The sequence below is a fragment of the Castanea sativa genome, chromosome 2 (assembly GCF_040712315.1).
Source record: "Castanea sativa cultivar Marrone di Chiusa Pesio chromosome 2, ASM4071231v1".
NCBI lineage: Eukaryota > Viridiplantae > Streptophyta > Magnoliopsida > Fagales > Fagaceae > Castanea > Castanea sativa.
In genome coordinates, this window is record NC_134014.1 from 37,238,741 (window position 1) to 37,299,688 (window position 60,948).

Below are 60,948 nucleotides of genomic sequence, written 5' to 3' on the forward strand. Positions count from 1 at the left end.
GTCTCATACTGTGGTGGTTCTGACCCAACTGCCTCTCAAGGTAGTGTTATGCAGTGTCGACTACACTGGTAGGGTAGCAAAGTGGGGAACCATTTTAGGAGCTTTTGACGTTAAATACAAACCTCGCACCTCGGTGAAGGGCCAGGTCCTCGCTGACTTGGTAGCAGAGTTTACTGAACCATTGGTAGAAGAGACTCTAAAAGAAGCACGCATGGATGGAAAATCAGTTGGTGTGATCATGGCCGCAGGGCCTTCTCCTTGGAAAATGTATGTGGATGGAGCAGCTAATCAGAGAGGGTCTGGTGTGGGACTTGTTCTGATATCCCCGAAGGGAAGTATCTTTAAAAAATCTCTAAGGTTATCATTCTCGGCCACTAATAATGAAGCCGAATACGAAGCAGTTCTGGTAGGCATGAACATGTTACATAAGATGGGTGGAAAGGAAGTCCATGCGTTCTCGGACTCTCAGTTAGTGGTCGGCCAGGTCATGGGGACCATGGAGGCCAGGGATACAAGAATGCAAGAATATCTGGCCCAGGTCAAGCGTCAGCAAGCAGAGTTTGACTCCTTTGTCTTGGCTCATATCCCTAGGAGTGGGAACACTCATGCCGATTCCTTGGCTACGTTAGCAACGTCCTCGGCTCGAGCTTGCCGGGATTATCCTTGTGGAGGATCTGGAGCCAACTCTTATCCCCGCCAGGGCGGCTCGCGTCCATCTAATAAGGTTTGGACCTAGTTGGATGGACCCAGTCGTCTCTTTTCTTAATAACGACAACCACCCTGAGGACAAGTCTGAAGCCGAGAAGGTGCGTCGAAAGGCGCCACCTTTTTGGCTATCCGAGGATCAGAAACTGTATAAACGATCCTTTTCAGGACCGTACTTGTTGTGTGTGCACCCTGAATCAACGGAAGCGTTACTGGAGGAACTGCATGAGGGAATTTGTGGGAGCCACACTAAAGGAAGATCCTTAGCCCATAGAGCTCTAACTCAGGGTTATTGGTGGCCCAACATGCAGAGAGAGGCCCAGGACTATGCCAGGAAATGTGATCAGTGCCAGAGGTTCGCCCCTAATATTCATCAACCTGGTGGGGTTCTTAACCCTCTCTCCAGTTCTTGGCCTTTTGCGCAATGGGGATTGGACATAGTGGGGTCATTTTCGAGAGCAGCAGGAAATAAAAGATGGCTTCTTGTGGGAACAGACTATTTCACCAAATGGGTTGAGGCCGAGCCCTTAGCAAATATCAGGGATATTGATTCCAAGAAGTTTGTCTGGAAAAATATTGTCACTAGATTCGGTATACCACACACACTTATCTCCGACAATGGCGTTCAATTTGATAGCAAGGCCTTTAGGCAATATTGTGGTGACATGGGTATCATAAACAGATACACCCCAGCTTATCCTCAGGGAAATGGGCAAGCCGAGGCCGTTAACAAGGTCATAGTCAGTGGGCTTAAGAAAAGGTTGGACGATGCGAAGGGCAGGTGGGTAGAAGAGCTCCCTCATGTTCTATGGACGTATCGGACCACACCGTGCAGGTCCACGGGAGAAACGCCATTCTCTATGACTTATGGAGCCGAGGCGGTGATACCTCTGGAATCTGGTTTTTCCATCCTAAAGACGAGCTCCTTTAGCCCGGAGAATAACAATGGACTCCTGGAGAAAAGTCTTGATTTACTCGAGGAACGACGCGAGGCAGCTATGGTCCAAATGGCTTATTATCAACAGAAGCTAAAACGAGGATATGATGCCCACGTGAAGCTAAGGCCACTTGCACCTGGTGATCTTGTGCTAAGAAAAGTTGTGGGCACCTCTAAGAACCCAGCTTGGGGTAAACTAGGACCCAACTGGGAAGGCCCCTATCGCATTGTTTCAGTAGCAGGCATAGGGTCATATCGGCTAGCCGACCTAGATGAAAGAATTGTACCATGCCCATGGAATGTAAATAATCTTAGAAGGTATTATTATTAATAAAATGTACTTTTGTCAGTTAACATTTCAAAGTTATGAGTACCTCTGACGCATGCAGTTACAATCCTTAAGAATCAAACAGAAACTTGGTTAAGTGTCGTCCTCGGACCACAAACCTTGTGGAAATTGATATCTTGTCACTTGTTAAACAAAACCTTAGTTATGCCGAGTCCTCGGACCTCCTACTTTGGGGAAATTAACATTTAAGGCTATTGTTCTTAAGAATCAAACAGAAACTTGGTTAAGTGTCGTCCTCGGACCACAAACCTTGTGGAAATTGATATCTTGTCACTTGTTAAACAGAACCTTAGTTATGCCGGGTCCTCGGACCTCCTACTTTGGGGAAATTAACATTTGAGGCTATTGTTCTTAAGAATCAAACAGAAACTTGGTTAAGTGTCGTCCTCGGACCACAAATCTTGTGGAAATTGATATATTGTCACTTGTTAAACAGAACCTTAGTTATGCCGGGTCCTCGGACCTCCTACTTTGGGGAAATTAACATTTGAGGCTACTGTTCTTAAGAATCAAACAGAAACTTGGTTAAGTGTCGTCCTCAGACCACAAACCTTGTGGAAATTGATATCTTGTCATTTGTTAAACAGAACCTTAGTTATGCCGGGTCCTCGGACCTCCTACTTTGGGGAAATTAACATTTGAGGCTATTGTTCTTAAGAATCAAACAGAAACTTGGTTAAGTGTCGTCCTCGGACCACAAACCTTGTGGAAATTGATATCTTGTCACTTGTTAAACAGAACCTTAGTTATGCCGGGTCCTCGGACCTCCTACTTTGGGAAAATTAACATTTAAGGTTATTGTTCTTAAGAATCAAACAGAAACTTGGTTAAGTGTTGTCCTCGGACCACAAACCTTGTGGAAATTGATATCTTGTCATTTGTTAAACAGAACCTTAGTTATGCCAGGTCCTCGGACCTCCTACTTTGGGGAAATTAACATTTGAGGCTATTGTTCTTAAGAATCAAACAGAAACTTGGTTAAGTGTCGTCCTCGGACCACAAACCTTGTGGAAATTGATGTATTGTCATTTGTTAAACAGAACCTTAGTTATGCCGGGTCCTCGGACCTCCTACTTTGGGAAAATTGACATTTAAACTTATTGATCTTAAGAATCAAATGGGAAATTGGTTAAATCTTGTCCTCGGACCACAAACTTGATTAAAGTTAATTTCTTATTGCGCCTGGAAATTAGTGCCTTACTGGTCATTAACTCAGATCTTAAGTTCTATATCTTTAAGCGTTAAGCAAATTTATATAAGGAATGGTCCTCGGATCTTACATCCTACTGAAAACAATACCACACATTATAAGGGTTTAATCGTTATATGAGGTCTTCTATTTTTTAACCAAGGCATGGTTTAAAATATCTCAACCATGTCATCTGCTGTTAAGTTTTTAATACTAAAACATGCGCATGACTGCGTGGAGGTTATGATTGTGCAATCCTTGGAGTTAGATCTGTTTACTCTGACTCTTCTTTTTTTTTTATCTATGTACTAATGGGAAACCTTTGCGACAAGTACAAAAAGAATAAAGTAAAAACAGATACAACACGAAGAAAAATTAAATGAAATTGTTCTTCATTAATCATTCAAATATACATTACATATTTAATTCAAATATGGAAAAAGAGAAGTCCTAAGCTAGGTCCTAAGCTTTTGGAGGGGGGTCTTGCTGAGAAGTGCTGGTGGCCTCAGTCTTTCTCAACTCCAGCTCAAAGGAAGACAGCACTTGCTTTCCTTTGTCTGCTGCCTTTGTTGGAGGGACGTTGGACTCCACGTGCAGGCTCGAGGTCCTTCTCGGCATCCCCGTCTCCTTCCTTTTCTTTATTAGAACCCGAAGGTTACGTAGGATTCGGAATTAGCTTTGGGACCATGGGAGGAAGAGCGGAAGAGTTGTTTCAAGGGTAGGAGTAGCAACGGGGAGCCTCTTCAATCTCCTATCTCCGGGGGAAGCTGAATATTCTCGGACTTCCTCAGATCCGGAGGATAGAGGAACTCTGCTACATTAGGAGCTTCCCCCGGACCTTTTGACGGTACTCAGGCACAAGGCCGCAAAGGCTTCTGTCGGTTGCTCTCGGTGACCGCTACCCGCTTCCTCGTAACTCGCACAGCTTGGCGGCTTCTAGAGAACGATGGAATGCGCCGGCTTCCTCCTTCATTCGCGCGAGTTCCTTCTCCAAATCCGAGCGCTCCCTTTGGACTTGGGAGAGCTCGTCATCTTTTCACGAAGAAGCTTGCGCTGCCCTTCTATCCCACGGGTCTTCATGGTCTTCAGGTTCGCCTCGGCCCCATTTTTCTCTCTCTTTAGCTCAATCACCTCCGAGGAAAGCTTCTCATTTTCGGCAAGGGCCCGAAGGACTTCTTAGTCTCCGGCTGATTTCAAGCTCGATTCTCGGCCTTCTTCGAGTGTCTTCTATAAATTTCTCGGCTACGAAGACTTCCGAATGGCACAATAAAGTGCGAGGAAGTCGGATATAGCAAGACACTTATGAATAATGCGATATTGTTAAAAGTGGAATCTTCCTAAAAGGGTTAAACTTACAGCGCTAAATCCCTTTTTAAAGAGAGGAATAGTTGTGGTGGCTCATTTTTTCCAAGGTTTTCATGTCCTTAGGCGGCGAGGAGGCGCTCCAACACTTCGGCCAAGTGGTGGGCATGGCCTTGTTGAACCGGGCCCTTATCCTGGATTGGTAGGAGATGGGTGCACCATCCAATCTTAAGTCGGGGGACAGGGTGGCCGGTGCTCGGCGCACTTCGGCCTCGTCCACGATCTCCCCGCTTTCAGCCGAACGGGCCCTACCCTTGCCTTTATCCGGCTTTCTCCGGCCGGTGGGGGTTGTTGTCGTGGTTTCTTGGGGTCCTTCTTGCTCGTCCCCTCGGCCTCCTCCTTTCTTTTCTTTTTGGGATCCTCGAGTGGAAGTTTGGCTCGAACGGTGGAGGGAGGTGGCAAAGATGGAAGAGCTTGGGACCCCCCCGTCTTTCTCTCAACAACCTTCGCAGCTCTATTGGTTAAGAGACCCTTCATCCTGTCCATGTCCTCTTCGGATTCGTCCTCTGGTTGGGCAACGACTAACCCTGCAATTCCAGAAGCCTCAGTGGCTTCTTCTTCCTCGTCAGAGAGTACGACGAACTGGTTCCCTCGAGGTCTCTCGGTGTCTTCAAGTTGAAACTGTTCTATCTCCTCGTCTAGCGTGTGTGAAGAAGACACCTGCTCTTTTGAAACAACGGTTGCCTGGGAGTGCACGGCGAGGGGGATTGCCGCTATGGGCTGTCCGTATAAAACGGTGTGAGGGGCGTCAGGGAGATCGTGGTCGTCCAAAAAGTGGGGCTGGGCTACGTTTATCTTCCTTCGCCTTCGGTCACCGGCTACTATGGCGTTTTCTATCTCCTGGAAGTCCGAAGAAATGGGAGTGTACCCTAGAATCAGATGAGCAGCTCTGAGTTGCAGGTCCTCGCTGACAAACACCTCGGAGCGCAGTACTCGGTTGAGATCTGCAACGTTGCAGTGGCTTAAGCGTGGGCGCACGTGTCGCTTATCTGCGAAGGAAGACACCAAATCAAACGAACATGGTCAGATTCACACAACATATAATAAACCTAAATAAACGTGAATACATGTGAATGCGCATTTTTGTGAGTATTAGAGGAGTTTGTGCGGGAGGGGGAGGCTAATCCTAAGGTGTCGCACCTGGATCTCCCCACTCGGCCCAGGCGAGTGGAGGCCGTCGTGCCGTTCCAAGACGATCGGTGTCATCCTTCATGCCTTTGTTGGATTTGGGCAGACAGGAGATTAGTCTAACGACGCTGGAGCTGGATTTAATGTAGTAACCTATGTTGGAGAGTTTATGGGACTCGTACAGAAAGACGACATCGTGCCAAGTGAGGTTTAGACCCATTTGCTCGTTTAGAGCATCAACGCTACCCAAAACTCTAAAAACGTTTGGGAGGCACTGATCGGGACACAACCGGTGGTTGCGAAGGTACTCCCTAGTTACGGGCTTCATTGGGAGTGTCATCCCACCCCTCCTACAAAGGCTATCATTGGGATGATAACCTCTTCCCTCCTTTCTAGAGCCGGCCACGCGCTTCATGGGACAATATTTTAAACCTACATCGCCGGGAATGTGATACTTGGCTGCGAAGCCTTCCATTCCGGCGGCGGTATCAACTAGACATTTAAATCTTCCCATCAGAGAGGGGCGAAAGACTAAACTCTAAAAGGGAAAAAGTCTACAAGTATAGCCGAGGACAAGATCCGAGGAGAAAAGGTTAAGAAAAGGAGAATCAAAAACTTACGAATCTCAAGTTGTGCAGAGTTCCACGGTTTTCTGCGGGTAAAGTATGTTTACTGATGTTTTGATGGGATTAGTCCCTGATGAATTAAATGAAGGCACAGGTTCCCGAAGCGTCATGGTGTGCGGAAAGCGGCCTCGAAATTATATTTGTCCCGCCCAATTTTTCGTGAAATAACGAGGACCGTTGGATGCACATCTCACCGTTGAACATGGGGGACAAGGTGTAATTCATAGTAATAAATGTGCGCATTTCTGAAAATAAAACCGCCAAGTGTCACCCTCCGGAACGCGAAACGGTTTTCACACGTGTGGTTATCTGCAGAAAGTGTGAAGGAGGTGTTCGTTGGATCAAAACCCTATTTTTCTCCTCGGATGATGAAAAATAGAGTTTTGAGGGGCTATTGTGGGGAGTAAAAGGGCCCAAGTGGGCATATGGGCCTTTGGGCTGTAACATGGAGGGCCGACCTGCTCCAGGATCAAACTCTATGAGTCGGCCCATACGCCGAGGGTCCGAGGATACGGAGGGAGAGTTTCACCTCGGACAGATCCAAGAGAACTCAAAATTTCATTATGAAGGTCAAAGTACAACTCTGGAGAGACCAGTGGTTAAAAGGGGACATCCTGAATCTTCTAGATGCACCAGTATTATATCAAGAATAAAGGCTGCCACCTCCGCATTAAAGGCTCTGCACCTACCTCCCTGGCCGCATTAATGGGGAGGTGACCCCTGAACAGTGAGGTGGAAACTTCTAGTCGGCATTCAAAAGAGTATCAGGGAAGCGGTATAAAAGGGGGGTAAAGGCCAAAGAAAATGGGGGATCGGAAAACTAAGAAAGAAATTAAGAACTTGTAATTTTGAAGGAAGAAAGAGAAATAATAAAGAAATAGTTCTCGGCTTGAGTCCGAGGAGACCCATTTGTCATTATCGTTCTTTATTTACTTGCGTTTGCTTATAAAAGCCTGTTATCAAGATCCCAGCATTTCTAACATAGGTTTAAAGCCCACACTCTACAAATCTTATTGTTTAAGGCTCATTGGGCCTGAGCCCGTGATTGTCTTTGGGTCCAGGTGCAATTGTGCACTTATAGATAAAGTAATTTGAAAATTAACAGGATGGTGACCCTATTTTTTTGGTAATGTTTTAGTAGGAGTTAGAGTTGTATTTTTACTAAATTGTTTTTTAGTTTTGTCTCTACTTAAATATAAGGATGTAGGGGCATTTTAGAATCATGAAAATAAGGAATCCAAATAAGAGAAACTCCTTAAATAGTAGTATAGATGATCACTTGAAAAAAAGAAAAAGAAAATATATATAAGAGACTACTACTACTAACAAAGCAAACATATTTTTTCCTTTAGGGTGTGTTTGTTTGGAGGTGAAATAGGGTGGATAGAAAACTTTGGAGAGAAAATATGAAGGAAAACTTTTTTGGAGTGTGTTTAGTTTGGTGGAAAGGAAGGAAAATAAATGGTAGGACCCAGGTGTTTTCTCCCTGAGCCCATCAAAAATTTTCTCTCCAAAATGGAGAGAAAACTGAAGGGAGAAATTTGACATCATTTTTGGATGAAAATGTCCATTTGCAATTGTACATGGGCTTCACCCATGTTGCTTTTCTTCACACTTTTTTTTTTCCTCCTAGGCAGGCTTGTCTAGTATTTTTTTTTTTTTTGCTTTCCTTTGTTTTGTTTTGTTTAGATGTGATTTTTTTATGGACATGATTTTTATTTTTTAATAAATTTAGGTGATTGATTTTTTTTTGGTTATTTATCACTTTTTATTTTATTTTAATTGGACATCATTTTTAACAAGGATATATGCGTAAATTTATATAAACTCACTTTTCCATCCCTCCATTTTTCCACTTCCAACCAAACAAAAATGAGGGTATATGCGTAAATTCTCTCACTTTTCTATCCTCTCACAATTTTCTATCTTTATACTTTTTCACCCTTTCAATCAAACAGACTCTTAATCTTATGCTTGCAAATACTTGAATTAACTCCTTACTAATAAAGAAAATATATACTGTGACAGAGATGGATTTACGTGTGGGTTAAAATAACCAAAGACCTGTCCCTAAAATTTATATCCCCCCTTTAAAATGCTTTTCAAACTGACCCGTGAAATCAAAACAGAAAACTTATTTGACCATTCCTGCATTCCATTTCCCCAAGAAAAACAAAAATTTTAAGACAATCCCTTGGACAATTCACAAAACCGGATAACAAAAAAACCTTTAGACAAGGTTTAGTCTCATAGATTTCTCTTCCTTCTTTGATCTGATCTTTTCTCCTTCTCTCTTTTTCTCTGCATTGTGGCGCGTGACTAGTGAGGTTGGACAATTCACCTGTAGATTTTTTTTTCTTTTTATTTATTTATAAAGAGTACACCTTTTGTTAGAACTTTTTTTTTTTTTTTGAGAAGAACCTTATGTTAGAACTTAGAACAAGGGGATTGGTTAACATGTAGTTATTAATATAGGTTAATGTGTTATGGACACTTCAGGACACACCTAAGTTGTTAAATATAGAATATCATTTATATATGACTCCTGCAAAATTAAAGGAAAACATTGCTCATTCTCATTCTCAAAAAAAAAAAGAAAAAAAAAAGAAAGGAAAACATTGCTATAATTAGAATTAGAAACCGGGGAAACGTTAACCATGATAGTTACAATCGTATTTTCAGTTCTCTTTGCAATCGTATCTTTAAAACCATTGTAAGTGCACAATTGCACCTGGTCCCAAGAACAGTTATGGGCTCAGGCCCAATGAGCCTTAAACAATATGAATTTGTAGAATGTGGGCTTGAAACCCAGGTTAGAAGCGTGTGAGGATTAAATGACAAACTAAAGATTGCAAATACTTGGAAACAACAAGGAATAGAGTAAATCAGCTTCCTCGGACATAAGCCGAGAGTTGTTCTTATATTATCTCTTTCTTTGTTTCTTTTCTTTTTTAGGTTCCAAAAAGTCCGTGCCCTTTTTGTGTTCTAGGTTGCCCCTTAAATACTCCTCTCTTTGATACTTTGTACACGTGTTGTCCCATCTCCCCCTTAACCTAGATATTTCTTTTCTCAGTGCCTTTGAATAGTAACCAGAAGTTTCCCTTCCACTGTTCAGGTGTCACTTCCCCATTAATGCGGCCAGGGTAGTAGGTGCAGGGTCTTTAATGCGGATGTGGCAGCCTTTATCCTTGACATTTCTCCAACACCGATGCTTCTGGGGCATTCTAGGGTTCACCCCTTTTAACCATTGGCCTTAACCGTGTCATCCCCTAATCTTTACTATGAAATCCCGAGTTCTTCGGTGTCCATCCGAGGGTAAGTTCACACTCGGCTGGATCCTCGGATCCTCGGCGTATGGGCCGACCCATAGTACTAACAAATTCTAAACCCAGGAGCAGGTCGGCCTTCCTTAACACGGCCCAAAAGGCCCACATTCCCATCAGGATCTTTTTACCCCCCACAACCATGATAAATTCTTATAATTTTTTTTATTATAATAATTTAAAAGTTTTTTTTAGAGTTTAATAATTTGATAGTTATAATAAGAAGAAGGGAGGATTTTAACCCAATATGTCTTAATTGGAAACGCTAAAAAGTGTTAATTGAGCTACAAAAATATTGATTATAAATCTCTATAATTAATATGATTTTTATTTGATGCATAGATTATGGGAAAGTCAATTACAATGTTTGATTTATTTACCCAAAAAAAAATACAAATTATTTTGAGAACCAATACTGATAATGCAACTTTGCCAAACTATAGTATTGATGTATAAATTTCAAAAAAATTTCAAACAAAGAATTTTTTTGGCTTCCCTAAGTTCAAATCCTGGTTCCATCCCTGAACAATGAGACATGGACCTTATCCACCCGCCCTAAAAGTTCTTATATAGGAACCTCACAAAAATTAATAGAATGTAGGGAATACTCAAAATTTATAGAGCAGCAAATAAACTATATCAATGGATATACCAACATAGTATCGCACTAAACATTCCATGTCTCAAGTGTAGCAAGTTCATCATTGTGTTGTTCAATCAAATTAGCAAAATGCAAAAACGCCATTTGTCTTTCCTAGATATTTATTAGAATTAAAAAATAAAATCAATCTTGAAATTTGTAGACAGTTAGGTATTCTTTCTATATCAAATTAAAAGTGATAAGAAGTACAATATGGAGTGGTTAAAAGTGATAAGAAGTTACCGCTACATTGCTTGGAATTTCAAATGGTACTATTTGGTAAGTTTCAATTTTAAGTGGTAAGTTTCAATTTTGAGTGAGACTTTTTGTTAAACACGTGGTGTACATGTTCTAAATGGGAATGAAAAGAGCATAAATACACCAAAAAATAAAAAGAACCTAAATTAAGCATGCTACAATTGAACATTGACAGAAGTGAAGAAAAAACTTCAAAATGATCTGCAACAAAAATTGAACTGGTTTCAAATTTCTCTGTACCATTTAGTTTGGGTTGGCCATGCAATATCTTGCTAGAAAGGAAAATCTTCTTTCTTTCCAAAAGCAATTAAACATCTTCAGAAAATAATGGTGAAAAAAAGGGGGGCAAGCTTTTTCAAAATACACTATCATATACAACAAATTTAATCAAACAATTATTAACATCAACATAAATCTATAGTATAAAGCGGAAAGAAAACCTTTAATTTGATGTGCGACTGTTGGTCATGGAGGACTTGTACAAATCGTGCCTTGATTGGTAGTGGCGGCGCCACGTTATAGTCAGGGTGTTCCCAGGAACACCCTGACTTGAAATTTTTTTTTTTATATAATAATTAAATTTTTTTATTTGTTTACCCTTTAAAAAAAATAGGAACACTCTCAATCAAAATCAAGAATACCCTCAAATTAAAAAAAAAATTATTTGTTCTACTTTCAAGCAAGAAAAAAAAAACCCAAAAAAAAAAATTTCAACTACAATCTGAAAAAAAAGAAAAAAGAAAATTGTAATAGACCCAAACAATGGACGGCAAGCCCAACATCAAGCCCACGGCAAGCCCAACAGATTAAAGAGGAAGCAAACCCACGGATTCTCCAAAAAAAAAAAACAAAACAAAGCACATGAGAAATCAGAAACCTCAAATCAGAAATTAGTACATCAGAAATCACTAAAGCTAAAGCAAATCTAAAAACATCATAAATCACTAAACTTTAGTGCAAACCTAAAAACTTAAAACTGAGCAACAGAGCAAGTTGAGCAACGCCTCCCCTTAGATCAGTCCAGTCCCCTTAGATCGCTAGCAGCCTTAAACATCGTCGCTCATCGCTCGCACATCGTCGCATAGGTATTTCTCTCTCTCTCTCTCTCTCTCTCTCTCTCTCTCTCTCTCTCTCTCTCTCTCTATTCTTTAAAGAGTAGCTTTATCTAATTTGTGATTGGCTGAAGCAGTGAAGCTTTAACACTTTATTAATATTTTGCCTATTTTTTGACTTTTTTTTTTTTTGGCTTTATCTCATGATTCTTATACATTGGTTGGTGTGTGTGTGACTGTGTGTTGATATTGGTGTTCGTGTTGGCCAGTTGGTGAGATATTAATTGTCTTTTAGTGTAATGTTATTGTGATTTATAATTGTGAAATTTTTTGATTGGTAGCTAGCTCTTGTGATTGGGGGCATTAGGCAGGCTTGTCTGTTGAGTGGGGTGGGGGGTGGATGGGCTGATAGGCACATGGGGCCGGGAATTGGGTAAAGCAATGTAATAATTTTATGTTAGGCTAAATTAATAATTAATAATTTAATAATTAAAGCAGTGTAATTGGGTAAAGCAACGAAATTGGGTAAAGTAATAATTAATAATTTAATTAACCAATACATTATAAAAGACAAACAAATTAAATTACGTTAGACTAAGCAACAATTAATAATTTTATAATTAATGAAACAATAATATAACAAATTATAGTTTATAAAAGACAAACAAATTAATGAAATAACTATCACCGCACACCCTTGGTGCGATTGTCACTCCACAAGGATAAGTACTTGTGGTGTGTGGGGGGTAAGAGCCGAGGTTCAAGTTTCTAGGAGGGAGCTTTACACACATATACACTTAGATTAGGCTAGAGTAGAATTCTATCTTGTATAAAAAAAAAATTAATGAAATAACTAAACAACAATAATTAATAATTTTATTAATATTTCAAATAAACTTATAGTTTATTGTTTATTCTTTTGCTAGAATTATAGACAAATACTTGATAAGTGGATGAATGATTGCTTGGTTGTGTATATTGAAAAAGATGTAGCTTGTAGCATTGATAATGAGACTATCATGCAACGATTTCAAAATATGAAAACTCGTAGAAGGCAATTGTAAATTTTATGTATTTACGTGTTTTTTTTTATTGTTGTTGTTGTCAATATATAAAATTTTATTATTATTAAATTGTATAATTTATGCTTATTGAGGAACACCCTGAAAAAAATTCCTAGAGCCGCCACTGTTGATTGGTCTTCTTTGAGTAAGGCAATGTGGATTTTACTGTCAAGAATTATGGCTTCTTCATGGCCGGTTGTACCGGATAAGGAAAAAGGGTTTATTGGGGAGAGGGAAAGAGTCTATCAGGTACAACGTAAAAACTTAACCAAAAAATTTTAAGTAATAATAAAAAATAGCGCTTGACATGTAAAATTGTGAAGCCTCGAGAGTTTAGTTGTCAAAATTTCAGAAGGTCTATAAAAGTTAAAGGTTTCGATTATATATTATTTATAAGTGATAGATTATGAGATGGCTCTCAACAATAATTTATTATACACAACAATTACACACAAGAAAAAGGAACAAAAATTGTAACCTTTTCAATTGTGTGTGTAAATATATTCACAAAAAAAGGTTATATGTAAAAATGAGATTAAATCAATATCTACAGGAAGATAAATACTACAAAAAGAGAAAGAAAAAGAGAACGTTCTCCTAATATCTTTTTTGGTAAGTTGCTTAAGGTTTCGTTTGAGAGTTTATAAGGGAATGGAATGGAATGAAATAGAATGATCATAAGGGAATGGAAATGAATAGAATAGAATGGAGTTGATTTAAGTAAGGGAAATGAATGGAAAAGAATAGAATGAAATTAAGTAACCTTGATTGGATGTTTTAAAATAAAGGAATGGAAGTGAATGGAATGTAAGTAATCTTGTTTGGGAGTAACATGGAGGGAATGGAATGGAACCATTTTATGACAATATTACTATTAGACCCCTATTTTAAAATAAAGAGTTGAATATATAGGGGTATTTTGGGATTTTTAGTAAAAAATTCATTAAATCTAATTTTATTCTTTCACATTCCTCCCAATTTCGAGGGGAATGAAAATTTGAGGTTTTAAGGGAATAGAGAAGAATGAGTGTTCCCTCCTACCCATTTCATTCCATTTCCTTCTACTTAAACTCCCAAACAAGATAATGGACTTTTCATTTCCTCCATTAAAACTCTCATACAAGGGAATGGAAGAATATTTTAAAATTATTCTTTTCATTACTTTCCATTCTATTCCATTCCCTCCTCCCAAACGAGGCCTAAAGAAAGTTTTGACAGGAAATATAAAAAGAAAAAGTTAATATATCCCTATGATATTTTTTTAAGAAATTTATTATGGAAAAAAAGTAATTAAATTTTTTGATGACTTTTTTTATTTTAATTTCTCATAAAAATGGTGTTAAAATTTTTCTTAAATAATAATTGTCTTGAGGGTATCCATTAACATGACTTAAATGCAAGAGATACAAACTTTTTTACAATTTTTTTTACAAACTTCTGATTGTGGTGAGTGGTTATTGTTTATTAATAAATGAAAAAGTGATGTTAATAGTGGTTGGTGAGCCTAGATGAAAACCAACAAGAAGCCAGCTACGTCAACGATTTATAAAAATGTTGTAAAATAGTTTGTGATTGTAGAACATTCGTTAATTTTTTGTTAACTTTTTAAAAAAATACCATATTCACAACATTTTCACTATAATGGATTTCAATTACCTTAATTAATAAAGTCTTTAATGGTTAAATAACAGATCTAAGATTCAATCCCCTCATACTCGAAGAATAGATTGGTGTCTTGGTCTGATAATAAAGAGTTGTCAACAGAAGCCGATGCCATATGTTGAAACTCTCTAAAAAAAAACAATATTTTCACAATCATTTCACAAAAAATTCAAAGTAGGAGATTTTTACCGGTTTATTATTGGTGGAAAAAATAATTTTAATAATAAGTTAAATTAGAATGAATAATAACTTATGATTTATGATGCAAAGATAATGTACTATAAACCTATTACTTCTTTGACTTTTTAGCTAAACCAGGACTATCGTACTCAAAAAGGGGCGTGGCTTCTATCTAGTGCCTCCAATGCACTAGATCCGCTGTAATCATGACATGTGTCCATTTTGGCGTGGCTTCTATCTAGTGACTCCAATGCACTAAACCTGCTGCAATCATGACATGTGTCCAAAAATAGACACATGTTATGATTACAGCGGGTCCAATATTACAGGACACTGGATAGAAGCTCACCTCTCAAAAAGGATATGCACGTGTCATATAGCACAATTGATATGTAGGCAAATTTGTTGAATTTCTTGAATGACATGTAGAAATATAAAAAAAGAAAAGAAAAGAAAATCGAAAGGATAATGATACTCTAAGCTCATTTAAAATTGTTTTTTACATCTAATTTTTTATGTTTTAAAATGCGGATTTGTTCCTATTAATATTGTAGATATTGAAGTAAAATAAAAAAAAAGTTAATGGAGGCCTAAAAGTATTAGTTTATGAATATTTTCAGTAATTTTTTATGGGAAAAGAAACAATTAATTTTTTTTGAGAATAATGCTACATGCACAAATTATTTTACAACATTTTTAAAAATTATTTTATAATTTTTTTACAAATTATTGATATGATAAATTCTTACCTATTCGTATTTGAACTCACTATTAATATCATTTTTTTATTTACCAATAACTATTCACTACATCAAAAGTTTATAAAATAATTTATAACTTTAGCATTTTCATTTTTTTAACCGCCTTTCATATTTCCTATTAAAGTTGTGTAAATTTTTCTCTAAAATAATTAATTAACAATTAGCACCAATCAATCGGACCAAATGTAAAGTAGTGGATGCAAATAAGCCCACGACACATAAGTCATAAGACTCAACTGGATATCTTTTAGAAAGGAAAAGAAAAGAAAAAGGTTGATAGAGAAATTAAAGAGGAAGAAATAAATGAATGATTGCACGTGAGAGACGGCAATTGCGTCTGTGTGGCCCAGGAGAGGTGATGGCAGCTTGGTTGGGCTATGAATGACTAGGAGTAGAGACGACGGTATGAGCTATGTGGTGCAAAACAATTTATGCCTTGTTGTTTTTAGTTTCAATTCATTAACGCCAAAATTAGGAAAATGTTTTTGGAAAAACCTGTTGACTACCATATTTGACATGCAGAAAAGCGGCTTGGTAAAGTTGTTTAAGCATATCTTTAGCAAAAATTAAAAAGCTAATTTATTTTATTTTTGCTATTATTTATAAGTCTTATTGTACTTTTTGGTACTATTTATGGGTCTTATTGTACAATTTCAGCTAATTTTTACCTCTATTTACAGTATCTTTAGCAAAAAAATTTTAGTTTTACGCTCTGTTTGTTTTGTTAGAAAACTTTCTGTAAAGATAGTTTTCCACATTTTTCAGTGTTTGGTAGCACACAAAAAAATGGTCAACGGAAAACTATTTTTAGTCAATGAAAAATCCTAATAAAAATAAGGCTTGTTTTTTATAGCTTGTTTTCCAAAAATTTTTTTTGGAAAACAATCTCTATCTCACAGTATGCTCTCTCACTCTCACTCTTTCTTTTTTCCATTTTCTTTTTCTTTTCTCACACCCTCACTATCACTCACTCTGGCCTCTCCTCTTCCATAGATCTCTCTCCCTCACTCTCTCTCCATATTTCTTTTTCCCTTTATAACACAGTTCTTTGAGTAGATTTTTTTTCCCTCATTGCTCAGTAATTATTTCATTCCTTTCTACCAACTTGCAAAAGAAAATATATTTGCAGCGGTAATTATTCATTCCTCTCTACCAAAATCTCAATTCTTTACTTTGAAATTCAAACTTGATTTTATTTTTTTCTCTAAGAAACTTTTAGTTTGATGGATTCCATGTATAATTTTTTTTTTTGCACATAAAAGTGCTAAAAAAAATATATAAAAAATAAAAAAGAAGAAAGAATGAATGAATGAAGTAAAAGACGAAAATTTTAAACATAGTGCCTATATGACTCTAAATTACTTTTACATAGCATAATCTTTTTTGTTGATAGATACATTATGCAAATATTATGTAGTGATGATATATTATGTAGATACCTTATATAAATACATAATTTTGAGTAATATTAAAGACTTCTGGTTGACCATAGTAGACAATTAGTGTACTAGCAAAAAGAGTAGACAATGAAAAATTATTGTTATTTTGTACTTATTAAAGATGTATTCTCCTATCAATTTTATGTATATAGACAAATAGTTTTTATATATATATATATAAATGTGTATGTGTGTGTGGACGTTTATGTCCATATATATAAGTAAAATGAGTGGTAGAGATCATGAAAATTTGACAACTAATTTTTATTGTATCTATTGTCAAAATTTTAGTATGAAATCCAAATTCATCCTTGGTTTTTTTTTAATATTGATTACATTAGTTAGTTTACATAATACGCATGTTTTAAATTACACAAGAAATATAAAAAATAAAAATAAAAATTTGCATACCAAACACCAGAAAACATTCTCAAGCTCATTTTCAATGTTATTACCAAACACTGGAAAATGATATAGTTTTCTAAAAAATGTTTTTTGAAAAATAAACCATTTTTTAGAAAATGTTGATGCTGAAACAAACAGAGCGTTAAAGTATAGTAGAAATATGTGTGGATAAAAAGGTGTTGTAAAAATACGTATTGTGTTGTTTAAATCTCGAAAACTATTGTTTAAATGCTCTTACCAAACACCCCAAATTTGTCAAGTTTCTTGAACAACACCGCATGGACAACATTTGCCCTCAAAATTAATACTCCTTTCGTTCCAGTTTATTTGTCTTCTATTTTATTTTGAGATGTCCCAAAATATTATCCTATTTTTAAAAATAAAAGTTATTAGTTTACTAATATTCCTATTATATCCCTACTTTATTTTCAAAACTATTTGAAAAAAAACTAACAAATATTTTTAAAAATCAATGTAATTGAGGCACATTTTCAGTTGTCTCATTAAGAATAACTATTTTACAAAAAATGTAATAAATTTATTTAAAAGTAATTTTATAAATTTATATATTTTTATAAAGTAGACAAAATAATAAATAATGTTCCTTAAAAAATTTTATTATAAATTAGGACAGAGGAAGTATTAATTATAAAGTGAAGATAAACTCAGGATTCACCAGCACCACCAATCCATGAACTCCATGGCTGAGCCTAAGAAGCTTCACATAGCCATGTTCCCGTGGTTAGCCTTCGGTCACATAATCCCATTTTTTGAGCTCGGCAAGCTTATTGCCCGAAAGGGTCATCGCATTTCATTCATATCCATCCCTAGAAACATTGAACGTCTCCCAAAGATCCCTCCACATTTAACACCTTTGATAACTCTAGTGAAACTTCCCTTACCCCATGTTGAGAACTTGCCAGAAAACGCAAAGGCTACCATGGACATACCACACCACATAATCCCCTACCTTAAGATAGCCCACGATGGTCTCCAAGAACCTTTATCTCACTTTTTAGAAAATTCACTTCCTGATTGGATTATTCACGACTTTGCTCCTTACTGGTTACCACCAATCGCTACTAAGCTACGTACCTCCATGGCCTTCTTCAGTATTTTCAATGCATCATCCTTTTCTTTCTTTGCACCAACAAAGCTGAGTATAACGGAGGTCCAAGAACCACGTTCAGAGCCCGAACACTTCATTGTCCCTCCTAAATGGGTCCCCTTCCCATTTAAAATAGCGTTTCGACTATTTGAAACGAAGAAACTCTTCGACCACTATGATGAAAACGCTTCCGGTGTTTCAGACATGTTTCGTATCATGACAATGACGTCAGGCACCCAAGCCCTCGCCGTTAAAACCTGTATGGAAGTTGAAGGTGAATGGGTGAAGCTCCTTGGTGAGCTTCATAACATGCCTGTGATTCCAGTGGGCTTATTGCCACCCTCGGCTCAAGAAAGAGTAGAAAACGAAGATAGTACTTGGGATACGATTGTTGAGTGGCTAAACAAGCAAGAGAGAGAGTCTGTGGTTTATATAGCACTCGGAAGTGAAATTCAACCAAGTCAAGAAGACTTCAACGAGTTGGCTCTTGGGCTAGAGCAATCTGGGTTGTCCTTCTTTTGGGCTCTGAGGAAGCGAAGTGTTGCTGGGGACCCGGTTGAGTTACCAGAGGGGTTCGAGGAACGAACCAAAGATCGTGGAATTGTTTGGACAGGTTGGGCGCCTCAGTTAAAGATACTAGCACACGAGTCAATTGGAGGTTTTTTGACACACTGTGGTTGGAGTTCAGTGACTGAGGCATTCCAATTTAGACGTGCACTTGTTATGTTGCCATTCTTGGGGGACCAAGGATTAATCGCAAGGTTTTTGGAAGAGAAGCAAGCAGGAATTGAAGTACCTAGAAATGAACAAGATGGGTCATTTACTAGGGACTCAGTAGATGAGACGCTGAGGTTGGTGATGAAGGATGAGTAGGGAAAGATTTACAGAGACAAAGCAAAGGAAATGACCCCCATTTTCGGAAACTGGGACATCCAGTACCGATGTATAGACAAATTTGTTGAGTTTCTTAAACAACGAAGCAACGTCTCCATCGGTAATTAAAAGGTGAAAAGAGTAGGTAAAATCTTGCCCAAATTACGTAAACAAGGCTGTTCTTTATTTATTAGTTTAATCGTGGGTTAAAGCCAGTTGCAATACACCTGTGTACTTTTTTTTTGGGGGTAATTATAGGGGATAGAACCACCAAGCTCAAGGTTACAATGGAACAGATTCATATCTTGTGTGGGTGCAATGCCTCAATTCTCCGCCATAGATTTAATTTGATGGGTTAAATATTTGACACCTCACCTATTCAGGTTGACAATTCGTGCCTCAACTTCCCAAAATCTAAATTTCAGTAAAAATCTCTCTTCTCTCTCTCTCTCTCTCTCACTTCAACCGGGTTCTCTCCCTCACTCTCCCTAATGCTCCACTCTCTTAACCTCCACGCTCTCTGCCTCTCCGTCAACCCACTACAAAAAACGGGGTCTATAGCCGCGTTTCAAAAACGCGGCTATAGACACCGAAAACGCGGCTATAGACCTGAAGCCGCGTTTTCTATGGCCGCGTTTGCAACCCCGGCCTAAGTGGCGCAGCAACAGACCCTGGGGTCTATAGCCGCGTTTTTAAAAACGCGGCTACAGACCAGACCTGAAGCTGCGTTTTTGAAGCACGGCTATAGGCTTCAGGTCTATAGCCGCGTTTTTTAAAAACGCGGCTACAGACCAGACTTGAGCTACGTTTAAACTGCGGCTATAGGTCTTTTTAAAAACAAAAAAAAAAATTACTGGGGTTTTTTTTCCCCCCAAAAAATTCAAAAATTTAGCTTTTTTAAAAAAAAAACAAAAATAATTTTCTGGGTTTTTTTTTCCCCGAAAAATTCAAAATTCAAACAAAAAGAATTTTTAAATTAAACACAAACCCAAAAAATTCAAAATCAAACACAAACCCAAAAAGTTTAAAATCAAACACAACCAGAAAATTCAAAATCAAACACAATATACTGACAGTACAAATGCAACGTGCTCCAAATTTAAACAAAACCAACCCAAATTTAAAACTAAATCCATTCAAAGAACACAAAAGCTCAAGAACACAAACCTATTTAAACATAAGCACAATATCAGCAACACAATAGCAAAAATAACTTCTAGAAAAAGTATAATACCCCTAAAAAAATTAGAGAATTTTTACCTCAAATAGTAGAGATGAGTGAGCCTTTAGCTTTTCTTATGAAGTTTTCAGTGACCCTTGCTTGAAAAATGAAGTATATGGTGGTGTGGAGTGTACCGGTGAGAGGAGTGTACGTTGTGTTGAAAGAAAAAAAGAAGGAACGAGAGAAAAAAAAGAAGGAAAGAGAGAAAAAAAGAAAAGAAGAAGCAGCAGCAAAAAAACAAAGAAAAAAAAAAGAGTTTTGTTGGAGTGAAGAAGGAAAAAAAAAAAAAAAAAGAGAGAAAGAAAGGAGTTCGGCGTGACTTACAGGGAAGGAAGAAAGAAGGAACCCAGGAAAGCAGACAATGACCAAAGAAAGAAAAGATAAGAAAGAAAAGATAAGAGTGGGGGTAGGTGGGAAAGTGGGTTCTGGGCTCTTTTATTGGTGTTACCTATAGCCGCGTTTTTAAAAACGCGGCTATAGCCCCTCCCTTATAAAAAAAAAATAATTTATTCGGATGCACAGGTAATCTTTTTAAAATATATATTATTTGACTGGACCTATAGCCGCGTTTTTGAAAACGCGGCTATAGTCCCCCTTATATAAAAAAAAAATTTATTTGGATATACAAGTCATCTTTTTAAAATATATATATATTTTTTGACTGGACCTATAGCCGCGTTTTTGTGAAACGCGGCTATAACCCTCCCCTAAAAAGAAAATTTGTCCTACTGTACATAGCACGCTATTAAAAGAATATTTTTTTCCTGGACTTATAGCCGCGTTTTGATAAACGCGGCTATAGTCCGGACGTAAAACGCAGCTCAAGGCACTAGAAACGCGGCTTTAGACCTAGCCTATGGCCGCGTTTAACAAAACGCAGCTATAGGTTGGGTCTGAAGCCACGTTTCTGGGAAACGGGGCTATAGGTTTGGTCTATAGCCGCGTTTCTTTTAAACGCGGCTATAGGTCAGGTATAGCCGCTTTTTTTATAAACGCGGCTAAAAAACGCGGCTATAGCGCGCGTTTTTTGTAGTGACCCGTTGTCTCCACTTTTAGCATACCCAACTCAAACCCATCAACAAAAACAAAGAAAAAACATTAACTCACCATCGGAGCTCCCGACACCCAAACACTTGCATCCTTTTTAGACCCAGATCAGAGAGAGAGTTAGGGTTGGGGTTTAGAGAGAATCGGGTGTGGAGAGAGACATTGATGCTTTTTAGACCCAAATCAAAGAAGGTTAGGGTTTGGGTTTGGAGAAAATCGGGAAAGAGAGAAGTTGATGCTCAATCTCCCTAGCTATAGGTAGCAGCCACTGTGTTACACTCCGCCAATTTTGGTGGTGGTTTTGGTAAAGTTCCTTTGTCTCTCTCTTTGATTTTTCGTTCTTTTAATTTTCTTTAAAAAAAAATTGTTCTTTAAAGCTCACACTTGGCCGAGCTTCTTCTTGCACCCACACTACTGCTAGCGACGGTGCATATAGATGGTGTTTACACCATCGGTGACCGCTGGTACCCCTCTTTTTCTCTTTATTGTCTCTTCTTTTTTATTTGCTTTTTAGAAATGACCGAAACCTCCATTTTGTTTCAATATTTATTAGTGACTAGGTTTCCTTGTGCATAAAACAATGGAGGTTTTTGGGTACAGCCGAATGTGTTGTAATTGAAGGGAAAGAGGCCTACTTGTAGTTGTTGTGTGTTGTTGTCTTTGACATCTGTAAAGTAATTGTGTTGCTTGATCTATGCTAAAAAAATCATTATGAAATTTCTCTTTTTGTCCTAATTTTTCTTAGGTACTTGTTATTTTTGTAAATTGTAGATGGGTATTTTGCGTGTTATAGTTCATTTTAATGGTATAAACTGTGGTTCTTGATAGGCTAACTTGAGGGGAAAATTTTTGCTTGCTTGAATTGTTGCCAATCATACTTAACAAGTTTAGCCCAAACTTTAAGTAGTCAATTTAGATTTTTATATGTTAAGGCCTCCCTTAAATATTCTAGGCTTTTGGTTCAAAAAAATGTTTGAAAATTTGGTGGTGTTTTTTCTTTTAATAAATCTTCAAATATTTCTAGACGAACTTTAATGCTTGGGCATTTCAATGTTACACAGATATGTTACTGATTTATGAGCTCTAATTCTAATTGGGCATTTCTAAGTTATACAAATATGGTACTGATCTATACAATAAAGCAGAAATTGCATTTGGCACAATTGAGCTTATGAACAGGAGTTTGTTTTATGCATTTTTCCCCCATTTATTGTGGCCAAAGCTTAGATGGATTAATAGCTATATGTCTCTTGTTTTCTTGTTAACAGGATAAAATGTTTTGAAGCATTCCATGATCTAAGAATAAGACACATTACATGACAGTGCTACATAAAGAAAAGCTTGACATAAAAATTACTAAGAATATGAAGTGTTGGTACTCTGCCAGGAAAATATTAGCTCTATCAAAGATGGCCTACGGTTGTAACTTGTAATTGAATTTTTTCGAAGTAGAATGTGATGTCTGAAGAAAGAAGTGCACTGCTGAAAGGGAGAAGATTATGTGGAAGACTTAGCATTGTGGATAGCTATTGTCGTGGGTGGATAGCTGTTGCATTTGAAATTAGTATTTGGATTACTATGGAGTTGCTGTTGCATTCACATTTGAATTATGTTATTTAGATAAAGTTATATCTGATTTGGTACTTGTATTTGTGTTTCTAAGAAGTTGAGTCCCTTTAGGATTATCTGTTAGTATTTTGAATATTCATAGGAGTATCTATTATTATTTGATTGTTATTTGAATTCCTAAGACTTGTATTTAACGTAGAATGCAATTAATAAAGCAGCAGAGAATTATTATCCCAATTTCCCTCTCTATTCTCTTATACCGGTCATCTTGAATACTACCAGATAACTATCCATTCAGTTAGAAATTAAACCCAATCATAACATAGAACCTGTTACAAGCACTCCATGATGTATTGAAGCCATATCTTGTTGTCAATAGGCTAATTATTTTTAGTATAAGAGAAACATTAAATGTATTTTCTATTTTGACACTAGGTAGTTTCATTGTTCATTTACAAAAACTTTTACAAGGATTTAGAGTACAAACCAAGAAAAATGTAACAAAATTTAGATATTTTTTTTTCTTGATATTGGTTTGAGTGTGTAATATAATGTAATTGATTTTGTGCCTTTTTATTTCTAAATTCTTGTAATGCTTCAAATTGAACAATTTTGATGTTGCCTATACGGTCATGAATTGATGCAAGAGTTTGATCCAATAATGAACAAAACTTTATTGAAATGTATACTTTGATTACAAGACTATTAGAACAAGAGCCCTAATTAAAAACACAGTCATGGGCAATGATTTATTTCACTCAAAAAGAACCTAAAATTTGCATTCACAAATTCTGTAAGGATGCAAGTTGAAGCCCAAGTGTAATAAATAAGATTATACCCAAGCAAAATACTTCCATTCAAAACAATATTTGAATTATACAAGTGGCTGAAGTTTAGGTATCCAAAAAATATATATAATATATATATATATATATATATATATATATATATATATATATATATTTGTACAATACTTCTTCTTAATGGTAGAACTTATACAAGTGTGAGAACATGTATTCTTCACTAACATAAAACAATCTAAACTTAGCACTAATTCCTCCAACAAATGCCATTTCTCGCTCTTGGTGATCAAACGAAGAATAGCACTCTCCTTTAATCATGCCATTCAACTTGAAAAAAGAACAAAGCATGATTTCAATGATAAACATAAATCAAAATTTCCAGTAAACAGCAGGCACAAGTGAAGCCATAAGATCACTATCACTATTTACTACTAAATATGTAAGTTTGTTGAGGGTTTAGCTTGGGAATTTCCATCTTAAGAACTCAGCTAAGGGACCAATATTAAAAGTGAAATGCAAAGCAGATCATATAGTCTGAATGTCCATGAGATACATTTAATTCCTTTCTAATCAATGACATAATATGGTAGGTGCACAACCCAATTTTAATGGGGCAATTAGACAATAACAAATGCATTTTGCATTAAGGAGAACCAAGACTAAAAAAAAGCATCAAAGCAAAATTACGTTCCAAAAGACACTAGTTATATTAGAACTCCTTATATGAAAGGCACAACTAGAGCACATAAAAGCTAATAATTCTTTCTCAAAGACAAGCTAATATTTATGGTCTTTATACCATCTAGTAATAACAAGAAGAAAAAACCATTTATACTCAATAGTAGGGCCACCAAATTCACTTGCTATAAACAAAAAAATTTCATTGCAATTTGTATCCCCGACCAAATGAACAAAATCCAAAACAAAAAGGCTTTATAGCCAACTAAATTAGCTTCACAATGTAGGCATGTGATTTCAATGTTTCAAGATTAAGAGAGCCAAAATAGCCACATCTTGATTATGATCCCAACAAAAATATATGAGTCATGTTCTTTATATCTAAGCTCAAGCATATTATTTGTTATTAAGGTACGAGTTAAAAGGTTAAGCAAACACATCTACATTCAGAGAGCTTGATTTCCTTCTCATTTAAGATATATTCAAGCATTACCTTTCCAAACAAGTTCGACAGCAATATCAAAATTGCTTGATGATTGTACAGTAACAAAATCAACAATGGGCCTTTAATTAAGAGTTGCATCAGAACAAAATAATATGTATAGGAAAATATAACGGATGTTTCTTGGGTAGATATTAGGGTACCATGTTGAGAGAATCAGCTCCAAGGGCTACAAATTTTGACTCTCCAGTGACTGCGGAATCATCAGGTAGAGCTAGCTGCTTCTTCACAATTTCAAACACCATCGTCACTGTCTCTGGTTTGGCCTGCACAGGAGCATTAGCATTCTTGTTGCTAGTTACATCAACATACGAACACTATGCTTGAAATCTATATATATGCACTAGTTTCATCATTTAAAACCACATAGTATGCCCGAAGAAAAAAATGTTCACATGCCCAAAGACAAAGCAGCTTATACAATAGGTTGGGAGAGAAACACCCACTTTCTTATTTGGACTAGTAATCTATGAACTTAATTTCTTTTCCAAGAAGTAGAATGAGAGTATAAAAGACAGACTGAGAAGCTGAACAACCCTGACAATCCCATGTAGCACATTGTTCATGGCACATTTTAGACATTTAGGAAAACTTTCTGACTGACTGCCACTGGAATTAGAAGGTTAACCTCGTCAAGGTTATGATAGGCTTTTGTTTGACAAACAAATGATGAATCAGCTAATACAATGCTAGTGGATATATCTAGAATGCAAAGAACAAAATAATATGATTATTGAGAGGTCAAAATATTGATAAATTTGATATGTTTTGGAATAGTGAAATACAGCAAGTGAAATTGAGTTGTATCTTGAGTTAGAGATCCGTCTTTGATAAGGAGAGAATTTATCTTCAAACAAAGGTTGATTTGAGTTTGGAGTCTGCATTATTAACGTTTAAAAGATTAAAACTGGGCCCCTTACACCCCTATATAAAACCAACTTCTTTTGTAATATGATTGTATTAACAATTTCGACAAGAGGATCTGAAGTATTTGACCACTTTAATATAATGGAAAAAAAGTTTATTAAATTGGGTGATGTACTTAGCATGTGCCCTATATGAGCTTTGGTGGAATTACTAAAATAAATTATCTTATTTAAGAATGTTATATATTCTGCTCTTTAATTTTATATTTCAGGGATCAAGTTTACAGTTGGAAGAACCCTACCAGTGAGATCTCCTACAATAGACAAGATTAAGTTGCATTTGATTAGGTTTCACTTATATTTTTAGAGTTACATTTACAAAGCCATTTGGTTGATCCTTATAATGTTTCTGTTGGATTAACCGGCTCACTTAGAAGTAGTAAGTTTATTTGCAGTTTTCTAATGTGTCTCAAGCAAATCTGTGTAGAACATAATTATGTTTCTGATTAATTAAATTAAGTTTTCAGTTTTGGTTTTTCATTAGAAAACTTAGAGTGCATGCAGATATGTATCTGGAGAAGGAAGGACAGTGAATCCTTATTGTTCCCTCTTATGTCTCCTACTCATTTAAAACACCCACACACACACTAGCCTTTAAGAGGTTATTCTATTTTTTGAGTAAGCGTTAATTTAGAGCATTTATTATAATTTGAGATTACTATATTTTTCAATCCCAAAAACAAATCTAGGGTGTGATGAAAATTATTTCATCATACATAATACTCATCACACCTTTACTCAAAAATATTTCACCTAAGGTTTTTTTTGTGATTGAAAAATATAATAATTTCAAATTATTATAAATACTTTAAATTAACTTTTACTTACTCAAAAAATAGAAGAGCCTCGCGCACATATTTAGAGGCTAGTTTAATTATAAATTTGCTCCAATAGTATTGCAACTCACCCCATGCATGCACACACTTTTAAATATATTCAATAACTTCTTGCAAAACAAAAACATTGGCTAGGTGACATTACTGGACAGTCTAACAGGCGTTGTCCGACATTTACATTAGAATTGCATTTTCCAATACACTATGAGTCACAGCCACGCAGGCATTTTGTCCGACATCTACGATTATATTATATTTGCCTCACTAGCCAATAATAAGACAATGATCTCAAAAGCCAAAAATCACGGCACATTCTTTGCCGGCGAGCAATATTTTATAATTTGCTATTTCTTGACTTTTTTGCATAAATTGGACTTATATTAGATAAATAAAGGTCTTACAACAGAAATATTACAACTGAACTACAGTGCAAGGAACCACATCATTACACAAACAAACTTAGAAAACACAAACTAACTTACAAGACACGACCAAACAATACCAACAAGAAGAGAGGATTAGCTGAAACCAGACACAACATTACTGAATCCTTATTAATCGCAACGACTCCGGGATGAGACAAAACTCATAGAGTCCTAATATATACATTGCAACAAAAAGGTGGGGCATGCATCATACAACACTTCCCTTTTTGACGGAGAATCACCCATCTTCGCCAATAAGTTTGCACAGCTATTGACCTCTCCATATATGCTCAACACGTACCTCCCAATCCCCGTTGAGATGCCACCTGCAATCCAAAACCAAGTTAGAAAATTCCATAGGATAATCCTCATTAGTTTTCAATTATTTGCAAGCAAGAAGGGAATCTGTTTGGAGACAAACTCGGTAACAACCTTTGGTCCACGCTCGAACCAGAGCCTCTTAAATACCCCACAGTTTAGCCATAGTATTATTTGCGACTCCCAGGAGCAAGACGAAACCCCACAACCATTATCCATTTGCTAAGCGAGCCACGCCACCTGCACCTGACTCGCTAGGGTTACTTAGAGAGCTACTGTCTGTATTAAGAGTTATAAAAGGAAAAGGAGCTGGCCTCCATCGAATGTATGTGAAGAACAGCGGTGGTGAGTGTCCTGACGGAACCGTACTGAGAAAGAAGAATTCAGTGGCATGAGATATAGCATTTTGCTTCAATAAAAGATATGGAATGGATTTTCCCATAAAGATCAATGAGTTTCATCCCAACCATATCGCCCATAAGGTAAAGGTGAAGATAATATACCAAGGAGTATAACATAAAGGGGAGGCTAGTTTGGAATTGATCTTACACCAATCATGAAGTTCCAATCTGAAAAAGTTAGCAATAAATAAGTGCCTAGGAAATGAGGAACAAATTTGATGGGCAAAGTGGCAATCCCGCAAAACATGAATTGGTGTTTCAATCTCGTTGCAACGGGGACACACTTGGTCTATTTCAACAGCATGCGGGAAAAGGACCGATTTGGTAAGGATGCTATGGTGCGCACATTTCCAGATAAAAATTTTAATTTAAGGTGGTATTTTTAATTTCCAAATCCAAGACCATGTCACCAGCGTCCTCCCTGTTGCCTTGCTGGACTTCAACACAAGGTAATGGTATGCGGATTTAACTGAGCAATAGCTCACGTGCTGGTCCCAGACACAGTCATCAATAAGAGTAGAGTGAGTATCAGGAAGAGGCAACAGTTGAGCATAAATAAATTGGGTTATATAAGACGAAAAAAATATACTAAGAGATGTGAAATCCCATTGGTGATTATTAGTGATCATGTCGGCCACCCTGTACCCATATTCATGAGGAAGAAGGGGCCATGAAAGAGGCCACGAATTGGTCTTGGTGGAAGCCAATGATCTGTCCAAAATTTTTTTATACTACGGCCATTGCGTGTAATCCACTGCAAACCACCTTGTAAGAGGTTCCTTCCCTGCAATAAAACCTTCCATGCGTGAGATCTCGTATGCGAACTGGTCCACAAAAAATCATTTGTTCAGTAATGTTTTTGAGAAAGAAACTTTGCTAATAGAGACTGTGGGTTTCTCCATAAACACCATGCCTGATTCATCAGGAAAGCATCGTTGGTATAGCAATAAGAAATGTCTTCTTCTATCATTTAGCAGCATAAAGAAAGAGAGAAGATAAACCGAGAAGTCATAACAACACTCCCATTAATCCATGAACTCCATGGCTGAGTCTAAAAAGCTTCACATAGCCATGTTCCCATGGTTAGCCTTCAGTCATATAATCCCCTTTTTAGAGCTTAGCAAGCTCATTGCCCAAAAGGGTCATCATATTTCATTTTGCAACATCAACATTGGGGGGATGGCGAACCTAGCCCTAAAATCGGTTAAAGCAGCCTCGGTTCTAAGGAGATGAGAGAAACCCACTCTCTAAGCTAGAGTGAACAAGGAAATTAAATAAAGGTAAGGAAGAAGCAAGAGACGAACTTACTATGGATTCTAGAAAGTGATCTTTCGGAGGGAACATATATACTCGGTAGGAGAAGATTATACGCTCAGAAGGGAGGAACTTAGCAAGATAAAGAGATGGAAAGATAGCTTGAAGGGAGGGAGGTTATTATTTATAGGGGAAGAGTAGTTAATGCAAAGGAGCAGGAAAATATTTCTGAATTACCCTTTGTAACTCCCACACGTGTGGTCTTGGTTCATGAACCATTAGGTTATGATTGCTGCTAGGTGTGATAGGCTGTCCAGACAGCTTTTCCAAAAAATTAATTAATAACGGTCTTATCATCCATTAATGACTGACAATTTGCTTCCCTGAGGAACAGTTCATAAACATGACATCAGTCCTTGATTCATCCTCGGTTGTTGTGCACCAATTAAGGGGGGCTATTTTACGATATATGGTCAGAAGCTACCTTCATTGGGCCTCAGTTAGGGAGGGCCCATGAACAATATCAATCTTGGGCTTATCCCTTCATGTTCAGCCCATGAGTGGCCCAAAAACCTTAGCCCACTGATCGGTATCTAAATACACGTTGGTGATCCCATTTTCAGCTAGTGCATCGACAATGTTCGATTAAACCTCGGTGGACTATAAGTTCCTTGGGAGATTGTGTTGCCGACCAAGTTTTGATGGCTAGGACCAATTCCAACGTGATAACTCCCATTCCCAACGAAATTTATTACTTTTCAGAAATAATTAACTTGGGTCCCACCCGCACGAGTGGAGTCAGAAAGTAATCATAGTTCTACCACTAGCCTCAAGCTATAAATAGCAGAGGAACAATGAGATAGGGGTGAGACAATTAAGAGCAGATACAGGGAGAATAACCGAGCAAGCTGCAGAATGGAGAAATGGAGTAAGTGTCTAAGTGTATCTTAGTATTAAGCTCATCCCAGAATTACCCATAGTAGGATACCCAATACCCACTGTACAAATAAATTGTGAGCCCAAGAAATTAGGTCCCATATGGTGAGCAGTTTTGGGCTGTACACATTCATATCCACCCTTAGAAACATTGAACGCCTCCCAAAGATCCCTCCCCATTTAACACCATTGATAACTCTAGTAAAACTTCCCTTACCCCATGTAGAGAATTTGCCAGACAATGCGGAGGCTACCATGGACGTACCACACCACATAATTATGTACCTTAAGATAGCCCACGATGGTCTCCAAATTCATTTGTCTCACTTTTTAGAAATTGCAGCTCTTGATTGGATTATTCACGACTTTGCCCCTCACTGGTTAACAATAATTTCTACTAAGCTAGGCATCCCTTGGGTCTTCTTAAGTATTTATAAGGCATCAACCTTATGTTTCTTTGGGCCAACAAATCAAGATGCTCATGATCAACCAACGGAGCCCCAACACTTACTGGTCACTACCAAATGGATCCTCTTCCAAACCAAAATAGCATATTGGTTTTTTGAGGCAAAGAAAATCTTCCAAGGAAAAGTTTCTGGTACTGTTACAGACAGGCTTCGCTACAAGACATTTGTCTCAGGCACCAAAGCTTTGGCTGTCAAAACCTGCATGGAGATTGAAAGTGAATGGGTGACTATGAAGCACGGGTGCTTTTCCAGATTCAGGTGTGGGTATGGGTGCGGGTGTGGCGATTAAAAAATTATTAAAAATATTTATATTTATATATTTTATATATTGATAAGCATGATTTTATATATAATAATAATAGAAGACTCATATAATAATAATAATAATAATAATAATAATAATAATAATAATAATAATAATAATAATAATAATAGTAATAAGTACACAAAAGTTTTTGACACTTGATTTATTGACAGAGATATTAAAATAAATGAGGCTTCCCATAAATAAATAAATAAATAAATAATAGAAAAAAGATGTGGCTTAGTGGCTCGCGTATTTGGTTAGCTCAAAAACAAAATAAATTGTATATGTGGCAGATATTAAAATAGGTGTAGCTTCCCATTAAAAAAAAAAAAAAAAGAAAGAAAAGAAAGAAAGAAAGATGTGGCTCAGTGCGTGGTTCACGTGTTTGGTTAGGCACACAAAAAAATAAAATAAAGTCTTTTAAGAAACAGAACAAAGGCTATAAGAAACAGAAGTACATAACAAAGCCTTTTCTCAAAAAAAAAAAAAGAAAAAGAAGAACAATACAAAGCGAAAAATGGTGGAGGAATGGAGCTGGAGGCGTAACGAGAGTGAGAGGAGCTAAGCTGAGATGTGAGACGAGAATGATACGAGAGTGACAGGTATCAAACGGTGTGTTTAGTGCTTTTTTTTTTTTTTTTAAATTTCAGCCTGAATCGGTGCTGATACGGACCGATTCGGTCCAAACTGGCACGAATCAAAAAAAAAACAAAAAAAAGACGTGGCACCGACGCGCGGGCAGCGGTGTTGCCCGCCGCACCCCACATCGAGCCACATCAGACACTGGTGTGACACCCATTTTACCGCATCGGTGCTTCATAGATGGGTGAAGCTCCTTGGAGAGCTTAATAACATTCTTGTGATTCCAGTGGGCTTGTTGCCACCTTCGGCACAAGAAAGTAGTAACAGTATTGAAAGTAATAGTATTTGGGATACAAATTGCTGATTGGTTAGATAAGCAAAAGAAAGGGTCAGTTGTTTATATAGCACTCAAAAGTGAAGTTTGACCTAGTCTAGAAGATTTCATGGAGTTGGCGCTTGGGCTAGAACAATCGTTGCCATTCTTTTGGGCTCTAAGGAAGCAAAGTGGTTCTGTTGGTGGGGACTCGATTCAGCTACCTGGAGGGTTTGAGGAATGAACCAAAGGTGGTGGGATTGTTTGGACAAGTTGGGCACCACAGTTAAGGATATTAGCTCACGAGTCAGTTGGTAGGGGGGGTTCTTGACTTACTATGGTCGTGGGATTCTTGACTCATGGGTGCATTTCCAGATTCGAGTACAGGTACGGGTGTGAGTACGAGACTTAGCAATTTTTGAAAAAATAGGTTGCGGGTGTGGGATTATCAAAAATATTTTTATTTATATATTTTATATATTTCTAAGTATGCTTTATATATAATAATAATAATAGAAAACTCATATAATAATAAAAAATAGATAGTAATAAGTACACAAAAGTTTTTGACACTTAAATTATTGACAGAGATATTAAAACAGATGAGACTTCCCATAAATAAATTTTAAAAAAAAAAGATGTGGCTTAGTAGCTCACGTATTTGGTCAGCTCAAAAATAAAATAAATGATATATGTGGCATATATTAAAATAGGTGTAGCTTCCTATTAAAAAGAAAAAAAGAAAAAAAGAAAAAGAAAAAAGGAAAGATGTAGCTCAGTGTGTGGCCCACGTGTTTGGTCAGTCACAAAAAAACAAAATAAAATCTTTTAAGAAACAGAACAAAGGCTATAAAAAACAGAAGTACATAACAAAGCCTTTTCTCAACAAAAAAAAAAAAAAAAAAAAAGAACAATACAAAGCACAAAATGTTAGAGGCGTGGAGTTGGAGGCACGACGAGAGTGAGAGGAGTTGAGTTGAGACGTGAGATGAGAATGATACAAGAGTGACAAGTATCAAACAGTGTGTTTTGCACCTTTTTTTTTTTTTTTTTTGAATTTCGGCCTGAGTTGGCGTTGATACAGACCGATTCGGCCTAAATCAGCACGAATCAACGCATCGGAAAAAAAAAAAAAAAACTAAACGCGGCACCGACGCGCGGGCAGCGACGTCGCCTGCCGCACCCTGCATCGAACACCGATGCGGCACCCATTTTTTCGCGTCAGTGCTTCATAAATGGGTGAAGTTCCTTGGAGAGCTTAATAACATTCCTGTGATTCCAGTGGGCTTGTTGCCACCTTCGGCACAAGAAAGTAGTAGCGGTATTGAAAGTAATAGTACTTGGGATACAAATTGCTGAGTGGTTAGATAAGCAAAAGAAAGGGCCAGTTGTTTATATAGCACTTGGAAGTGAAGTTCGACCTAGTCTAGAAGATTTCACGAAGTTGGCGCTTGGGCTAGAACAATCAGGGTTGCCATTCTTTTGGGCTCTAAGGAAGCAAAGTGGTTCGGTCGGTTGGGACTCGATTAAGCTACCTGAAGGGTTTGAGGAATGAACCAAAGGTGGTGCCATTGTTTGGACAAGTTGGGCACCACAGTTAAGGATATTAGCTCACGAGTCAGTTGGTGGGGGGGGGGGGGTGTTCTTTGACTCACTATGGTCGGAGTTCAGTTTTAGAGGCATTGCAAATTGGACGTGCACTTATTATACAATTTCGTCATGTTTTTTTGGTTAACTATATTCTACTTTTCTCTACCCGTTTTTCCACTTCATCCAAATTGACCAAGGTTCCATAATATCAAAACGGAGCGTTTATGTGTTTTTACAAAAAAACTTGAGATTTCATACCTTAAAGAAGGCCCATGACATAATAGAGAATGGCCATGCATAGAGATGACCAAATTCACTAGGTAGGGAGTACTCGACTTGTCAGGGTATTTGAGTATGGTGCGGATATGATTACTTATCAAATTTTCTGAATTGGGTACGAGCATTACCCGACCCAACCCGTGTATGTTTTTTAAAAAATAAAAAAAAAAACTTTTTTTTTGTCTCTTATTCCGAGACCAAAATTTTAAAATAAAAAAACAGAAATCTCATGCTAAAGAGAAAAAGATTCGACCACGCGGTACTTTGTATAAACAGTTTTTCCTATAACCTTTTACCTCATTAAATTTTCTTATCAATGACCAGTTTGAGCCACAAAAGCAAAAGATTTAGAGATTTAGTACCACTCCTTTTTTCAACTTTTATTTTTAATTTCATAAATGAAAAGTTTTCTCCATTCATATTAGATTTTCATGTATATATAACACCTGTTATTGTATATATTCTAATTTCACAAAATATCAAAAGGGTTTAAAGAAAACTAGAGAGAGAGACAGAGAGAGCTAAATATGAAGAATGAGAAAATCTGTTAGACTGGAAAAAAAAAAAGGAAAAATATTGAAGATAATATTAAAGAAAAAAAAAGCAATAAAAAAGAGAAAAAAAAAAATCATTGCTATTTGCACAATTCTCCATGCTGGCTGTTTGATGTTGACCAAAAAAAAAAAAAGTCATTGCTATTTGCGCAATTCTCCATGCTGACTGAAATTCTCCATGCTGACTGTTTGGTGTTGACCAAAAAAAATAAAATCATTGCTATTTGCGAAATTCTCCATGCTGACTGTTTAGTGTTGACCAAAAAAAAAAAAATCATTGCTATTTTGCAATTCTCCATGCCGAGTGTTTGGTGTTGACAAAGCATGGCGTATGCAGCCAATTGTGGCGGTGATTCTAGCCAAGGAGGAAAAGAGCATTAAAAAAGAGGCTCTATGAATTCTTGGTAATGAATGTTCAGTAACCTAAATCTTTGGACATAGAAGAAAGATGAACTGAATAATTAAAGAATAGAAGAAATAACTGCAGGATAGGTTAAAAAAGAGACGTAGCTAGAAAAATTTTTTAGGGGGCCAAGCTAAATATACATATATAAAAAACTAAATTCAATGAATAACACACATATATATATAATATTTATATATTGTTAATACGTGAAGAATTTTTGTAATATTAATTTAACATATGATATCTTCTTACATAAAATACTTCAAGTAAAGTACATCTTTGCAAAAAAAAAGAAAAAAGAAAGAAGGTAAGTCTTGGCACGACTAAAAATATACAAGCCAATTTAATAAAAATAAAATATAATTAAGTTATGTATGATATATGTTGTGAAATTTTAAAGTACTCGTAAATACATGAACCGTACTAGAGTATAGTTTGACAAATACGAAATCGAACCTACAAGGATTTGTATGAATGTACCTTAACTAAATAAATCCTAATCAAATTTATTGATTATTTTGAAATAAAATAAAACTAAGAAAATATTTAAACTAAGCAGAGATATTATTAAAGCCATATAAATATGTAAACAATCAATAAAAATGAATTAAGATTTTGGAATCCACCTTGGAATTCATATCAACAAATATTTATGATCATTAGTTTTTCCCAATTACTGCATAATAATTTAGAAATCAATTTTGTTATCATGGAAACTATTTTCACTAAAATCCCTATTTTAAAAATCTAAAACATGCTCTTTTTCATTTCCTAAGTATAAAATCAAATCATCAATTATATTAGTTGACAAACAATCCATCAAAGATATTCAATTTTAAAATCTAACAATTATAAACCAAGTATTCAGTTGATTAAGATAAATCATAAATCATGTGAAAAACATGATTGAACACATATCTAGAATTCTATCTTTGTCAATTGTGATGAAGTAAGAACAATTTAAGTTATTGAAGAACAACTATTGTGGGAAAAATGAAATCTCATAAATAATACTAATAAGCCTTAACAATGTTACATCATCAACCTTAATTATAAATTTAGCTACTTATAGTAATTGAAATAAAATACAAAATATTAAGCTAGACATATAAAATAGAGAAAGAAGTAATCACACATCTAGCATAGAGAAAAGTTACAAAGAAATCACATGCTGATGCCCCTGCACATTCAGCCTCTAGCCTCTATTTTTTCTCCCCATTTTCCATTCAGTTTGCTCTATTTATATTTTCTACAAACCACCTAACACAGTGACACACTCCTATATAATGCAAGTCGGATAAGGAATTTATATTTCCAAGCCTCGTCAATCGCAGCAAGCCCTTTCTACAACACGCTGGCTTTAAGAATTTTACAAGATCAAAACCCGAATGACCCAAAAGTGGCTCTGTTTCTCTAATTTGTATTTCCATGAAGTATAAATAAAGAAAGCACTCCTATTCTATTATTTTTTTATTTCCTTTTCTTTTGATTTCTACACTTCACGTACGCCTGGATCTCTTCTTCTTTCTTCAATTTTCTTTGCTTCTCTTTACTTCGTGGTTAGCTCTTTTCTCTTCGGTTGGCTTGACAATCGGCCTGGCAGTCTGGCACACCTAGCATGCAACTTGTAAGATGCCCACATAAATAGCCTACAGATAATAGCCTTTATTATCTATAAGACAATAACAGAGACAAAGATATATATATGATATAAAGATAACTCATAATCGATCACAAATCAACATAAAAGCAAAGCTAAATATCTATATATGAGAATACTTTATTGTATATATTTCATATACATCAGTATACATTAAATTCATTTTAATTTAATAAGCTATATATGATATAAAAGTAATTAGAAGAAACAAAGAAGAGTATGAGATTTGCTTTGGTTTTGGGTGCATCTAATCTAAACTTCTCAACAACATTGTCAAAACTAGATACAATGCTTTAACAACATTTAGGTTTCTAAAATGTATGTCTAAGAAAAAAAATAGAGTATTTATACATGCTATTTGTGTTTATTTATATTTTTGAGAAGTGCTTAATCTTTAGAAGTGATTGAGGTATTCAGATGTATGTGAAATTAAACTTGATATATGAAATAGTAGAATTTTGTATTTTGCTGTTTTACTGACATATAATTTTTAGGTCTCTTGACATGTATATTTAATTTTACAAATTAAAAATTAAAAATTATAAACCATAAATCTTATGTTTTCAGCCTTAAGTTTTTTTTTTAAACAAAAATACTCCTAAAAAAAGAAAAAGGAACCAAATAGCAAATATACGCATGTTAAAAAAAATTAATAGGCATGTGGTGGCATTTTTAGGATCTAAATAATTATGGTTATTTATGGATATATCGAATTAATTTTTTTCTTCATTTTATTTATATATATATATATATATATATATATATATATATATATTAATAGGCAAAACTTAGAAAAAGTTCAATTAGAATTTGAAATTAGAATTCAATTTTTATTATGTGCCTAAATTTATGTGAGAACCACATCATAATTATTCACTTAAGTTTGTATCTTGTATCCACTTAAGTTTTTTAATTTTTGTGTCAAGTAAGTTAATGAATGCAAAATACTAAGAATTTAATATCAATGAATTACAGAATTAAATAAAAACACCAATTACATATACTCAATAAAATTCACTAAACAACAAAAATCTTCATATCTTCTATCTTTTTAAATATTAAAAAAATGATCATAAGTAGTATTAAATTTAGGTAAGACTTTTAATATGTGACTAATTACGTTTACTTAAAAAAATAATTTGACTAATTATTTATAATTTTATAATAAAAATTTTGTTTTATACTAGTTTTAGTAAAATATCTATATTACTATTAAAGGGGTTTCTCTTGTTTGGATTCTTCAATTTAGATGCCCAAAATATTCTTAAACTCATCCGTTTCTAAGCCTTAAATCATAGGGTTAGACATGTAAAATTAGTAATTTAAAAACTCATAATTTTTAGCTAAATTAAAAAAGAAAAAAAAAATTTCTCCCACCTCCACATCTCTTTCTCACGTTAGTTTTCCACTTTTTTTTTTTCTTGATAACTTTCCACTTTTTTTTTTTTTTTTTGATTGAACGTTTTCAAATTTTTAATTAACAAAATCATTTTTCCTTTTTTTTTTTTTTAACTGATTAGATTTACCATGTTTCACTCCTAAAATATTGCTTTTAATTTGCCAACCACGTTTTCCACTTATACAATTACTAAACTCAAATTATTTTTTTTTTCCTTTTACAACATATTGTAAACCAAATTCATTGTAAAATACATTTTTCATCAATTCCTTTTCTTAGTCTCTTTAATATCTATTTTCTTTTAATTTTGCGGTACTGGTTCTTTTTTCTTTATAAATATTCTCTCTAATTGTTTCACATTGGAGTGAATTCTTTTTCAAAGTGTGAAAATGATATATATTTTTGTCTCTTTTTTTGGGGTTATTGGTTTGAAAGTAATGACAAATTAGTCGATATTGTATATTATAGATGGTGAGGGCATTCCCTAATTATTTTAACTGGTGCTCTCTCTTCCTCCTATTCTTTTTCTTCTTCATGTTTGATTGCTCTTCATTTTTTTTTCTTTTATATTTCTGCATTTCATAATTTGGGGAATGTGGTGAGTTGAGTCCATTGCTTTTGTGGTTAAATACGGTATTCTATGTGTTTGTAAAAAAATATTTGGTTTGCAAACGTCCAAAATTCTTCTTATTATTTCTCAGGTGAGTGACCCATTTTTAAAATGAAGCCAACATTGTCTCCAAAGATGTTGAGCCCGGGCAGTGTTGTAGCTGATCATCAACGACTTGGTTGTTAGCATTAATAGCAGTAAGAGCTAAGAGTGATAGAAGGGAGTTAGTGATGAGCTATAGTCATTGGAGTAGATAGTTCTTAGTTTTTAAAATTTATGTTAATTTTTCAATTTAAATTTGTACTACTATGAGCATTTGGTTTAGTTCTCAGAGTTACTGTTACTCCATTTGGAATTTGGAAGTTTCATCAATTGTTTGATTTTGCTTTGAAATTCAAGGCATATGTTTATATTTGGCTAAAATGCAAAATTCACCTTCTAAGTTTCTTCAGAATTTATTTCAGTTCTCTAACTTTTCTTTTATTTATTTCAATCTTTTAACTTTTATACATGTTTATTCAATTAAAACTTTTCCATCAATTAGTTATATGTTGTACTGTTGTAGTTAATTTTTTAATTTTTAAATTTTCTTCAAGTTTTTGAAATTAAACTAGCCGAAGCGCATGCGATGAGGCTCTTCTTTTTTTGGTTTAGTATCATATATTTTTCACTTATCTCAATTTGAGGTTTACACTTATTCTCACAAAAATTGTTCATTTAAAACTACTAATATAGTTAGAAATGTCATAAAGCCAGCTCTAAAAAATGAATAGTATTGAAATCATATGTTCATATGAATTTGTTCATTTTTTAAAACTAGTCTTATGGCATTTCTGACTGTATTAATAGTTCTAAATGTACAAATTTTGTGAGAAAATGTGTAAACCTTAAAGTTTTTAGTCAGAAACTAATTATTGTTCGCGATCAGTAAGCCCACAAAAGGGTAAAATGTTAGCCAAAAAAAAACCTCATTACATGCAATTTCAAACATTATAATACATTTGAGTATTATAAAATAAGTAATAACAAACGCGCATGCTATCAAAAAAGTAATAACGAAACAGGCCCGTTGTGGAGAACATCCTAGCTCTATTAAAAATATTTTTAAGTGGGAGGAAAAAAAAAAAAAAAACCTAATGCCAGCGTACACTTGAAAAAGATACTCCACTAACTAAGCCTTCAACCAATTAAAATGTACACTTGAAAAAGATACTCCACTAACTAAGCCTTCAATCAATTAAAATGTAACATTTGTATAAATAAGCATCAGAAAAGCCATTTATGGAATCAATAACGGAAATGATGCTAGTCATGGACATGTCGTAGTGTAGCGTATAAAACATCTGAGTAAAAGACACCCTCCTTTTGCAAGATATTTCCAAGTAAAATAAATTTCAATGTATGATTTTTTTTTTTTTTTTATGAGTGTTTTTTTTTCTTTTTTTTGATGAGTCAATTTCAATGTATGATTGGACACAATCAATAACGATCAAACATATGAAAAACAAAATCATGGAAAATTGCTTATTATTATTATTATTATTATTAGCATTTAGCTTATTTTGATTGCAGAGACAAGTCTAATTTGCAATCTTCAGATGTTTCAAACTTTTAAGATTTATTTTCAAGAAACTCAACAAATTTGTCTATACATTGGTACTGGATGTCCAAGTCTCCGAAAATGATGTTCATTTCTTTTGCTTTATCTCGGTAAATCTTTCCCTTCTCATCCTTCATCACCAACCTCAACGTCTCAGCAACCGAATCCCTAGTAAATGACCCGTCTTGCTCATTTCTCGGCACTTCAACTCCTGCCTGCTTCTCTTCCAAAAACCTTGCGATCAATCCTTGGTCCCCCAAGAATGGCAACATAACAAGTGCACGTCCAAATTGGAATGCCTCAGTCACTGAACTCCAACCACAGTGTGTCAAGAAACCTCCAACTGTCTCGTGAGCTAATATCTTTAACTGAGGAGCCCAACCTGTCCAAACAATCCCACGATCTTTGGTTCGTTCCTCGAACCCCTTTGGTAACTCAACCGAGTCACCGGCAACACATCGCTTCCTTAGAGCCCAAAAGAAGGACAACCCAGACTGCTCTAGCCCAAGAGCCAACTCGTTGAAGTCTTCTTGACTTGGTTGAATTTCACTTCCGAGTGCTATATAAACCACGGACTCTTTCTCTTGCTTGTTTAGCCACTCAACAATTGTATCCCAAGAACTATCTTCGTTTTCTACTCTTTCTTGAGCCGAGGGTGGCAACAAGCCCACTGGAATCACAGGCACGTTATGAAGCTCACCAAGGATATTCACCCATTCATCTTCGACTTCCATACAGGTTTTAACAGCGAAGGCTTGGGTGCCTGACATCACTGTCTCCAAACGAAACCAGTCCGAAACACTGGAAGCATTTTCTTCATAGTTCTCGAAGATTTTCTTTGCCTCAAATAGCCGAAACGCAATTTTGGATGGGAAGGGTACCCATTTGGGAGAGACCGTGAAGTGTTCGGGCTCGGAACGTGGTTCTTGGACCTCCATTATACTCGGCTTTGTTGGTCCAAAGAAAGAAAAGGATGATGCATTGAAAATACTGAAGAAGGCCATGGAGATACGTAGCTTAGTAGCGATTGGTGGTAACCAGTAAGGAGCAAAGTCGTGAATAATCCAATCAGGAGCTGAAGATTCTAAAAAGTTAGATAAAGGTTCTTGGAGACCATCGTGGGCTTTCTTAAGGTATGGGATTATGTGGTATGGTACGTCCATGGTGGCCTCTGCGTTTTCTGGCAAGTTCTCTACATGAGGTAAAGGAAGTTTCACTAAAGTTATCAAGGGTGCTAAATGTGGAGGGATCTTCGGGAGGCGATCAATGTTTCTTGGTGTGGATATGAATGAAATATGATGACCCTTTCGGGCTATGAGCTTGCCAAGCTCTAAAAATGGGATTATGTGACCAAAGGCTAACCATGGGAACATAGCTATGTGAAGTTTCTTAGGCTCAGCCATTGTGTTCTTGGTGGTGGCCGGTGTTTGTGTTCCCAGTTTCTCTTCCCTCTTCTCTAAGATGGTTATAATATATATATATATATATATAGGCCGTTGCCAGGGTATACGACTTTTCCTTATGGTCGTCATCATCGTTATTAATATTATTTTCGGACTCTATATGGGCCATTATGGGCGAGATGGCCCGCGAAGAAGAGCAATTTGCAACGATGGCGTACAACACAAAGTCATAGTCATAGATGCATATTTCAATACGGCACGTCTCTTTTTTTTCTTTATGGCTTAGGCTTTATTTGGATAAAATTTATTGTTGAAAATTAAAAATTAAAAATTAAAAATATCGTAACAAAATAAATTTTTAATATGCGAATAATATTATGGGTCTCATTTTTAATATTTTTTTTCTGAATAAAGTGTTTGTGGGTCTCATAAATAGTACATAAACAGTATTGAACAGTAATATACAGTGCCATTTGTCAGTTAAAAATTGAAAACCCTGGGAAAAAAAGGTGAAAAGGAGCTGAAAATGGTTGAAAAGTCAACATATGTGGCTACCGTTCATGCTACTGTAGCATGAACAATAGCATTTGTCCCTAATGCGTGCAGCAGCAGAGAAGAAAAAAAAAGAAAAAAAGAAAGAAAACGTGAAAACGCTAGACGCAGCAAATTTAATCCGTATCCAAACGGATACTTAATCTAATGGCTAGTGGAGGGGGGCTTAATCCCGAATCATAGGGGGAATTAGGTTAAGGGTTTCACCCATTCTATAGCCGTGGCATTTAGCATGGATCGATGCCGAGTTTTGGGTTCTTAGAGATGATTTAAGGCTTTGTATCTGTTTAAACAGAACCTTCTTTAATCAATTCCCTCAAGTGAGGATGAAGCATTGCTTCACAATATGTGAATGTTTTGGTTAGAATGAGATCAGACTTAAGCTAAGATTTTATACTTTTTGGTAGTTTATGTGTATGCTTTTATTTTATGACACTTTTAGTCTATATTATGAGAGGCAGTGGCTTCTTTACGGTGGTTTTGTTTGGTTTCTTTTAACGCATTTCGGTTATATATATATTCTAACGTAAGGATCGAGTAAAAAAATAGAGAAAATAAAGAACATAGCTATCATTCTACCAAGTACCAACCCCTCTTCCTAAACACTCTTCTCGAAAATTTAAATAAATAAATAAACCCCTCTTCCTAGACACTCTTCGATGGAAAAGGATGGTCCTAACAAGTACTGGAAATTGAATTATCATATGAAATGAAGACTTGTTTAGTACAGGTTAGAAGAGTATACCAAATATATATAGTATTAAACAGTGAACGCTACTAGACAGTCATATACAGACAAGTCAGAAGCTGACAAAATAAAACTCAAAACAGGGATTGAGATCAGTGCAAAAAAAAAAAAAATATATATATATATATATATATATATATATTTGAGATGTTTGACATTAGAAGTTAAAAAAAAATCATTTTTTTGGGTCACAATGTTTTTTTTTTTTAATTTTTAATTTTTTAAATGAGTTTTACTAATGTGTGCTTTTAGGCATACATTAGTAAACCATTTTATGAAATTTTTTATAAAAAAATGAAAAAGTTACCAACTTTTTAGACAATTATTTCAATTTTCATAAAATATTTATAAAAATAGATGATTAATAAGTGTCCTAAGGGCATATATTAATCTGAATCTTTTTAAATTTGATTAACTTTTACATTTCAATGGTAACTTCAAATCCGGTCATGGAAATGGGAACCGTTATGCATATGGGATCACAACTGTTATTTAAACAACACAACATATATTTTCACAATACTTTTTTACCCACATGTATTTTCACAACATTTAAATAATATTACTAGAACAACATTATCAAACGAGATTCCAGTTCATGTGTGTTTTCCAAAAAAAGTGTGAATATACAATTTTTAATTGCAAATTATAAATAAATTTTACAAACATTAGTTTAAAAAATATTTTTAGAAACTTTACATAAAAAATAATTTATTAATTTTTTTGACAATTTTTTTATTATATTTTTCATAAAAATTGTATCAAAATTTTTTTAAATCTATCAATTAACAAATACTCTAAGGCACTCATTAACCATACTCAATTATGAAACATCTTATGTTTTACCACAACGCCATTTTGGGTTATTAACAATTCCAATCACACAGTCGCAATGACTAAACTAGAAAATTGTTCTTAGAGATTGAATTGAAATATAATTATCAAGATTACTTTTTTGTATATATCATAGTTTTGTTAGGTAGAATAGTATAAAAGTGTAATACAAAGAAATTTTAAATTGTAAACTGTTGTGAAATTTTAAAATACTCGCAAGTGTATGAACCGTACCGAAGTATAGTTTGATAAGAACGAGATCGAACCCACAGGAACTTGAATGAACGTAGGAAAATTAATTAAATCTTAACCAAATTAATCATAATCTAGTTTAATAAAAATTAGTTGTTTTGAAATTAAATAAACTAAGAAAATAATCAAATTAAGCAAATAGTTAAACTAAGTAAAAGATATAAGGCAATAAAAAGATGTAAACAATCAAGGGAAAGGAATTAAGGTTTTGAAATCCACCTTGTAAGTCATATCAGTATATATTTATGATCATTAATTTTTCCCAACTCACTACATGATAATCTAGAAATCAATCTTACCATCATGGAAAATATTCTCATTAAAATCCTTATTTTAAAAATCAAAAACATGTTCTTCTTTGCTTCTTAAGTATAAAATTAAATCATCAATTGTATCCGTAGCAAAAAAATCACAAGATATATCCAATTCTAAAAATCAAATCATAAATTGTATCCATTGACAGACAAATCACAAGCGATATCCAATTTTATAATCAAGAATTAATACACCAAGCATTAAATTAATTAAGATAAATCCTAAATCATGAGAAAAACATGATTGAACTCATATCTAGAATCTCATCTTAGTCAATTGATATGAAGCAAGAACAATTTAAATCATTAAAGAACAACTATTGTAGGAAAAATCAAATCACATAAATATTATTGATAATCCTTAACAAGGTTTCATCCTCAACCCTAATTATAAATTTAGCTACTCGTAGTAATTAAAATAAAACACCAGAATAAAATACTAAACATTAAACTAGACAAATAAAATAGAGAAAGAAATAGTTACAGTGCTAGAGAAAAATCACAAAGGAAGCCACATGCGACTGCCTCTTGCAGCGCTCCAGCCCTAGCCCTCGCCTACATAAATTTTTCCCTAAAGAACCTTTAAATAGGTCAAGAAATCCTATTATAAGCTGAATTTCTGTTTGAGGAAAATCTCAAATTTTTAGGGTTCACTTAACCGACAATTTTGGCTCATTTAATGTCAGAATTCGGACTTTTGGTAAACTACAGAGTTGTAGCCCTTTACGTTAACTTTCCAGTCCAACTTAAATCATCTCGATTGGACATCTGAGTCGAAAGTTATGCCAAAAATACTAACTGATGTGCAGGCTTGGATTCCAATCCGAATTGGACTTGGATTTGATGAAAATTTCCTTTGATTCCTTGCTCCAATTAGACTTAAATTTAATTGGGTTAGCATTCTTTAACTTCATCATGGCCCTTGTAAATGTAAAGTCCATTAGCATTCTTCTTTGCAGAAATCCACTTATTTAATTCCATGCTCCTACAAAAGACAAATTCATGCTATAAAATCCAATTAAGCACAAAATTGATTATTTAGAATTATTCCAAAACCAAATATAAAATGCATGAATTACCTCAAAATAAGTATGATAATACTTTCTAACAATGATATAAGTATGCAAAATTAAGTTATTATCAATGCACATCATAAACTAAATAATTTATAACTCAATAAGTGTAGTATAAAAAGTATATTAAATTTTATAGTTTGTGCCAATATTAATGTTTTCATTTAATGATTTGAACAAAATTTAGCTACAAACTTAGTTGTAACCAATGGCTACAATTTCCACTAAAAAGTTTAACATGATTGTATATATTTAAAATCTAATAGTTGAACTATATGTTCTTTATATTTTTAATACACATGTCAATTTTTGTATCAATAAGATGTTATCTACTATTTAATCCATAAATTTATTTTTTTTATGTATAATTAATTTTAGATTACAAAAACTTGAAATTCAAATATTTAATTGATGATGTACCTATTAATCTTTGATTTTCTTATTTTGTAATTATAGAGAATATAAGAAAAAATATAATTTAAAGGTAGATTTATCAAATTTCACATTCAATAAGAATATATTAAATGTAGTTGTAGGCTTGTAGCCAAACTTTGTCGTAATATTTTTAGACTATCTTTAATAAAAAAAAAATTATTTAGGTATTATAGAAGTCAAAAAATTACAAATTTAAAGAACAAGATTAAGGACTAAAGATCTTATTTGTTTTCATAAAAAAAGATCTTATTTGTTTTTTCTTTTTTATTTGAGATAATAATAATTTTATGAATTGAAGACTTTAAATTCTGTTTGGATGTAAGAAAGAGAACGCTGGAGCAAGGAACCGCCACCTTCAATGAATCGTTTTTGTCGTTGTTCAATTGGTTTCTTTGATTTCTATATAAAAATCTCTTCTTTTTTCCCTTTAAGAAGCTCAAATTTTCTAACTTTTTCCTTTATATTCTTGCATACCTCAACTGGGTTCTTTGACTTCTTAATTGGGTATCGAGGAAGAAAATGCAAAACAGAGAATGGGAGAGAGAGAATTTAAAGCTATTCTCACCTACTTTACAATCTGTACAAGAACATCCTTTATATACGAGAAGTACCAACTGCTTAATAACCGGAGAAAAATATCTTTGAGTGGTTGTGAAATTCTCTATTTTTTTCTGTTTTCAGATTTGGATTTTTTTTTTTTTTTTTGTATATTTTGAGAAATGAATCCGAGAACGGTGAGGGATCGATGTCACTACGGACCAATTCTCAGCAGAGCTATCTCCTGCTTGATCTTGGAGACCAGCAGTCGACTACTCTTTCCTAAGCACTTTGCTCCGGCTATTTTCGTTTTTTGTCTTTTTAATATTCAGATATATGTAAAGAAATTGTGATAATGTGTGCAAGTGCCTATTGTATGGAGAAAAAAAGGTATGAAGTGACAGGAGATTATTACTGGGTGTATACACATGGGTTTACACCGGATGAATAACTTTAGACTCTCTTGTAAAAATTATACACTATTAAAAACAAGTTATTTTTAGTATTTTAAACACACATTATATATGTGTGTGTGTGTGTGTGTGTTGGGGGGGGGGGGGGGGGAGGGGGGTCCCTCAAAGAAAAACTAAATGCATGTTTGGTAAAAGAGTTTAGGTATTATTTTTCAAAATCATGTAAAAATTGTAGTTTAAAGTGTTGTGAAAACACATGTTTAAACTTTAAAGTACTCATAATACATGTTTGGTATTGCATTTCTAATATTATATTTTCAAAAGTAAACAACTACAATTGAGTGTTTAGTATGAGTATGTGTTTGGTGAAACCACCGTTTTGGTCCCTATATTTTAAGGTCATAGTCAATTTGATCTCTACATTTTAATACCAGTCAATTTGGTCTATGTTATTTTCAACTTACAATTAATTTTGTCTCTACTGTTAACTCACTAACGGAATATGCTTACGTGGCTAAGAAATTGCACCGTTGGCACACTTAAAGCTTACGTGGCTAATAAAATAGGTGTAAATGCACTTTTGGTCCCTATATTTTGGCCTTATTTTCGTTTTGGCTCCTACTTTTCTATTTTACCACTTTTAGTCCTCAAAACAAAAAATGAGTTCTATTTTAGTCCCTACCGTCATCTCACTAACATAAATATCCTATGTGGCAAACAGAGTGCACAGCTAGCACACTAAATGCTTATATAGCCAATAAAATAATATTTTAAAAAATTATTTGGCATTTAAAAATTGCCACATTAGCATTTTAATAATATAAGAAAGGCCACCTCAGAAAATGTTTGAACAAAAAAATTATAAAAAAATATTTCATTAGTTTTTCGGAAGAACATGATTGTTCATATTACATGTTTCATTGCCCAAAAAAATTAAAATATCTAAGATTTCTTTTTTCTTTTCTTTCATTTTCTTAGTAAAAAAACTTGCAAATACACATAGCAAAGCAACCAAAAAAAAAATGATCCCTACAAAATGTTTCAAACACAAATGGGTGAGGTTGTAGTTATAGTTGTAGCTACAACTCTCAATCCCAAATATCCTACAAAATCAATCTCCAACAAATAACCAAATCCAAGTCTCCAGCAAAACAACCAAACCCAGAAAACCCATAAACCCAACAACTAAACCGTCTCCAACAAAGTAAACCTTAACCTTCAAACCCATAAATTTTCTTGGGAAACAAACACAAAAAATCCAGATCGGTTGAATTTTGAGAGAGAGAAAATGAATCATTGATGAAGATCGGGTCAAATACCCATAGGAAAAAAAAACCAAAACCCTCAATATTCTCAAACCCAAACAAAATAATCAAATCCAAAAAATTATCAAATCAATCCAAAAAATTCAAAAACTCAAATGTCTCCCATCAGTTTCTTTGGATCAAGAACCCACGGCATCCATTATTAAAACCTTGAAGATCTACCCCTTGCTCTGCTCATTGTTAGTCGAGGGAGAACCCGAAGAGCAAAAGGGCTGGCTTCAGAGGTTTCTTCCCCTTGATCTGCTCCAATCACCGCCGATCTTAGCTTGTCTCTCTCTGAACCCAAATCTAAACAACCGTTGGTCTTAGCCTCTCTCTCTACCCAAATCCAAACCACCATATCTCAACATCTCTTTCTCTAAACCCAGATCAAAGCCATATCCCAAAAACTACAACCTGGACTTAAAGATAAAAAGAAATAAGAGAAAGCCAAGAGGGAGAGAGAGAGAGAGATAGGAAAATGAAAAATGAGTTTGGCACGTGTTTGAGTTTTGTGTTTATTGATGATGTTGTGTTTGGTTGACAAGAAACAATTGAGAAAGTTACTACAAGTTTTTTTCTTAATCTTTAAAACTAAAAAGAAAAAAAAGTTTTTTTTTCAATTTAAATTATATTTATTTGTTTTTTATTTTTTAATTAAAATGTTGGTGTGACATTTTTAAATGCCAAATAAATTTTTTAATATTATTTTATTGGCCACGTAAGCATTTAGTGTGTCAGCTGTGCATTCCATTTGCCACATAGGATATTTTCGTTAATGAGATGACAATAAGAACTAAAATAGAACACATTTTTCATTTTAAGGACTAAAAACAATAAAATAGAAAAGTAGGGATCAAAACAGAAATGAGGCTAAAATGTAAGGACCAAAAATTCCATGTCAACCTCATAAAAATCCATGTTATAAAAAAAAAAAAAGTTGAATTGCTTTTTTATTTTTTATTTTTTTTATTTATAGAAAAGTTAAGAAGAATTGCAAATTTTAAACAAAAATAAAAATGAATTAAATAAAACAACTTAGCAATTTCGTTTTTCTTTCACTTTTTTGGCTGCCAAACACATCTAAAACCCCCAGGGATGTGTTTGCTTGGATCAAAATTTTCTCAATGAGTACCCAAAGCCACCATTGTCCGACCAAACTTTTTTCTACTTAAATCTGCAAAAAAATCAAATTTGCAATTTTTTCATATGTCCTAAACTCAAAGCACAAAAACAATGAACAGTCACCCGATTCTCTCATATGTACGTAATGGCCTGACTCCCCTCTCACGGACCCAAGTCCAAACCCAGAATTTGAACTTCTAAAATTGACATTGAACAACCTGCCACACCACCGCCAAAACCGCTAACCATCTAATCTATCTTCATCTTCAGCCCAATCCCATGCCCAAATTAAAGACCTCGTGCCCCATTTAACTATTGAGATCTTTGATATTGTGTTGAATCTGGAACTGAGTTAAATGAAAACAACAAAGCAAGTTGTCAAGTGCAAGGCAAAACAACACGCATGAGATTAAAAGAACAGAACAAGCTGAAGAAGAAAACGACAGCGTATAGTTTAGTGAAAGCACATGTATAGAGTGCGAGTGAATTAAGTCTTAGTTAGTTGTATAAGATGTCCTGCTATCACGCATCCAACGGTTGATGTGTATTTCTGTTAGATTAGGAAATTAGTTAATTTTCTAGTTTCAGCTATTAACACCTCTGTTGTTGTATATAAAGAAACAAAGCTTATTTAATTAGTCACTTTTGTACATATTCAGTTTTGATGAATAAGAAATTTCTTTTCTCTCAAAAGCTCTCTTTTCAACTTCCAGAAACTTCTTTCTCAACATGGTATCAGAGCAAGATTTTCTTTCATTTTCGTTCTTGCCAAACAGATTTTAGTCTTCGAATTTCTTCTTTTTCTTCTTGTTTTGCTTGAAGCTCTAGTCTTTCATGGCTTATGATTCAACAGCCAATCAAGCACAGTCTTCCACACAATCTGTGCCATCTTCAAGAGCAACAATGGCAGATGAATCTGCTAACAATCCTTACTTTCTTCCAACCGCTGAGAGTCCAAGAATAGTTGTCACTTCACAGCCTTTAACTGGTCTAGAGAACTACTTGAGTTGGGCAAGATCAGTGTTCTTGGCTTTAAGTTCACAAAACAAGTTTGGTTTTGTGAATGGTTTGATTCCTCAACCAAATCCTACCTCTTCATTGTACAATTCTTGGAGTAGGTGTAATACCACTGTGCTTTCATGGCCGACCAACTCTCTTAGCTTGGATCTCAAGGCCAGTGAGATGTATATCAACACTGCAAGGGATTTAAGGATTGATCTTAGAGATAGGCTTTCACAGGGCAATACTCCAAGGCAATTTGAGCTACAAAAGGAAATAGCTCGTCTTTCTCAAGGTTCACTCACAGTAAGTTCATACTTCACTAAGTTTAAAACACAGTGGGATGAGTTTGTCAATTTTCAACCTTTCACTGTGTGCAATTGTGCTTGCACTTGTGGTTCTAGGGCTTCTCAATTGGAAGCACAACATAAGGAGCATTTTTTTTGTTTTCTAATGGGATTGAATGATAGTTATGGGAATATTATAGGGAAGATTTTGTTGCTTGAACCTTTTCCATCTATTAGCAAGATTTGCTCTTTGATTTTACAAGAGGAAAAGAGAAGGAGCTTTGGACATGGAGTTAATGTAGTTTATCATACTAAGGCTACTGCTATGTTTGTTACTCACGTTAAGCGTTTTAACGGCAATCAAGGCCAGAACCAAGGCAATCATGGTAATAAAGATCATTCTAAGAAGGATAGACCCATTTGTACTTACTATGGCTTTAGTGGACGTATTGCAGACAAGTGTTATAAGTTACATGAGTATCCTCTAGGCTACAAGCACAAGAGAAGCAATCAAGCTATGGCTAATCAAGACAAAATTATTATATTTTGTGTCTTGTTTTATTTTTCTTAAGGATTACATGAATTATGATATCTCTCTTGATTTAGAACATGCTTGACATTGTGGAGAAACTTGAATAGTATGTGTTACAAAACTAAATGCTAAGTTTTTTTGTTTGTGAGTATGTACTAGTTTGTACATGTACTCAAGGGTTAATTAAGAAATTAATATTTCTTGTTTCTGTACCCTCTATAGCTTAGTTTAGCACTGTCATGCATTGTTTTAGCATAATGTGTGCTTTTTTATTTTTGGTCATAAAATTTTTTTAAACCAAAAAGATTTTTGTGTTTTGCATTATTTTTCTTAGATTTGAAATCAAGGCTGACCATATTATCTTTACATAACTTGTTTATATACTTTGTTTAGCTTGGATGAGCTTATTTTATTGCATTTTTCTAGTTTGAGCTTTGTAGTGCATGTTGTGTGAGAGATGTTTATAGTTTTTGATCATTTGATTTAAATCTTGAAGTCATATGCTTTTGATTGTTGGACTTGAAGTTAATGAGAAAGGCATAAATAACCATCTCACCACTGTTTACTAGCTAATCATGAACATCTTAGTGCATATCTTAAGATTTTGTACTCAAGAAAGTGTAGCACATGCACAAAAAGAACATAAGGTGCAACCTCGGTTTAAATGCTAAAATTGGTGTGTACATTACTGGACTATAATGAATTCAATCAAATAAAATTGGTATATACATTATCTTGGCTATTTTAATAAGTTTCTAATCAAATAAAATTGGTGTGTACATTATGAGGCAAAATCAAGAAACTTACATAATTGTAAGCTTTTATTCTAGGAGATGTGAGAGTTATATAATGTAACTCCTTAAGTGATAGTCTCTTTCAAATTTATGTGATAAATTTTATAGAAATTTTGATTGATTACTATCTACATATCACCTCACACGTATCTCATGCTGTTACTAGTTACACACACTATACAAGTTATTCTTTACTAAATTTAGTACATGGAATTGTGTGTGAATTTGGTTTGACCATCCAAGATTATGTGTTCTATGATGTTTGATGCAATATATGGTTAAGGGTTGGCAAAAATTTGTGTTTTTGGTGAAAAATTGATTGAAAAACTTGTTTTTGGAAAATCTGGGTTGAATACAAATGTTTTTGAAAAATTTTTAATCTCATACTCATGCATTTCATTCATGAAATATTTTGCTTTGAGGAATTTCTGCATAAAATTGTTGTTTTTCAAAAAATTTTGTTTTCCAAAATTTCAATCAATCGAGGGTCTTTTTCGACCGATCGAAAATGCGTTAAAATTTTTGGTTAGTTTCTGCCTGACTCGATTGGTATTCAATTGATGCTCGATCGATCGAAACTGAAAAATTTTCAGTTTCTAAGTTTTTGACCAAAATTTTTTCATGCATCATTTGTGTTTAGGATTCACATGCATTGCATTTTTTTTTGTATCCATCTCGCAGTTTTGCAGTCATATCTCTCATTGTTTTCACACATAAAATGCATACACTTTACTAAATTGGGTACTCAACTTGATCTAAAAATTGATTGATTAATTTTTTGAGTCCTTTGTACATTTTAGTATATGCTATTTTTCTTGACGTGTGAAATGCTGAAAACTGAGAATATGTTTTTTGAGATATGATGGATAATTAATGTGCAAATTTTTTCTCTATTCATGCAACTGTTTATGGGTCACATAGTGTCAAGTTTGTATATTTTGAAAGAGAGTCTTTTTCTTCAAGTGAATCCTCAATTTTTTTTTTTTTTTTTTTTTCAGTTTGGTTTGTGTCTTTTTATTTATCCCCACCTCCTAAACTTTCCCCAAAACTTTTTTCCCCAAAACTTGTTTTGTTTTTCCTATTTTTATAGGGGGAGAAGCTTGTTTTTAAACTTTGTTGTTCATAAGGGAGAGTTGTCTCTATTTTGTATGGAGTTGAATTGTTTTGTGTTCCCGTGATTCTCTATTTTTTTTTATTCTCTATTGTGTATGTTTTCTGTCTACCTTTTGATTGAGTTGTCTTTGTCAATACGTGACAAAAAGGGGGAGTAATAGATGAAATGCGGGAATGTGTGGAAAATACAAGTATGTTTTGTTTAGGGGGAGTTGAAATTGTTTTTGAAATGGGAGAAATTTTTTTTTTTTGATGTATCTAACTTAAGAGTAGAGTTAGGTTACATATTTGTTGATTTACTGTTTTTATGTCTTTCTTTCCACACATGCGTTTATGTGTTTGTTAAGTGTTACAGGAATATACAAGTTGATTCAGTCGTGCTGATGTTTACACTTGCAACTGATGGATAATAGTTAGGTTGAATTTGGTGTGTTGGGCAATGATTTTGTAATGGGTTGTTTTGTTTTGTAACTTTGAGCACTTTGTTTAAGTTTGTGTTTTGTCACAGATTGCCAAATGGGGAGTTTGTTGGGTTCTAAGAATTTAGGTTTAAATGTATTAGAACTTCAATTTGTAATGTTGGCAAATCATGATCAAATGTTTAGTCTTGTTTTAGACTTGCTCAAAGTATGTTTAAGTTGTAAAGTTGGAATTGAGTGTACTGCAGGATTTATTGTGTAAATCTGTCTGGCTCGGTCGATCGAATATTAGATTCGATTAATCAAAGCTCATGCAAATTGTTTTTTTGTAGATTTTTCCAACTCAGCCCAAGCTCAGTTTGACGTGTAGGGTTTTATGTTTTGTCTTAAGTATAAAAGGGAAAACTCTTACCACGTTTTAAAGGTTGTTTTGGTTGCTCTTTATACTCTGTGTGTGAATTTTTTGTGAGATCTAGAGATATTTGCCTTCACATACACTTAGGGTTATCAAGATCTAGATTGATGTCAAGAGCTTGGTGATCAATTCAGTTTCAGATTCAAGAGCTTAAAGATATACAAGCGGGAGTGCTTGTGCTTGCTAGGAATCCAAGAAAGAAGTAGTTCGTGGACTCGGAGCTGTCACGTGATCCTGGTAGAAATTTTCTACTTGGGGTAGTAATAGGATGTTAGTGGTCTAAGTCGCTATTGTGTAAACTTCAATTCTTTCATAGTGGATTTGTTTTACCTTGAGGATAGCTAGACTAAATCCTCCCCAAGTTTTTTACCGGTTTGGTTTTCTAGGGTTATCATATCTTGTGTTATTTATTTTCCGCACTTTACAATGATATGATATATATGTGTTAACCTAGATTTGCATAATTTACTTAAATTAATCACTTGGCTAAATAACTAGGTTAATCTGGTTGTGTTTTAAGGGGTCTAAAAACGAACAGTTTCCAAGCTCCACGCATAGCGCCGGCGAACTTTATGGCGGTGAGCTCTGGTGTGTGGTGTGGTGGAGGTTTGGGCCAGCAAAGGACGACACAACCCCAGAAGAGGAAGTAGAGGGCACGACGAGAACTCTTTCTTCTTCGAAATCGTTCTGCTCTGGCGATCTGTGTAGCGATGGTGGAGGTTTGGCGTGAAGGAAGAGAGGAAGCAGAGGAATGGCGTGAACTTGCAAAGTAAGCTGTGAGCGTGAAATGTTTTTTTTTTTTTTTGAGGTTATGTTGTTTATTTAAGCTGTGAGCGTGTGAACTTTGACATGACGTGGTCTCATTGGCTGGCATAAAACACTGGTTTTACGCTAGTTTCGGAGCCAATGTTTTGTCTTTTTAAAAACTTTTGGATGTGTTTGGTATTACCCCAAATCTCAGGGTAGGTTGTTGTAATTTACCCTATTTATAGTATCAATGTCATAAGTTGGCCCCAAGTAAAAGCTCTTGCCTTCGGCCATGTTGACAGCCTGACAAGTGTGACTTGCTTAGATTAATTTTCTTTTTGTAAAAGTTAGGTATGGTACTCCTTCGATTTGGTACATTATGTTTTCTAATTAATTGAATTTAAAGACCGAGATGCATTTATCAATACATATTATATTTCCTAAATGCAATTAAATTAAATTAGAACAGGTATTTGAGTTCAATATTACCTAAGTTTTTTTGTTTTTTATTTTTTTATTATTGTGTTTTATGTTGGACAGGTGGTGACAGTGGGAGATGTATGAGATATTATTCCCATAATAAGAGTAGTTTTAGGACCACAAGTTATTTTATAACATTTTGGCCACAACTCTAACGAGGCAGATTGTGAATGGTTAATCGTCACTTACATTGTTATACATGGACCTACGATTTTTTGTTTCATCAATTACATGCTGCCACGTCACAATTGTGATAAAAAGTTGTGAAAAAATTTATGGTCCTAGACTTTCCTTTCCTATAATTTGTGGGAGTGTGACCTATGAGTTAGGACAGCTACGTTAAAGAAACTCGAGCCCACCGCCTCCATTCAACGTCAAATAACACAAACTGCCACCAATGGAGCAATTCTATAGAATCACATTCTTCCATGCCTGATGACGAGAAGCTTTACAATTTATGTAGCGGATTGAGATAAGGTGATACAATTCCTATGAACAGTTAGGTTTGATAGTTGAAAAAGAAAATTTCAATCTCAACCATTAATTAAAAAAGTAAAAGTGAAAAAAGTAAAAGGTGAAAAAAGTAAAAGGTGAAAAATATTAAGAGAGAAGATTAGGTGAACTGCACCTAGTGCAATACGCTAGGTGCAATCCTTAAGTATTGTATCGGATCCTAATCCTTACATAGCCATATTCCCATCAGAAACATTTATTGCCTCTTGAAATTGCCTCCCAATTTGGCTTCTCATGATTGCGAATCTAGAAAATTTTTCAAGAATTTATTAAAAATTTTAAATTATAAAAAATCTAATAAAAAAAAATATCAACAATAAAAAAAAAAACGCAAATAGATGAATTTTTTTAATGTCCTTTTACTAGTAAAATTAAAAAGCAAAAAGGGACCGATAAGAAATAAAGTGAGAATTGAGAATGCAAGAATAAGAATAATAAAGTGTGAGAGAGTTTTAACTAATTATAGAGAAGAGAGAGAGAGAGAGAGAGAGACTATTGTGACTACAAGCCGAAACATCGAGCAGAGTAGAGTTGCTGCAAGCATGCGACTGCAAAGCTAAGAAGCAAATGAGTTGCCAACGCCGCCAAAGAGAACTCAAGTCTACAATATCTCTCTTGGTACTTTTTTCACTAATGAAATTATTGATTATTTTTATGGAATGAGTTGAATAAGTTATGAATCCAAATGATTAGGGTTTTTTCTTTTATTTTATTTTATAGGGCTTTTGTTGGAAATTTTGTTCATTTGTTATTGTTTGGGCTAATCTTATTGTTGTTTGGCTTATTTTTGCTATTGTTTGGGTAAATTTTTATTGTTATTAATTTGGAAAAATTTTATTCTTATTATTTGTTCTTCTATTTTTATTTTTTGTTTAAGAGGTTAAGAATTACACTTCAGGGGCGAAGATTACTTTTAAGAGATATGTTAGAGACATAGCAAAATGTGACAATAATTTTACAACATTCCTAAATTTAGAATACCAAAATTTTAAATTAAAGATTATGGTGGGTCCATGTGTGAATTAACAAACTAATTTAGAAATGTTGTGAAATTGTTGTAACAATTTGTGGGGACACAAAAATTGACCCTGGAGTTCCTCACGAATTCACACTATAATTATTCCAACAACCAACGTATAAATAAACAATAAAGGATAAACACTCCACAATGGGAAACTCAAGTAATTGATTTTTTTGGCCTCATATATTACAATTTCAACCTACATATTACAATAGATAACTCTCACGTTCCCGTGGTGTTACCCTTACTCTCTCTCTCTCTGATTGATTTTTCTTCTAAATGTTCCCTTTCCCCCTTCCTTTTTTTTTTTTCTCAGATCCTTTACCTTTTGCCTCCCCTCTCCCTTTCATAGCATCAATCCTTGCCCATATCACTACAGTTGTCCTGTTGCCTGCTGAGTCTTAGGAATATTTTCCTTAACTTTACCGGATTCTTCCCCACCCTTATCCTAGAACTCTGACTTTTTGGGGTTGTTTGTACTGTTTAGGCTGTCTTACTTGTATTTAATGTGGTAGAAATTAGTTATGAATCCCATCATTAATGCGGAGGCAAAGATCTTCAACCTTCTTGCATGCTTCGGAAGTTTCCCATGGTTCCAAGAATCTCCTGAAAATCACACGTGGATTATCTGTGCACCATACCTCGAGTAAGTTGGCACCTTACCTTTTCCACAGGAACTAATTTCCTATGTCACTCATATTTTTCGTAATACTTGGGATGACCCGGCTTTCCTCCTTTTATGGTTTTTTATCCATTGAGTCTTCCTTTCAATACACAGGCCAGGCCTAATTCTTTCCCCGTAGCCTAATGACTTCTTGGGCTTAAGGCCCGAGTGGTGACCATTCCTCTCCCCACACATTTTATTATATTTTTAGCATTACTCTTATTTTTGTTAAACTCAAATTCCAAGAAAACTCAAATAAAAGTATTCAATATAGACAAGCATATACGTTAGTTTAAATATATATATGGTTAGGTTCAAGTTACACCTGATGTAACTCTAAACAGTGTAATACCTCCCAATAACTTATTATTAAATTCATATTTTGGAAATCTTACCGTTAAATTACATGTTCTATATGTTTTTAACATGCATGCCAATTTTCATGCTAATCGGATGTTATTTACCATTTCATCCATAAACACATTTTTTATGTATTAATTTAAACTACAAACACTTGAATTTAAACAATTGATTGATGACATGACTATTGATATTCGATTACCTTGAAATTTTGCAAGTATGGAGAATATACAAAGATAATGTAATCCAACGGTAGATTTGTCAAAATTGGCATCCTATTAAAAAATAATGAGTGGTGTAATATTACTTAAAATTACACCATATGTAACTTGAACTCAACCCATATATATATATATATATATATATATATATATATATATATATATATATATATATATATATATATATATATAAAATTTTCCCCCCAAGCAAGGGTGTTTACTGTTCCCTCGTAGACTTGGTGGGCAAAAATGGCCAAATACTTGTTGGCCAAAATTTTTAGCAATCTACCACTGTTTTACCTTTTTAAAAGTCGAGTTTGTAAAACTCAAACTTTACATGTAACTCGAGTTTCAAAAACTTAAATTTCATAAAAAATACTACTGACCTGAAATTTGTGTAATGAAGAAAGGCATGGAACTTGAGTTTCATAACCTCGAGCTCGTTGTAAATTATCGCACTATTTGCCTAATGCCTTTCAAAGAAACTGTTTACACAGTGCATGCAAACCAACTTTATGGAAGGTTGCTCTTCAAAAATATAGAGTACAACCCTAACCTCACAAAAAAACAAATGTGAAACTGTGCCGGTAAATTAATATGTTGTCAGAGTCCTGAAGCTCCTTTTTTCATGTGACTACCTGACTGGAGTGTCAAAGACCCACGCTGTAAAAAATGAAAAAAATTCCAACTTTCGACCCAAATTACATAGCACATGAAAACGGACTTTCTTTCTTGCACATTGCTCAAGCGCTATTTTCATCAAATTTGAGTTCCTAAAACTCAAGTGATGGGGTAAACACAAGTTTCACAAATTCGAGTTCCAAAAAAGTAATATATTTTTAAATATTTTCAAAACAGTAGTAGATTATTAAAAATTTTGGCCAACAATGGTATTCTCAAGTTCCAAAAGAGTAATACATCTCTAAATATTTTCAAAATAGTAGTATATTATTAAAAATTTTGGCCAACAGTGATATTTGACCATTTTGGCCTAGCTTGGTGAAGCTTCCATTAATCCATGTGCACAACCTCCAAGACAGACCACTATTGTTCAATAAATAAAATTAAATAGCTCATATGAAATTACATATTGGGAGAGATATTATAGTAAAAAAATGCACAAAAAATTTTATAATCTTTTTACAAAACAATAATTTATGGGGAATTCTACAAAATATTAATGTTAATAGATTTGGTAAAGTGAGAGCCTAAGAGAGTGAGAAGGGGCGTTGAGAACTTCAAATCTTAGCACCAAAAAAAAAAAATGTCTTGAAGACATGATTTTTTGAGCGGACATCTAAGGAATAAAGCAAGCTGGGGAAAACCAACTTGGTACCATGCATGATGCATCATAACACTATCGTCTTTTTATGTGGATAATTAGATAGCAACTTTAAAGGGGACCCCAAGCCAACCCACCATATGCATTCTGCAATATATGTCAAATATGCAGGGAACTATAATGAGTAAAAAAATGACTAAAAGTTCTCAGGTTCAAAGTTCTAAAGACAGTCACAGTCTATCATTGTATTTGTAGCGATTGGTCCATTACTATGATTGTGGATAACAGTATATATCAGGCTCTCGAAATCTTTCCCTGTTATATGCTATTTCTTTTCCTGTTGTGGCTACTGCTAGTAACAGCAATGGCATCTTTTTTCTTTTTCTTTTTACCGTCCCCATCACTGAACGTGGAGATGGTCGCAGCCTCGCAGGGCCCTTCCCTTTTTGTTTGCCCAACAATAAAGAAATTCCTTTGAATTTAATAGTAATAATAATAATAGGAAGCAATTTTATAAGAGCATGCATTTCAATTATCTTCAAGCATTGTATACAATATTAATGGGAAATTATTGAATACTCTGGGAGTACCATAAATGCGTACTCTCTCTTTTTACATGAATTGTGGGTTCAATCATAAATTTAATTAATGGGACCCATGGTTATGTGAGAGGTGAGAATATGCATTTATGGTACTCTAAGAGTACCTAATAATTACTCCAATATTAATACTAATATAATAAAAATTAGATTTAGAGGTTGTGATTTCGTTAAGTGATTTTCTTTTCTTTATGACAAGTGACTATATCTTATTTAATTAAAATTTGATAACATAGTTAGTCTTTTTTATAAATATCTAAATTTATTAAAAGAAAAGAGAGTAATTTCCTATTTTATAATCAAATACTTTTGAGATTTTTCACTTGAAAAAGGAAACAATGTTAAGGACAAATAATATAAAAGCATGCATTCCTATCAAAGGAAAAAAGAAAAGAAAAGAAATCATTTTTCTTATTTCAATTTTGTTTTCCTTAAAAAGACATCTTCTATATGTAATAATTTCTTTTTTTTCATACATATATGTAATTATTTATTATTTTGCATAAAAAGTGTATAATAATGTAATGAAATCTTGTAACCAATGAAATTAATGATGCCAAAAATCGTCAGTAAGCTACACAGTCCTCATGTGCTCCAAGCGAGACCTGTACAACACAAAGGGAAGAAGAAGAAGAAGAATCTACAAAGAGTACCGGTGTGGTACAGGCCAAATACCCTCTAACGGTTAAGTTAGAGAATTTTTCACAACTCTAGAGTGTTAGACCTGGGGTGAATTATGCGTACCTTAGTTTGTGAGGGCTTTAAGGTTTTTATAGTAGTGTAGGGTTGACATTCATTCCTTGGCAGAGAAGATCTTTCCTCATAGAGAAGATTCTCATTAACGCGTGTATCTTATAGGACTCTTTCCTTGTAGAGATCTTCTCGATTAGGGTTATTCGTGTGGCACAAGATGTTTCCATTTATACCAATCTGTGGAGTCCAAGCAAAGTCATATTAGATTCGTCAGGAGCTTTCTCGTTCCCGTCAGCTTTTCATCTCGTATGGATGCTCAAGTCGTCAGGTCCAAAATGCCATTTGCTAAGAGGACAAGTCGACGGGTAAAGATCAAGATCGTCAGCCTTATGTACACGCGATGGCATAGCTGACGAGTCTAATGAACCCTACAAGCCCATCCTTTTGATACCTTTCCAGAAATTACCCTTGTTAGTTACCCTTTACTCCATGGCTCCGTCAGCTTTAGCTGACGGGTTATGGAGTTTGATTTGTACCCTTTCATGTGCTTGAAAAATGGCGCGTTCATTGATGGCTCCTCGAGCAGCCATCATTTAATGCTTAAGACAGGTGGCACAGGTTGGTTGGCCTTATTTCTGAAAAAAGGCGTCGCTTCGTCTTCCGGCAACTTTCACCTTATACATATCTCACCCCTCTCCTCATTTCTCTTATTTCATCCTTGCTAATTCTAAGAGAGAACTCGTCATTTTGATTTACCTTGCTCTTATCAACTTGCTAGTCTAATATCGCCTTTGCTGCCATCAGCTTGCTAAGATCGTCACCCCTCCAGGAACCGTCTACTAATTAAGTAAGTCCTTTTATTTATCATTTTTTTTTCGTTATCCTAGTTAGTCATTAATTTTAGAGAGACCGTCAACTTAGGTTCTTAGAATACCTCCATCGCTTGAAGGTAAATAGATTTCTAGAGAAGCGACAAGTGAGCAGTCGTCAGTCCGTGAAAGGGCGGGCTACGACGAAGTTTTCCCGTCCGATCGCGAGCCCGAGGAGGGCTTTTCAAGGTCATCAGAAAGGGAG

General features: G+C 34.7%; 2 protein-coding genes and 1 pseudogene across 2 annotated transcripts; 2 read left to right on the forward strand and 1 right to left on the reverse strand.

The window, feature by feature from the left end:
• The first annotated feature begins 17,764 nt into the window (after positions 1-17,764).
• On the forward strand, positions 17,765-19,488 carry LOC142626435 (putative UDP-rhamnose:rhamnosyltransferase 1). The gene has a single exon (XM_075800255.1). It carries the CDS (start codon positions 17,772-17,774, stop codon positions 19,059-19,061), a length of 1,290 nt encoding a protein of 429 aa, XP_075656370.1. The 5' UTR covers positions 17,765-17,771; the 3' UTR covers positions 19,062-19,488.
• A 9,332-nt stretch (positions 19,489-28,820) lies between these two features.
• On the forward strand, positions 28,821-33,443 carry LOC142625284 (putative UDP-rhamnose:rhamnosyltransferase 1; annotated as a pseudogene).
• Positions 33,444-39,655: 6,212 nt separating this feature from the next.
• Positions 39,656-41,197, reverse strand: LOC142623878 (putative UDP-rhamnose:rhamnosyltransferase 1). Its single transcript, XM_075797360.1, has one exon. It carries the CDS (start codon positions 41,146-41,148, stop codon positions 39,757-39,759), a length of 1,392 nt encoding a protein of 463 aa, XP_075653475.1. The 5' UTR covers positions 41,149-41,197; the 3' UTR covers positions 39,656-39,756.
• Between the last annotated feature and the right edge of the window lie 19,751 nt (positions 41,198-60,948).

What these genes read in the sequence shown, in the direction of transcription:
- LOC142626435 (XM_075800255.1), top strand. Translation starts at nt 17,772, where the DNA reads ATGAACTCCATGGCTGAGCCTAAGAAGCTTCACATAGCCATGTTCCCG.
- LOC142623878 (XM_075797360.1), bottom strand. Translation starts at nt 41,148, where the DNA reads ATGGCTGAGCCTAAGAAACTTCACATAGCTATGTTCCCATGGTTAGCC.